General features: G+C 39.6%; 1 protein-coding gene across 4 annotated transcripts; it reads right to left on the minus strand.

Annotated features, from left to right (window-relative positions):
* Nucleotides 1-18,028: 18,028 nt before the first annotated feature.
* ARL14EP (ARF like GTPase 14 effector protein) lies at nt 18,029-43,852 on the minus strand. Of its 4 annotated transcripts, none has more exons than XR_013829513.1 (5): nt 43,421-43,852; nt 30,574-31,047; nt 28,739-28,866; nt 23,649-27,352; nt 18,029-18,090 (listed from the first exon to the last, which is right to left on the minus strand). XR_013829513.1 is itself a non-coding variant. In XM_079929933.1 (4 exons), exons 2-4 carry the CDS (start codon nt 30,997-30,999, stop codon nt 27,124-27,126), a joined length of 783 nt encoding a protein of 260 aa, XP_079786059.1. In that variant the 5' UTR covers nt 31,000-31,047; nt 43,421-43,852; the 3' UTR covers nt 23,453-27,123. The 4 variants fall into 4 exon arrangements, 2 of the variants coding, with proteins under 2 accessions (XP_079786059.1, XP_079786060.1); XR_013829514.1 differs by lacking the exon at nt 18,029-18,090 and having other exon boundaries at nt 23,453-23,755; nt 25,241-27,352; XM_079929933.1 differs by lacking the exon at nt 18,029-18,090 and having other exon boundaries at nt 23,453-27,352.
* Between the last annotated feature and the right edge of the window lie 28,237 nt (nt 43,853-72,089).

Here is a 72,089-nt window from a genome sequence, read left to right on the forward strand (position 1 = left end):
AGAGCTAGTAGCCACTTACAATGAAGATCATGGTGTTAATGCTTCTAGTGCCCAATGAAAGGACCTGGCCTTTATATGTGAATGTAGAAGAGGTGGCTATCTCTTTTGATAAATCGTTGACATTCATTCATGCATTCATTCATCATTTATTCATTCAGCAGGTATTTATTGAGCCCTTACTACCTACCAGGCATTGTTCTAGGCACTGAGGACTCAACAGTGAATAGAAAACTGTACTCTTGGAGCTTACATTCAAGTGGGGAGACACATTAAATAAGAATGAACAAGTGATTTATATGATATGTTAGGAAGGGGATAAGAATTGTTTGGGAAGTGGGGGAAGTTAAAATTTTAGGTAAGGTTTCTCAGGAATTCTCTATTGAGAAGGCAACATTGGAGTTAAGACTAGATTTCACCATATGTACACTGTAGTTAGCACGATCTGGACAGAGTGAACAGCAAGTGTGAAGGCACTGAAGCAGGAACATGCCTGGTGTGTTCAAGGATGAACACATAGGCTAGTGTGCCTGGAGGAGGTTGGAGAAGGAATGAAGATGGTGGGTGAGTGGTTGGGTGGTGGCTTGATGATGAGAGCCTTGTAGAGGTTTTGCTTTTACTCTTAGGGAGATCGGAAGCCATCAGATATAGTTGCTTTGTACTCTTTAAAATAATTTCTGCTAAGAAACAATGGAAGACAAAAAAAAGAAACCATGGAAGAAGGAATAGGTAATGTAAGCATGTCTATCCAGGGGATGGAGAAAGGGAAAAACTGGCTTCTTCTTGTTGACAGGGCTTATACAGCCAAGCTCCAAATCTTGCCAATTTGGGAATTCCATCTTATTTCCACTGAAAGACCTAACTTGGCTGAAGGCAGAGGTTCAGGCTTAATAAAGAGAGCTGACTGCAGGAATTTGGCATCATCCTCCAAAGAGATGGGCTCATTTTATCCTCTTGTTTGTGTGTGTGACATGCACTGTCATGGATGCAATGCTCTCCTTAGAACATGGAGCTCAACTCTCTCTGCTCTCTCCGTACCAGCAACGAGGATTTTAAAGCATTCATGGAAGGTATGTCCATTCCTCGTTCTCCTTAAAATGATTGGAAAATGAAGTATTAGAGTGAGAAAAGGAGACAATAACTAAAAGAACAAAGTGGTGTGATGGGGGTTGAAGGCACTCAACCATAACTTGTTCTTATGGCTGCAGAGTGACGGGACAAATCATTGAAACAAATTTCCCTGTCTCGTGGGGGATTTGGAATTCTTGTCTCTTGGATTCTTGGTAAGACTGTACCAGTGGCATGCATTTTTCAACAGTCTTCTCTTCCAGTATTGTGACTCAAATGTAAGGTGTTCCTTTTAAGCATGTCAACAAGTATAAACACATGTTTGAATGGTTTTTTTTTCTCCCTTAGTCCAAGTTGATGTTAATAAGAATTCATTTCAGATAAAAATCTCAACATGCACTTGAACTCAAAGGTGAGAGTGCATTCCATTCTGTTCTCATTTCATGGAGCAACTGTCCTGACAGCGCTGCCTTGGCAACTGGACTCACCTGTAAAAGCTGGTTGTTAGGATTACCTACAGAATGGGGAGTATCTCTGACCACCCCCTGCCCCCGAAGGCAGGAAGCGTTGGCTGCTTGGTGTTTCGTAAAGTTTTCAGCATTTGAGGCAATTCTGTGGATTTCAAACTTCTAAAACATCTCTCTCTGTTTTGTAAAAATAAAACTGTTTAATCCAGTTCTGCCTACTGCTATTCATCTCAGACTTAGCAGGATTTGCTAAAGGACCCAAGACAACTGCCAGCTCCTTAAAAGGCAGTTTTCCTGTATAAATGTCACACAGGCAGGTTGCTTAGGACTGCACTTATTCATTTCCCAACACTCATTATCATACTTCATCTTGGATTAATTTCTTGACAATGCCAGCTCATCACTTTGTGATCTCCATCCCAAAACGGGAACTCAGTCAATGCCTCTGGCCTAGTGGGCATCCTTCATCCACTTGGGGTGATGAAGATGTGTGGTCCCTTGACTAAGTCTCTTATTCCTTACTGTCCCTTCAGCAGAGGCATCTGAGCTGTTTGGAGCACTCGGCCAGCCTGTCTGATGACTTTTAAGTCTTCCCTTGTCACCTAATGAACCTGCCTTTTCAAAATCTATAGCCTTGAATGTGAAGAAAAGCTGGCTGTCTGTGTAGCCATAAATGCCTCCTCACCATCGAACACTTCCCACCCTTGTTTTAGGATGGTATAAATTCCCACTGTTTGCTTCAGCTGTTATCACTTCACAAGCTGCTCTGTGAAGTGACACAGCAAATCTCCTCCCTGAGTTCTCCGACCACCGTGGATGATTTCAGTGGCTTCAGGAAGCATCCACAAGAGTAGTGGGATCATTCTTGGGCTTCACGGTGTAGGGCCTGGTTTGCAATCATCTGCAATGACAGACCAGACCTTAGCACCAGGAATAGGGTCATGGCAAGTGGCATGAAAGCACCCCTCCAACAGGAATAAACATATATGCCTTTGGCCAGCTCCCGCTTCATCAGATATGTCTACCTTCTTGGGTGGAGAATATTAGACTCGAACTAACTGAAAACCCCAGATCAATCTATACTAATTTGCTGAATCCTGAAAAGAGTGGAATTCAAATATCTTCTCCTACTGACACCATGACCCAAACCGATATCACCACCAAACCTACCCGTCTGCCAAACGTACACTCTTGGGAAGGGAGAGACGGTACAGAAATACTGAACCGTGAATAAGGACCAATGGATAAAAATAAGGGCCAAAGGATAAAAAAGAACATCAAATAATTCTGCACAGTGAACGTGAACCAAAGCAAAATGATATCAATCCTCCTTTTTCAATCAAAGACTAAGCATTCTGATGAATCAAATGAAATGATATGGGGAACATAATTCACTTTACTAGAAGTACAGTATTTCAACTTAAGAGTAACTTAATTATAATCAGCAAGTACCTGAGAGACAGAGGGTTTCAAAGCATTCTTTTCATCTGGAATAAACCAAGCTTTATAATGAGAGTAGTGTCTAAACAGCTTTCTCCTTCTTGTGGGCCACATGAGAGAAGATGAATAGCCCAGCTCAGCTACAGAGAGGCAGGGAGGTGAAAGTGTCCTTCCTCTGGGAAGGTGCTAGGGACCAAGAAGGCTTGTAAACTTTGACAGATGTATCCTTTTCTGCTCCTCACAATTGCGAATCTGAAACATTCCAGCTGCCTCCAAAATTGGCAGCAAAAAGATTAACCAGCTGTAGAATAACAGAAAGGGGGTATCTGAAGGGCCAAACTCTTTCATGCCCTAGGGATTCTGCGGCCCCTTGTAAGAGGCTGTGTCCATCCCACACTCTCCTAGCCAGAGGGCAGGCTGATGCTATAGAAAATGCTGGTGTTTAGAGGTATGTCCATGGCTGCTTCATGGCTTGTTTTCTGAACAGGTCCAATTTAGAGACAGATCAAGATCAAGCTCAAAGAGAGGATTTTTAGGCACGGGGTGAAATTCAAATTTTCTGATTAGAGAAATGAGAGTTAAGGCGAGAGAGCGCTAATGAAAGATTCCAGGCAAAGACATTGGGGCCAGCTGCCAGCTCACAGGCTGAGCTTGGCAGACAGACAGTGGAGCTTTGACAGGGAGTTTCTCTGTGCATTTTAGACGAAGGCAGAATAGATCTAAATGCAGCCAACCTATTGATTTATTCTCTTTGTACTGGACATGGCTTTTTATTAAAGAAAGCAGATATTCAATACTGTTAACTAGTAATGGGAATTGACTTTTCACTAATTGCACAGACCTTGGCATTAATACACTTTAATGGAACCTGGTCCCTCAGATCAATCCTGAAGTTTTTCTCTAACTCTTTCTGGTCAAAGGACATGAACAGCATTGTTACTGACGGAGACCTTTTTTAATCTTTTTTTTTTTTTTTTTAAATTCATGGAATGAATAGGCCGAAGAACTTTCTTTGATTCCAGAGGACGAGAGAGAGGAATAGTTTTGTGACCTGTAAAATACATAGAAACTCTGTGTTCTGAACTGACTGCAGAGTTTGGTGTTGGCTGTTTAGAATTCAGTTATGAATGCTAGGAAACAGTTTGGCTTCCTCATGCACCTGGCTGGGTCCTGCCCTCTCTGGATTCTCTGAGGCAGAAGACTCATCACTTATTTATTGTTCATTTGTTAGATTTATTAAAAGTAAATAAGATCCCTGACAGCTGCTGGGCTCACATAACCTGGAACTAGGGCTTTGAGAATACATGCTGCTCTCATGAACATGTAGTAGAATCTGACCTCACCCAAAGGCAAAACAGCATGGAATACCAGATCCTGCCAGGAGAGAGGACATTCCTGAAGTTCCCAGGATGGCAAATGTCCCATCTCCAATTCTCTAGGACTCATTCCTAGATTCTTCCTCTGGCCATGCAAGGCAATGATGACCTTTGAAGACAAAGGGTCATCAATGACATCCAGTCATGAGACTGTGAGATTCTCAGAGAGGATGTTTGTATCTTACTCATCTTTGAATCTGACAATGCCTGGAGTCAGAGGGGCAAACTCCATTTAATTCATGACTTTACCTCTTTCTACATGAGTGGCATTAAGTAGGCCAAGCTCCTTGAGCTGTCTATTCCTGTCTGGGAAAAAAAAAAAAAAAAGAGGATAATAGAAACACATACTTTGCATGGTTGTTGTGAGATTAAATGAGATATTGTATATAAAGTCTTTAGCTCATTGAGGGCACATAGTAAATGTCAATGAATGGTCGTTTTGATTATCATCACCTTTGAATCCTTTGCACTTAGACATTGGGTATTTGGTAAATGTAAGTTCAGTGAATGGGTTCATTCTCCAACTATTTCTGTGTCTACTACGTGATGTGTGCACAAACAGACACACCCCCTGACCTCATAGAGTTTACAGTTTGCTAGGGATGTGGGCAGTAAACAAGTAAATGAATGAGTGAATGAGTAAGTTATCTGAAATGTAATTTAGGATAGTGCTATGAAAGAAATTAAGCAAGATATGGGAATAGAAAATGACTGTCATGTATGGGAGTGCGAGTGTATGTGAAAGAGAGAGACAGAGCAGCGAAGGGATGTTGGGGGAGACAAGTGACTAAATAAATGGACAGAGATTTCTTCAGGTGTCTCTCATGCAGCTTGCCCAGATTGTTTTAATTCCTCTGACCCTGTGTTAACTCAGTAACTTCTCTCTTGACCTGGTAAATTTTTGTGCTAGAGTTTCTTTTCTTTTTTTTTTTTTTTTGCATTGTGTATTAACATAATTTATTAGAACACATCCTTGTTGTCTTTTTTTTTCATTTTTGTTTTTTTAACATCTTTATTGGGGTATATTTACTTTACAAGTAAAGTAGCTTCTACTTTATAACAAAGTGAATCAGCTCTCCATATACACACATCCCCGTATCTCCTCCCTCTTGCGTCTCTCTCCCACCCCTCTAGGTAGTCACAAAGCACCGAGCTGATCTCCCTGTGCTATGCAGCTTGTGCTAGAGTTTCTTACTATATAGTGAGGGAACTCCCAATATGTAACTAAATAAACTAAATAATAACTCCCTTACCTCCTTATGCTTTGCATCTTTTTACCTCAAGTGCCCCCCACCCAAAACCAGGACTTCACCTCAAAAATGAACACTTTTGAATTTCATTTTCAGAAATGAAACTTTGAAAATGTTCCTACAACCTCTTCACTTGAGGGAGTCAGGAGAACGCCTCTCTTTTTGTATCTGACTTCTGTACCTCCAGCTTGCCTCCTGGAAGTGGACAGCTATGGATTCAAGATGTCTAGACGTTGAAGGGAGCCTTTGCTTTCTATTTGGCTCTGCAAAGTGTTACACAACTCGACTGCCATATTGAATTACTTTCAGCAGTAGAAATTCTTCAGTGCCCCATCTCAGGCCAGGCTTTAATTTGAAAGTAATAACATTTGGGCAAAGCTCAGATGCACTAAGTTGCTGCCGAGGGCTTGGTGGGTTTTGAGGTAATTGGTTTTACTCGGTTGCTGATGCTTCACTTGGACAAATGAGAAATCAAGCTACAGCTCAGTTTGCAGAAAAGCCCGTGTCAGCAGTTTAGTCTGACTACTATTTCAGAGCTTGTTATGTTATTGGCAATAAAATGCAACTAATATACTGTTAATTAATATTGCATCCTACAGCTAATTTGTCACATTATTAATCAGAGTGATAAAGCCAAGGAAAATGTGGCTCACCTTTAGTGTCTTTTCATCTCTTTTCAACACTTGTATTTATGCACAAATACATGTTTTGGTCAACACTGCCAAGTGTTTAGTTGTTCCTGGATGAGTGTATTCTATTTTCAAACAGTAACTTGCCCCTCAGGAATATTCTATTTAGCAAGACACAACTTAAAGTGAAAGGGTAACCATTTCTGATCGTAACCTTGGCTTTGTGCTTCTAGTAATTATCCTTTAATTGCATTACCCTATTTGAAATAGAGTTGTAATTGGAAAAAAACAATTTGACATTCCCTGATGCTTACTCTGACATGCACTATTTGCTTTTTATTCAAATGTAAATTTTCTCCATAATACTATCAAAGAAAGAAAAAAAATTAAGCAAAATTGAAATGTCAGTAGCAATTTCTGACAGGCAGGCAGTGTCATTCACTTGTGTGTCTGGAAGGCAAGACTTTTGGTTCAGATGCAAAAAAAAATAAAAAAATAAAAATCAAACTATGAAATTAGCATGCTCTGAGGACAGGGAGAGACGGATGGCAGCAGCACAGAGCTATCCCTCTGGGATATGTGTCCACTTTGCACAATGGCTTCAAAATACCAAACAAGCTGCCAGCTGTAATTTTTGGATGAATAATCCCTTTTGCTTTACAATGAAAAAATGTTTTTTCTTAAAAACAGAAGGATAATAAACTCAACTCTAGAGTTCTTTTGCCTTGGGTGTCTTGAAGGTGTAACTTTAATTTGGGGCATGTGATATTTGTTAGGCAGCCTCTACAATGGCTCCGATGATTTCAGTCTCCTGATAGTCGTACCCTTTTGTAATCACTCTCCTTCGAGTGTGGGCTGGACCTCTTGACTTTTTTCTAATGAATAAAACATGGCAGAAGTCATGGGATGTCAATTCCAAGGTTAGGTTATACAAAGTAGTGTGGCTTATGCCTTGAGCTTCTCTGTCTTGCTCGCTCCTGGGCTCACTTTGAGGGAAGCCAGCTGCCATGTTGTGACCTGCCCTATGGAGAGGCCATGTGGTAACTGAAGGTGGTCTCTGGCCAACAGCCAGCAAGGAACTGAGGCCTTCACCCACAGCCCATGAAGAACCAAATCCTGCCGACAGTTTGGAAGTGAATCATCCCTCACTTGAACTTTCAGATGAGCCTGCAGCCCCAGCTGGAACTTGACTGCAACCTCAGGGAGACCTTAAGTCAGAGGCACCCAGTTGGGTGGGTGGTAATTGGATTCCCGACCCACAGAAGCTGTGAGATAATAAATGTTTGCTATTTTAAGCTGCTAAGTTTCAGGGTAATTTGTTATGTATCAATAGATAAGTAATACAGGGCAGGAGAGAATGGTTATTAAACAAATAATTTTAGATATGTATGGCTTCCCACATAGTTTGTTAAATGCGATTTTTAAATCTTTATCATAGGTATAAATTATTCACAAAATTTGTGTGAGTTGGAAATGAAATAATGGATACAGGAGTACTCAGAAAAGTTCTAAGTGTACATATATGAAATGACTAGACACTACCGAATGTAAAATCGATAGCTAGTGGGAAGCAGCCACGTAGCACAGGGAGATCAGCTCGGTGTTTTGTGACCACCTAGAGGGGTGGGATAGGGAGGGTGGGAGGGAGATGCAGGAGGGAGGAGATATGGGGCTTATGTATACGTATAGCTGATTCACTTTGTTATAAAGCAGAAACTAACACACCATTGTAAAGCAATTATACTCCAATAAAGATGTTAAAAAAAAAAGTTTCTTGTAGCTTGGACAATAACTCTCTCAGTCCAGTGTCTCAGGGTAGGATTCATGGTGTAGTGGATTGAACACTGTGTGTCAGTAGACCTGGATTCCAGTCCAGGCTTTTTCACTAACTGGCTGTAGACTTTGAGAAAGCCACTTAAGCTCCACAAGATAAGTAAGTTTTGATCAATGAGAGCAGACGAAGACTATGGATATAGTATTGAGACTCTTTGGTCAAAAGTGACAGAAATCCAACTTGAAATGGATTATCTCTAAGATCTAATTTAGGCTTAAAGAGATTGATTTTTAGTATTTGTTTGGCTTTTACTAGGTTTCCAACAGAAAATGATTGTAATTTTCCTTCACCTAAGAGTCTACTTTTAAGGACATTTGTACATCAGGGTGAGTGGAAAAAAAAAATCTTTCTTGAGAGCATTTAGCCAAGTGAATCAAGTATACATACAAGCACTGAGAAAAAGTATGAGGGCAAGGATGTCTAGATGCCAGGCATGATAGAATCAACTACCAGTTCCTGTTCCTGGTCATCTGATTCTTTTTTTTTTAATATTTATTTAGTGTATTTGGCTGCACCGGGTCTTAGTTGCACATTGCGGCATGTGGGGTCTTTCGTTGCGGCATGCGAACTCTTAGTTCTGGCGTGTGGGATCTAATTCCCTGACTAGGGATTGAACCTAGGCCCTCTCACTGGGAGCATGGAGTCTTAGCCACTGGACCACCAGGGAAGTCCCTGGTCATCTGATTCTTCCACCCAACCTACCTCCTATCACTTAGCCTAGAAGAGGTGTTTTTATTTCAGGAGGTGTCTCACATATCCCTGGAGTCTGAATTTTGCAGCTATGACCTTAATGATGTTACAGGAGGGCAAGCCCTGGCATGACCCTGAGAGTAGGTATCTCCTTAAATTGTTCCTCCTTGGCACCTGACTTGCCTCACCCTAGTCCTGGCCCTGTGTCATTTCCTTTGGTCCCATCAAAGAGAATCAACAGCACCACCGTCTTCCTTGTAGGCAGAACAGAAAGCTGCCTCACCAAAGCGTTAGAAGAATATTATGAGGTCCCCTGGACCTCAGCATCTTCCTCACTGGCCTTCATCAATATCCCAAAGTCTAAGCATTGGATCACTTTCTAAGGCAAGAAGGTATTGGGAAAAGTACAAAGCATTTGGAAGAAAAAAATACATGTTGAAATTTAGGTTTTGGCAGAAAATAACTGAGGGAACTAGGTAAAGTCAATGAATTGATCTGGGCCTAAGTTTTCTCTTCTGTAAAATGAGGAAGAAAATATAAGCCTTGTCTTTCTGCATGTGTTATGTGGATCAAGGGAAATACTGATTGAAAAATCATGTTGAAATCTGAAAAGCAGTATGTCAGTGCTGACTGTGATTATTAAGGGTTAATACACAGTAGAAACTAACACAACATTGTAAAACAATTATACCCCAATTTTAAAAAAAGGGTTAATACATAGTTCTCTTGGCAGTAATGATGTTGTCTGTCCAACCCTCAGGACACCGAAAAGAAGAGAAACAGGTTGAGCAGGCTTGCATTGATGAGCACAGGGTGAGAGCATGGATATATGAATCAGGACTCTTTGATCAAAAGTGAAAGAAATCTAACTCAAAATTGTTTAGGGAAAAGACAAAGGAACTTTCTGAGAGGACATCACACTTAACCTAGAGTAGAAGAAGGGTGGAGCTGATCCTCAGGGAAAATTTGAAAATGGACTCAAATTCAACCAGGACTTCATTTTTTCCTGGGAGAGAATCCTTCTCTACTATGTAGACTCTTCTTCCGTATCCTGGGAACCTGACGGGTCGGTGCTCCCAGTATTCAAATCCTGTCGCTCCCACCAGAGGAGGCTGATCCTTTCCTTCGTTTCAGTTCTAAACACTCCAGGGAAGGATGCTGACTGTCTTGGCTGACGTCAGATGCCCATTCCTGGACCAACTGATGCCAGGGAGGCAAAATCCCCAGAGGACACATCGCAACTTCCTTTCCCAGACGGGTGGAAACACCTGGGAGTAGCTCTCCAAATGTCCTCTGCAGTAAGGCCCTGACCAGGTGGCTGGGCTGCCACACAGAGCAGTTTAGGTTGTGTCGTAGCCCCAGCGCCTGGGGAGAAAACCAAATGCCAGGCAGCTGCATGAGAGCGCTTCATTTCTGAAGGAAGTGTACCCCAAAATGTGACAGCAGAAGAAGTCTTGCAAAACATTAGTCCTAATGAGAGGGGATGGGAAAAGTTTTTACTGGGAGAAAGGCTCTGCCTGTGCCAGAGAAGCCCTTCTCAGCCCTTTGATCAGAGCTTATGAGGGCAAGGCCCTGGACTGGGATGCGTGACGATTCTATTCTCTCAAAGGTAAAAACCCCTCCTCCTTTCTTTTTTTTTTTTTTGCGGTACGCGGGCCTCTCACTATTGTGTCCTCTCCCGTTGCGAAGCACAGGCTCCGGACGCGCAGGCTCAGAGGCCATGGCTCACGGGTCTAGCCGCTCCGCGGCATGTGGGATCTTCCCGGACCGGGGCACGACCTCGCGTCCCCTGCATCGGCAGGCGGACTCCCAACCACTGCGCCACCAGGGAAGCCCATTCCTCCTTTCTTTTTGATGGAATGGAATGAGAAACTCAACTCGGCAACTCATGTGAATGGGAAAAATGCAAAAAATACAACCTAGGAGTTCTTTCTTCAGACTTTAAAGAAAATATCGTCCTTTCCAATGTTGTTGGTGGCATATTTCAAACTGGAGTGTAAGCGTAGAAGGACTCCAGTTCCCTCCATGACCTATTGCCTGGGTGTGTAGCAGGCACTGAACCCACTCCATCCCTCCTGCCCAACGCTGCCGGGGTAACCTTCCTCAAACCCGCCTGCTCTAATCCCCTCCACTGCCTGCCACTCCGCACCTGGGCACCCAAGACTCCCCATGCTATGGCCCCAACCCCCTTTCAGGTTCATCTCCTACTTCCACTCCAGTCTGTAAACATAGACCTTGGTTGCTCCAACCGAGTCTCACCTCCAAGCCCAGGTGTGGGCTGTTTCCTCTGCCTGGAATGCACTGCCTTTTGAAACCTTCCCTGTTTGTCCTTTATGAAGCCTTTCCCAGTAACCCCAAGTAGATATGACTTCTCTTCTCCACAACTCATGGATTGTACCTCCTTACAGCACTCACCACACTCTGTCTCAAGTAATATGTGCCCTTGTTTTGTTCCATTTTCCCAGGTGAAAAGATCCTTCAAAGGAGGTATAAAAAAAAATGGTGGTAAACACATATATTTGTTTACTACGTGTGGATACCGCTATGTATTTTATGTTATTTAAGCCTCATAATAACCCTTCTTACAGAGAGGTTTAGCAACTTGCCCAAGGTCACACAGCTAAGCCAGGATTCAAACCCAGGTAGTGTGCCTCCCTGAGTCCATGCTCCTGACGACAGTTACACCACTTCTCTGGAGGCAGAGGCACATTTACCGTGAAGCCAGCATATCCCTTTCCAAGGCAATGTACTTAATTTATATTTATAATTTGGTATTCTTTTCCTTAAAGAGGCCCTGAAGATTGTATTAACTTCAGGTTCTATAAAACTGGATGGAAATACAATGTGTTATTCATCTTTGAATTCTCTTAAATCTTGTTTAGTAACGATGATCATCATATAATCATAGTGATGATGGGTCCAAGTCTTAGAAAGAGCATTTACAAGGCATTTTCAGCCATCTCGCTGGATAGTTGTAACAGCCTAAAATCTAGGCATGGCCAGTGCCACTTTTACAGATGACAAAACTGACCTCAGAGACACAAAGTGGTTTTGCCTAAGGCCACCCAGCTAGTAAGTGATGGAGCCAGAGCTGAAGCTCAAGTCTTCTGATCCCATCTGTCATGCTTCCTTCATTTAGGCCTTTGCTGCCTGTGGGCTCTGAGAGCCTTTCCAGTGCTTAGCGGTGAGGCTCCTCCCCACGGTCTGCCCATGCAGACCCATTTGAAAAGCACTCCATCACATGCAATTATCTAAATTGAAGTTGTCCATCCTGCCTTTTAAATTCTTCTCCAGATAATGAACCTTTTCAACCAACACAGGGTGCTTGATGTTAATCACAGAGAAAAGCAAATTCAATCTATTCACCTTAGAATAGACAGAGTCTAAAAGGTATAGGAATTGCATTTACCTTCCAAGCCCTAATCTTGATAATTTCTTCAGGGAAACTCCTTCGACTGCCTGTCTTCAAGAGACTTGCAAAGCTCTCAAGCAATTGCTAAGTGATACTAGAAATACATTTGCTTGTATCTAGAGATTTTTGGTAAGTAGCCTATATTTTATCTCTCTGCATTACAGAAGGCCTGGAGAAAACCTTCTATATTATATAGAAGCCTTCAGCTTTCACAGCTGATATGTAAACATACTCTCAGACTAGAGGAGCCCTGGATCATTAGCAACGTCTAAACACTGACCCTGGAGGAATCACTCTACCTCCATTCCCAAGGACGTGCCAGCTCTAAATGCCATACAGGGAAGTACCTCCACCAGCAGGCCCTTGTCTTCTTCCCCAGACTTAAGCAGTCAATGAAAAAGAGATAAGCAAAGGCAGAAATTGAGAACTCAGTCTCTGCAGTGAGGCCAGCCGGGGTGTGACCCCAGCTCTGCCCCTTACCAGCTGGGTGGCTTATGCAAATTTATTAACTTCATTCATTGAGTCAACAAATACTTGCTGAGCACTTATTAAGTGCCAGCCAGTGTTCTAGGTACTGAGACAAAGGAGTGAACAAAACTGTCTCATGGAGTTGGAGTTTCCCTTTGTCTGCAAAATGGAAACAACTGAAGCACCTAGCTCACAAGGTTGTTTAAGGATGACAACTCAGCATGGGACTGGCTCAGGCTTACACTATAAAAAAAATAATAAAACATTTTTAACCTTGATCCTAGATATTTAAAACATTCGGGGTTGTTTGTTTTTATTTTGAGCACTCCAAACCCTGCATTTCAGAAAATTCTTGAGGGATTTCCCTTAATGCGGAACGTAGAGAAATAATTTCTAGAGCTTTGGGCCAGGAATTCCCTGGCAGTCCAGTGGTTAGGACTCTGCACTTTCACTGTCCAGGGCCCAGGGTTCGTTCCCTGGTCAGGGAACTAAGATCCCACAAGCTGAAGGGTGCAGCCAAAAAAAAAAGTTAGAGCTTTGGGCCATATGGTTGGAAACTGTGAGGGCAACATGAGGGTTAAGTACACTTGGTAAACCCAGCCATGGTCAGAACTTGCTCAGGTGGCCGTTGCATAGATATTCACAGGGGCTCTTCATTTCCAGTTTTATTCTGAAGGGATTCTCCTAATGTTATTTTGCCTCTGGAGTTTCTGTCTGCCTAGAACACAATTTAAAAGTTTCAAATGAAACATTTACCTAAATCCCTGACACTGTGGCTCCATTTCCTTTCCTCTTGCCCTGCACGTCTCAGTGGCAAGGGTTGAGTTGGACAGCCCAACCAAGAGATCCTCACTCCTGCCCAGATCTGGTACCTGTGCTCTTCTTTGGGCCTCTCTGTGATGTACCAGAACCCAAAAGACCATGTGCTGGCCCATCCCTCCTTGGTGCACAGACACAGGCTCAGAATCACTCTGTCCCTGACAGTCAAGTGGGCTGTTCTTTTCTCCCAATACCAAAGAATCACACTTTCCTTCCTTTGTCTTTTTATCATTGGGAATCCATTTGCCAGTAGGGTCTGAGGTCCATTTCCTTGCTCCAAATTTTTGAGATGGGGTGAAACAAGAAGCAAAGTCAAATCTTATGAGAGTCAATATCAACTATTTTTTTGCCTAAAGGAAGGCAGCAAGAAAAGAGGAGAGGAAGGGAGAAGAAAAGAAAGAAGGAAGGAAAGAAGGGAGGGAGTGAAGGAGGGAGGGAGGAAGGAAGCAAGGAAGGAAGGAAGGGAGGGAGGGAGGAAAGAAGGAAGGAAAGCTTAAAGAAGCTAGGGCTAGAATTAGGTAACTACTCATCTATTCTACTTCCTAATAATAATTATTATAGTTGATGGAACTTCCTCTTTACCAAGGACTGGGCTAAGCTAAGCAAAGTTTTACATACATCATCTCACTCAATCATCACAGCAACTGCACAAAGTCACCCCTACCCCATTCAATTATTTCCATTTTAAGGATGCCAAAACTGAGGGTCAGAGTTGTCAAGAGACTTGCCCAAAGTCCTTCAACTTTGACCATAAATGCCATGAGCTAGATGCTATATCTTCTGTGTAACAAGGATGGGTTACAAATCATTAGCCTCAACGACTTCCACTACCTTTTTGTAATGCTACATTATCATTATTATAAGAGTAATAGTGTTTAATATAGGAAATCTGAAAATTGTACAACATATGATAGAAAAAATTTAAAAATGACATAAATCAAAGATAAGTTCTATTAACATTTTGGAGTCTCTTTCATTCTGTTTTTCTGCTTTTTAACAAATATGAAATTGTACTGTTTATTTTGTTTTGTATCCTGCCTTAAAAAAAAATAATTAACACTATGTTATGAGTATTGCCCCAAATCATTAAAAATTCTGCAAAAAACTTATTTGGTTGCATTATATTGATACATAAATATTATACCATCAGTTGTTCAACTGTTTCCTCCTTATTGGAAAATTAGTTCACAAATTCTGCTGTTATGTGCCAAGGATCCTTGCACAAAATCTCTATTTTTAGGCCCCAGTGGCAGCCATGTTTGTCATTTAGAGGTGATTTCCCTCTGACAAGTGTCATCATTCACATTTTCTGGTTGTTTAGTCATGATGCCCTCCGTAGGTCAATGGAGCTGATACATCGTACCTCCTGGGTGCTGGGGTGTGAGGGCCCAGACCAAAGGCCAAGAATAGGCAAGGTGGCTGGACCTACAACTACTCCCCTTTGGTGCTGCTCTTGTCTCAGCCTGGTGTGGATTTCCCAGGGGAAGCAGGGAGGAGCAGAGTGGAAAGAGCAGGGAGAGCACACCTGGGGTTGCTGTCCTGTCCCTCTGAGAGCTCACTACAGGCTGCCACAGAGCCAGCTCACCTTGGCCCTGCCTTGGCACCCATGGACATCACCCGGTGGGGTCCAGGCTCTGGACACTGCACTTCCTGCAACCCCTAGGCCTTTGCCTTCCTTCTTCTGCAGCAGACTTCCTACCCATTAAAGAGAAAACAGAGGACAGTGAACAAAACACTTCCTTTTATTTCTTTTTCCCTTCCTTCATTCCCCAAACCTATTCTTAAGTGGCCAAACTCACTTCCTCAGTCAGAGAAGAAAGGAGGGAGCTGACTTCTTTCACTGGGGGCAGGGAGAAGAAAAGGAAGGGAAGAAGGTAGAAACACAGCTCTTAGACTACATTACCAGTTTTACCTCTGGCTTTGTGATTTCTTCCCTAAAGTCTAACTTTTTTATATTTTAAATTATTTTACTCAACAAGATTTATTGAATGTGTAGTACGTGCCTATATTTAATGCAATGGAGAAGAGAAATGACCAAGGCTCATCTTAAAAAAATTCATATCACTTTGCTCAGATTGGCTACTTCTTCAAAAATTTAGAATATTGCCTATATTAATTTTCCTAGATACTAGAAATGTCAAGTGACTTACTAATAGAGTTCTAAAAGTCTTGGACCAAAGTCTCTAGCCATTTTTATTTTACGTTTTTCCCTTTGTGCCAGAGTCTCCTGTTTCGGATTGCCAAATTTAACAAATAAGAACATAGGACACTCAGTTAAATTTGAATTTCAGATAAACAGATACCTTTAGCATATTTTATGCAGTAGCTGTAAGTATGTTCCAAATATTGCATGAGGCATAACACAAAAAAATTATTTGTTGCTTATCTAAAATTCAAATTACTGGGGCCTCTTGCATTTTATCAGGCACTTCTATTGAATAAGAAATTGCCATTTATTATGCATCTGTATTAACCTGGAACATTTAATCCTCACAACATCTCTATCAGGTACTTACCACTATTCACATTTCACATGCAAGGAAATTGAGGCCTCTAGAAACCAAATAATCTGTCTGAAGTCACAAAGCCAGGAAGTAGTAGAGACAGCATTCAAACAAGTTTGTCTGACGCCAGAGCCCATGTTCTTTTCTCTGGATTATAAATACTTATAGGTTAAATATTGTCTAGGTCTGGAATGTTCCACTGCAATCTGTATTTCAATAGAATGTTTGATTTCCAGTTGAAAGAACAATTTATATAAAGATGAGGTGGAAATTTTTCTCCTCTCCACGTAATATTTAGAAGAAACATTTTTTCTCCCAAACCACTTAAGCAAATGGCACTTCAACTCTACTTTAAGAAATTGTTTCTAAATGTAGACCTTATCCAAAGCAAGTGGACGTTTCACTGTAAGTTTGTAGTAAAACATCGCCCTCTTCTGGACATACGGGCATCATATAACGGAGATGGATACAAAGGGTTTTTAAAAGTTGGAACAGAAGTACAATTCAGTTATGTGCCCAACTACACAATGAAAAGCTGTTGTTATCACTTATCAGGTGTATATCTTACTCTTCAAAGTGACTCCTCAGAATTGAAGCAGAAAGACATTTTGGGACTGACCAGGCAATAATTTTCTATCCATTTTTTATGGAGGTGGCTGAGTGCTGGGGATAGAAGTAGGTAAAATCTTTAATTTCAGTATACACTTTAAATAACCTATAATAATACCTAACTATAATAATACTTAAACTATCAGAATCAAATAGCTCCAACGCATCCTGAATAGGAAGAACTTCACATACATAAGATGAAAGGAGAAAGAATATAGTGAATATAGGTTGGCATTCGCACTTTGGTGTCAAATAGACTGCATTTGATTCCCTCTCTTCCATTTATAAGCTATGTGACTTTAGGCAAGTTATTAAATTCTTTAAGCCTGTTTCTTCATCTGTTAAATCATAATCATAAAAGTAGCAGCTTAACTAAAATAAGCCAGATAGAGAAAAACAAATACTGCATGGTATCACTTAAATGTGGAATTAAAAAAAAAAAAAAATCAAACAAAGTGGAAAAGTGGTTGCCAGGGGCTGAGGGGCAGGGGGGAAGGAAATAGGGAGAGGTTGGTAAAAGGGTACAAACTTTCAGCTATAAGATGAATAAGGTCTGAGGATCTAATGTAAAACATGGTGACTATTGTTAATAACACTGTATTGTATAGTTGAAAAAAAAAGCAGTTAAGTAGGCCTGGTGGAAAGATGAAATAATACCTAACAGAGGTAGCTCAGTGCTAAGAATTAGACTCTTACGTATAAACTCATATTTTATGATTAGGTCTGCCCCAGTTATTAATTGTATAGAATCAGCTATTTTAAGTTTTGAAGCACAAAAGCCAACAATGTGGAAGTATAAAACCAGTTTCTTCTTTTGAAGTATCTTTATTTTTACCAAAGCTTTGGCTAACAGCAAAGATTTAACAAACCAAATATTTCTCTAAATTATCCAAATTTTAGAGCTGAGCTGTATACTTTTTCAAGGAAATCAAGGATATCCATACAAAGATGTTTTGGAACAGAAACCTCAGAAATATGTGAACCTATGAAATTCATGGCAAAGATAATCTATACTTTGTTTTACCTAATTTCAAAACTAAAAAGAAAGTAAAAAATACATCAAAATAGTAGAATGTAAAAAAAGAGGAAAGCATCTAAATATTCCTACCATAAATGAATAAGAATATCCAGCTATCTAAAATACTATCAAATATCAGAAAGTCACTATACAGTTAATTTTCTGGCACTATTATCATTGGAAGTGACATATAGATGATGTTAAACTATACTGAGTTAGTTCTCTCTTTTTTTTTTTTTTTTTTTTGCGGTACGCGGGCCTCTCACTGTTGTGGCCTCTCCCTTTGCGGAACACAGGCTCCGGACGCACAGGCTCAGCGGCCATGGCTCACGGGCCCAGCCGCTTCGCAGCACGTGGGATCTTCCCGGACCGGGGCACGAACCCGCGTCCTCTGCATCAGCAGGCGGACTCTCAACCACTGCGCCACCAGGGAAGCCCGAGTTAGTTCTCTTTTGTCTGGTGGAACCACTGCCTCACATTCTGCCTTCAACCACGGAGAATTAAATGGCCTGTTAAGGGCAGAAGGGAAGAAGAACTGGAGCTGTTAATACTTAAATCTCACTTTGCTAGCAGTGTACTATAAATCACAAATTTGAGGCAATGATCTACCTTTAATTTCCTGAAAAGTTAATTAATTCAGACCCAGCTATTAAAAATTTTTGATCATTTAACTTAGGACTGAGTTCCAACTATGGAACACAGGATTACAGAGAGAATGCTTCAGTGTAATTTTCAAACACTCTAAGTGCCTTAAAAGCAAGTAATACCAACAAGAATACCAAACACTGATATCTTAGTTATAGGTCTCTTATTTTTATTATAGAATTTCAGACCCTAGTGGCAAATTACCACAGTCTATGCTACATTTGTCTTTTAAAGGAGGTTGAGTCCATAAGAACTATAGAGTGAGAAGATTCTGCAAGAACTTGGAGTAGAAATAAAGATGTGGCTGCAGGTCACAGCTGCTTGCTCTCCTTCCTTGAAATATATACACATTGGGCTTCCCTGGTGGCGCAGTGGTTGAGAGTCCGCCTGCCGATGCAGGGGACGCGGGTTCGTGCCCCGGTCCGGGAGGATCCCACATGCCGCGGAGCGGTTGGGCCCCTGAGCCATGGCTGCTGAGCCTGCGTGTCTGGAGCCTGTGCTCTGCAACGGGAGAGCCACAACAGTGAGAGGCCTGCGTACCGCAAAAAAAAAAAAAAAAAAAAAAAAAAAAAGAAAGAAAAATATACACATGTTCCAAGGGCATGAATTTTAAACAGGCCATTTTACCCTTGAGCTCTGGTGGTCTTTATCCTCAGATGAAAAGAGCTAACTCTCCATCTGGTCACCACCTTGTATTCACTTAATGTCCAGTCATAGGAAAAAAGACAAAATGATTGCCCCGTGTAATCGAAAATTCCTGCGTTGACTTCCGACATTAACTGGATCCAGGGACTCAAATCCTGTCTGTGTGTTTTGATCTTTGGTTTCTGCTTTTACCCATGTTGTTTTCATTCTAAGGCAGATTCTTCTTAGGTGGTATCCCAATTAACCACCAACAGGTCCAGCCTTAAATCTACAAGCTGAGCAGCCCTCATAGAAAAACCTCTTTTTTTCTAGTCCCAGCAAAGCTGATGTTTATTGGCTTTGACTGGCCTTGCTAACCACATATCCACCCTTAAAATACTAAGTCTACAGAGATGCTGCACTCTCAAAGGCCGGAGCTGGTGATGTACCCACTCCTGGAAACAGAAGGTGAGGTCTATTCCACCTGAACTACATGGGCTGAGTATAAGGGTGATGCCTCAAAGGCAAATTTCAGTCTAACACCGAAAGGGGGAATTGATATTGGGCATGCAAAACACTTGAGCTTTAACGGGAGTGGTAGAGACAAAATAAAAATAAAGAAAAAACCCAAAGCAGATTCAAGAATGTTCCGAGGGGGAACCAAATGGATTTAACAATATGAACAGAAGAAAGGAGTCAAAAATGACTGAGCTATATATTCGTTGACTCCTCTAAGGAGAGATAGAGAAAAAAAAAATTAGTGAAAGGTTTATACTCTTTGATTTAGAGCCAGGACCTTTCTGGGTACCAATTTGGAATGGAGACTAATTAGGCTATTGTATTACTCAGGGGCCAGGCTTCTCCAGAGACACGAAAGCAAGAGGACGTGCATATACATACACAGAGAGAAAGATGTATTTTAAGGAACTGGCTCGGGACTTCCCTGGTGGCACAGTGGTTAAGAATCCACCTGCCAATGCAGGCGACATGGGTTCGATCCCTGGTCTGGGAAGATCCCACATGCTGCAGAGCAACTAAGCCTGTGTGCCACAACTACTGAGCCTGCGCTCTAGAGACTGCGTGCCTCAACTACTGTGAAATACCTGCACAACAGCTAGAGTATATAATATTTGACCAAAAAGTGGATACCATCGCCTAGCCAAGTTGACACATAACATCAGCCTACTTGAATTCTGAGTGATTCTCACACTGAGCCAGAAGGGTTGGACTCCCAATGCTCAGGCCAAACTCAGACCAGTTAAATCAAATATCTGCAGGTGAGGCCGAGGTAAAAGTATTTTTTGATAGAGCAGTCATTCTTCAAGCATGGTTTCCAGACTAGCGACTTCAACTTCACCTGCAAACTTGCTAGAAATGCATTCTCTGCCCCTACTCCAGACCTACTCAATCATTAACCCTGAGTTTAACCCTGGCCCTGTAGTCTGTGGTTTAACAAGCCCTCCAAGTGATTCTGAGGCATGTTCAAATTTGAGCACCACTGGTCTAGAGTTCTCCAACGATACAAAGCTAACACAGGCAGGAGCATAACATTACACCTCCACTCTCTCTTAACTAGAAGGGCAGACGTAATTAGTAAGACTCTTTGGGTGAAAGAGCTATCTCCTCATTAAGGATTTCTTAAGTAGTGGTGTTTGTTGCAAGGATACATATGAAAATAAGAGGGGTCTTGACTGTGTGTGGCCAAGCTGCACTGAGATTGGGTATTTTCGAGATACAACAGATGTACTAATCTGACAGCAGCTCTGGTAACTCAGTGACAGCTTCACCAGTTGTTGAAGGTATAGTATGTAGGTACAGAACCCTTGTGTTCCATTATAGTGTCTTAGCTATTCTGTCATTTCACCCCTCCTTATACAAACTGAATTTTTCTACTTTATCTTCTGTTTAAACTCCTGAGAGAATGATTGGCTCAGTTAATCACTTTCACCATTTCGGCAGCGTTTCCTTAACATGTGCCCAATTTAAAAGCTCTGCTGTCCAATATGAAGACTGGCTTTCCTTGGGTCAGGTCTCTCTCCAAGCCCAATAGTTGGGAGCAGGGGAAAACAAAACGCAGGATGTTAAGAATCTCCTAAGGCCATTTCCCTTAAAAGGTCTGAGCCCCCTAACATGGGTTGTGGGTATGTCACACAGTGGGAGGCTTGGTCTGTTAGGGCTGTTTAGTTGGTCTCTGACCCTAAAATCTATGTGTAGTTCTTTGACACAAAAAGATATCAAAGAGAAATTAAACATTTGTTCAGCTATACATTTTGAGGATGAGTTGGAAACTTTAACTGAAAAACTTTGGAAATGTTTCCCTTTCAATATTTCCTATAGGAGTCTTCTTGAGGCCTAATTTAGGAATGCCATGAGCCATAATATTTTGGAAAAAATGAATCTTATTTGCATGCACCAGATTGTAGGGTCTGTATCTTATGCAGAAATTCTCTTTCCATAGTCTCATTTCCTAAGCCATAAGTGATTAGAAGCTTATCGGTATTTTAAAAAAATCTCATGTAACAAAAAGAAAAAAAAAAAAGCTCATGTGATAGTTTTCTCCAGATCACTTCAGAGTGGCCCTCTATGCCAATCTATTTTTTTTGTGCAAGGGAATTCTGAATTGTGGGCAATAGGAAAAAAGACATTTAAAACAACAAACAATTTGTGATTGAATTACTATGAATTATAAAAATTTAAAATTCCCTTGCATGGTCTGGGGTGACTTTTTAATTGAACTAGTTGACTTACAATATTGTATTAGTTTCAGGTGTACAGCAAAGTGATTCATTTATACATATATATTCTTTCAGATTCTTTTCCATTATAGGTTATTACAAGATATTGAATATAGCTCCCAGTGTTATTCTTGTTTGCCTATTTTATACATAGTGCTGTGTATCTGTTAATCCCATACTGCAAATTTACCCCTCCCCCACTTCGGTAACCATAAGTTTGTTTTCTGTGTTTGCAGACTTTCTTTTTTTTTTTTTTTCTGTATGCGGGCCTCTCACTGTTGTGGTCTCTCCTGTTGCGGAGCACAGGCTCTGGACGCGCAGGCTCAGCGGCCATGGCTCACGGGCTTAGCTGCTCCGCGGCATGTGGGATCTTCCCGGACTGGGGCACGAACCCGTGTCCCCTGCATCGGCAGGCGGACTCTCAACCACTGCGCCACCAGGGAAGCCCTGCAGACTCTCTTTTAATAACTGATCTGATCTCACTATACTAAGCTGAGCTGAAAAACAAGCAAAGTCCAATCCAAATCAAAAGGCTAAATAACCTTTGGGGAAGGCATGAGATTGTTATTTAAAAACCTTAAGGATACCACAATTCACTGAACATCCCTGAATCATTTTACCTCTCTTAATGCCAAAATTAAATTTGTACTTTACCCAGAACCTTGAAGAACCCACTTACATGGTACCAGTACTGCCACTATTCGTAACTTTATCTTATGCCACCAAATAACATATTTAATTTTTAAAGTAACTGCAATACTACCCTGAAGCCCAAATCATACATTTGGGCTACTAGAATATAAGATAACTGAAACCAAAATTTAATTTGTATTTATCAAATTGGTCAATATAACTGATTGGATGTTGATAACTAAGGGATATTACAGAGCTAGTATTTACATTATGAATTGTTTCAGGTCTCCTTTTAAAGGCCAAACTCTTCAATCTTGGTTTTAGATAAGTTCTCTCGATAAGGCAAACATCCCATAACTCTGAGCCAAGGCCTGGTTTTACTTTCTTTAAAGTAAAATGTGCCCTTACCTCAAAACGTGCCTCTGAAAAGAACTGAGTAAAGAAAGTATCATCCAGCCTGTTTACAATGAAAATCATGAGCCCCAAACTTCGTGTTTTCATGTATATATTAGCTGTTAGAAATTGGGAGTACTGGAAGGTTTTGGCTGTTTCAGCAATGTTTGCAAACATTTTATTTTTAATAAGTCCACTTATTTTAAAACCATAGTCTAGGAAGATTACAGCAACTTTTTAATAAAACATCTGTTTGCTTGTAGTGATAAAAAATAGGAAAACTGAAGTTTCTAATCATTATTTCAAAGAAATTATTCCCTCATTTCAAGGGGAAAAAATTAATAAATTTTAATCGTGCCACTTAATAGGGCTGTAATTAAATACTTTCAAATTGTATTTAAAGATGGAGAATTACTAACCCAACTGAGTTAATAATCTGTTTTATTTGATAAATCTCCCTTATCTTCTGGTAAGATTAGTCAATCCTCTTAACTATGCTGTTACAGATAATCTACAAATTGGGGTATATACTCTAGAGAAGTCTATTACACTTTAAACTAAGTGTTCAATGAAGTATTTGATGATTTTTAAAAAACAGGTAAAAGCATCATTTTTCACAGTCTCTCCAACTTTATAAAAATAAAAAGAAACCCAGAAGTGTCCATGTATATTTTCATATCCTCACTCATATTCTTAAAAACTTGTTGACCGCTGCTGGGCAAGACCTAAGAATGCTAAAAAGAGAAGACATTCTACTTTGAGAATTTTAAAAAATATCCCACTTCAATGTAACTACCAGTGTTCATAGTTTAATTTATAAGCAAAGAGATTAACCATTAAGTAGCAGCAGCAGAGTTTATTTTCATGAAAATACCAGCAGATGTCAGCAAAAACTAAAGCAGTGTCGCATGAATTTGTACAAGGATGCTAAGCTATTTCTAACAGCATAACCATAATGCAAGAAAATCTCTAATTACAAAAGCTCAGTCCATGTAAGACACCTCAGTTTTCTACATTGCTACTCGACATGTAATTACCTTTTTGGACGTGGGAGCGGTGGGCCACGGTGGGATTTAGCCTTTTCAGGGTAGCAAGAGCTCTTTCAACGAACTGAACCATTCTGATTTCGCTTAACAAAACCCACCTACAACATTACATAAAAAACCAAACTATACTTTAGACAGCCATCCTCACTTAAAAAAAAAAAACCATCAAATGGTTTACAGAAAATGCCTATTACCCAGGTACTTCAATACGTGTTCAGGGGTTCTGAACGTGGAATATTTATGAGTACTCAAATGCATTTTTCTGGGGAGTTCATAGTTTTCATCAGCTTCTCACAGGGGTCTTTGACCTCCATAAAGTTAAGAACCATACTGGAACTTACTATAAGTTATATTCTCTGAATAAATCACTCTCTATATGTATATATATGTATGCATGTTTCAAAATACATCTGTTAAAAATTACTTAGTTGAATCCACGCCAGGAAAACAGTTTTAGAATAGACTGTCAGGTTGTAGAGCAGCTTGCTATCTAGAAATAGACATAATATTTTTAAAAATAGAAGAATCTCATATATAATATTCCAAAGATAAGTAGTTATTTTCTTATACTTGTAAAAGACAAATGGGAAAAAGATCACTGGGATGCCACTCATTTTATTCACATATATACGTGCATTTTTCACTCTAACGTTTGTGACCAACACTGTGGAAGACCAACGTTTGTGGTCTTATGTTAACTTTTCAACCAGGACCCACCTATAGCCAAAGCTACGCGTTTCATACAACTTTTACTTTTGCTTTTAGATTAATAGCATTCTAAAATAATTTAGCCACTTTGAATCATCCTTACGCAAAGTACAAAAAGGATCTAGACAATTTCACTGTATTCTATATTACTGTAATTTTATATTAAAACATAAGTGGACTTGTGATGTAGTTTTTCTGAAACACAGCTTTTATTACAGCCTACTCCAAATCAGATATACCTTTCTCTGTAAACATTTTGCATGCTCACTAAAAGTCTGGTCTCCTAAATAGGCATAATGAACAAATATTTGCAAAATTGTTCAAGAAAGTTTCCCTTAAAAAATTGATCATCTTTGAAAAATAAGAGAAATGTTCTTTTACTAAGGAATGTTGAAATATCACAATTTGAATTTTAAAGTCATTTATTTTGTTGAAAATATGTTCCTGTTTTAAACAAACAAAAAAGTTAAGATTTTAACTTGTCCCTACGAAGAGCTTAAGCAATACACTAAGTCATATTTAGAAGCAAAAAAATGATGGCAGTAACTCAACTAAGAAGGTCTAATAACCTAGAAGTTCAGATAAAATTAGGAGCCTGTGTTTGTCTCTTCTGTGATAAAATATTTCCTTAATTCAGGAAAAAAAAAGAATCTAGCATCTGATTTAAGTATAGAAAGACAAAATATTCTTTTTGTCAGTGCTCTGTTGAAACATGTCAGTCAAGGAACTGATAAACTGTATTTCTAATAATTGGCTCGGTAAACACTTCTAACTTAAGAATGACATTTTAATTCCACGGTTGAAAATGGCACTCCATCAAAGTAAAACCAGTCATTTTAAACAGATACCAAAAGTATACAGGAGTAAAAACAAACCTCTTTTGGTCACTTCATCAAATTGGCTGTATAAATCTATTTTCAACAGCTAAAAGTATTTCAAGTTGCTAAAAGCTCATTTGATTGAAGTACTATACTTAAGGAAAATAAAAAGCTAGTTTAGAGGCCATGTCCTAGACAATAAAACATTTTAGACAGACTGATGGATAGCTGTCTTGAAAAAAAGAGCAGAGAGAAGTTACCACCCACCCCCACCCTCCAAAGGGTACCCATACACATTCCAACTCAAGATTCAATCAATTTCCAAATAATTTATACTCTGTCTCAACCAGTGTTTCTCTACCTTGTTTCATTATTACTCCATTAAGGAGCTGTTTTTAGCCCTTTTACTCCTAGTCAACACCCTATTAAATTGAAATACCACAGATATAATGCATATCTGCTTATATATTGTATGTATATCCATGCTTTATACATAGATTTTTGCCACCAAGCACAAATTTTCACCAAGAACACAGTCTAAGCAATGAAAGGTTTACAGTATTAAAACTTTTTTTAAAAGAATAAGTGGAGAGAAGAAATGATGTATTATAGTACTTAGTTATGTAGATTATTTCCAAAATAGTTCAACTACTTAGCTGTCTCAAAATTAACTTTTCCTGAAGTAGGTACTATTCTCACCTATAGGTAGTCCTTGCCTTGCATGGGCGGTAGTGTGGGACCATAAAAATGGCAATCAAAGTAATCTTAATAATTAATGGGGAAAATTATTATTCTGTGACCTTGAAAAAAATCTGTCAAAATATTAAAGTGTCAGTTATAAACATAAAAGTGTCAGTTATAAACATAAAAGAAAATGAAAAAATTGTAAAAAAGTATACTTAGTACATTGTAATTTATATTAGAAGCACTGAAAATTAAACTGTTATTTCATTGTAAAAAAACTAATCAGGAGTAATAGTACTTGCCTTTTTGTCAAGTAATTTATGGTACTGGGTAAGCATCTTTTCTATACCACTGCAAGTTGTCAGAATCCTTTAAGTTTAGATTAGCTTCCACCATTTTATCGTTTGTGCTTTCAATGTTGTGAAATACCTCTGTAATTTCCTTTAATGTGAAGTTTGTTACCATCACTTCCTCTGGGACATGCTCCTCCTTTTCTCATTTATGATGATAAGTTTGCCTTCACTGAGTTCCTCTAGCTGCATATCTAGAGGCTCTGGAATAGCAGCAGTGTCAATATTCCCATGATCAGTGATTTCTTCTACAACTCTATGTATGTTCAATTCAAGTCACACTTCTAGCATTATCATTTTCATTTCTTCACTGCACTTTCATCTTTGTTGGCCAATTCTGATTATCCACTTTGTAAAATGTCACATGGGTGGCAGGAGTCAACACAACTCTGTGCTTTGCTGTCTGAGCAAACTGAGTAACAGATGTGCAGTGACCAATCACTTGCAGAATTTGAGAGAAGTAACGTGATTGATCACTGATCTTGAAGCACATCTGTTACTTGCATAGTGATTTGTGCACTTAAGAGCTAGCAAGGAAGTTTGTACTTCATGTAAATACTCACAATTAATATACCATGGTGACTGAAATTTGAACTGTGCTGTTAGGCAACTGGCTTATTTAACTAAATCACTGTCATTGAAATTTGTGGACCTGGGAATTGTGCAAATTGAGGACTGCCTATACACTGCTTGTTTACATTGACCCAGACAGGCTGGAAGCTGACTGCTGAGTAATAAATAGTCCATCAAACTTTACATCAAATAATTTACTTTAAAGCACCCTAAAAGCAACATTAGTGCACACTGAGTGCATGTTTGTCACTTGGCAATCAACTTTAAAAGGTACCTTAGAATTTTAGAAATAGAGAAAGGAACTTTAAAGATCCCGTAATTTGATACCACAAATTATCCAGCATGTTTGTTATGAATTATTTCTCCTCCTTCGATTTCAATTTGCTCATATAGCCACTTGCGATCACAGCGGCATTCGGCACCACATTTGGTAGAACCGCAGGCAGGACAAGCATAGAAACATCCTAAGCAGTCTTCATCGAGGCAGTCACACAGGTCCATTCCACTGAAAATCAGGAGACCCTGGCTATCATAGACCTTACTCTTCGCTGGGATCACTTGTCTGTAATACAAAACACAAGGTGTGTTACACCTCACAAATATATTATTTCTGAATATTTAGCTGAAAACAGTTAATGAAAAAACTTAAGGAGATAAAATGTTTTGAATTAGGGATGAAACCCCGCCAAATTAATACATGGCTTACCTAACTCAAAGCTACTCTACAATTAATAGCTAATGAGCTCCTTGTGAGAAGAAGAGACCTCACTGTAAAGTGTTGAAACATATCCAAAGGAATGGACAAGAACTGTGTCTAAAAACAATAATATAATTGTTAAAACTATTTACCCTTTCCTTACCAAAAAAAAAAAAAGGCTGGGTAATAGTGGTACATTTTATTAGCAACCAATCTATCTACTGCTTTGTGAACACAGATTTTTATCATAGTATACTATCCGATTGTTTTTTATATTGAAGTTAATCTGTTTCTTGTTCTTTAATGGACTCTAGCAAATCTGGCCTAAAAACACTTACATGATTCAATGGAAAACCTTCACAGATGGAATAAATGGCCTATGTAGAAAATAATTCTGAATGATTACACTAACGTTTCTTTGTCAATTTGCATTTTAGAAATGTTCAGTTTAAAAAGTCATATTCTAAACAATTTAGTTTTCTTGTTCATTCTATTGACTGTACTGTAACTTTCTATTTTAGACATGTAAAAAATAAAAAGTAACCTGTATTCTCATAAAATTTATTTTTTAGCTGCCACCTATAGAGCAGAGACATACTGATTATATATCAGTGCTTTCAAACAAGTGAATTATTTTAGCTATAAGAAGTATAGGGTTTCCCTGGTGGTGCAGTGGTTAAGAATCTGCCTGCCAGTGCAAGGGACACGGGTTCGAGCCCTGGTCCCAGAAGATCTCACATGCCACGGAGCAACTAAGCCCATGCACCACAACTACTGAGCCTGTGCTCTAGAGTCCGCGAGCCACAACTACTGAGTCTGCATGCCACAACTATGGAAGCCCATGCGCCTAGAGCCCGTGCTCCGCAACGAGAAGCCACTGCAATGAGAAACCCGCACACCATAACGAAGAGTAGCCCCCGCTCGCCGCAACTAGAGAAAGCCCGCACACTGCAAAGAAGACCCAACGCAGCCAAAAACAAAACAAAAAGAGAAGTATATTAAGTTTAAATTATTTTAATTATTGTGCCAAAAATGTTATCTTGTTCACTTCATTGATACTTTCTTAGAAATAAGTTTTTAGAGTGGAAGGGGATGCCTTAATTTTCTATGAGGCCCTTGGAGGTTCTTACTAATTCTAGATTATCGAATTTAAAATATCTAACCAGAAACATTCAAAACTTAAGAGAAAGATAGGAAAACAATACAGATGTGAAGCAAGTTAACACATACCTTAAATAACACATAGCCTACCTGTCTGAACCAGCAACTGCACTTTTTGTAAGCCTTCTTTTTTCTCTTTTACCAGTTTCTGGAGCAAATTCAGTTTGCTTTCCTGGGTTTGCAAATTGTAATGACCTCAGAGCTTTAGCAGTTCTTCCCTGAATAAAGGTAAACAAATTATCAACTCAAATCTTAATATCCGACCATACATAAATATTTCACTTAATCTTAATCTAGATTATTCCTTAGCCTGGAAAACAGTCTGGAACTCACTAAAAAGAAAAAAAAAGGGTTTTAGTGCCCAAGTGCAACAAAATTTATGTGGCCCATGGTCCGGGACCATATTCAAAGTTTACTGGTTAACTTATTTATGATATTTTCATTATCTAATTTTAGTCTCTGGCATATTAGGAGGAGAGGAGGACAGGCACAGTGAAAATGGCAATGGCTGCTGCCAACATGGGAGAGAAGGCAGCAAAACTGCTGTATAACCCATAGCACACAGCACAGGCTCCTAGTAATGATCCTGAGTCCTTAGGAAAAGGTTTGATTACATACATTTTTAAAGCTGAGAAGTAATAAAGTTTCAAGTTCTGTAACAGTATTATAATCCTTTTAAAAAAATTGGTGAAACAAAATTTTGACGGTTAAGAGTTTAATTTCATTATCTGGGGGGAAGAAAGGTTTATGTGATACATTCCACATGAACAATAGATAAATGAAGTGGAGAAGACATCTAAAGTGACAGCAGCAAGTACCTAGTATAAACTGCAAGATAACATTGGGTCCTGTAGATATGCCTTTGAGGGGATAACGAAGGAAAAGCACTACAGGTAATTTAAAATTTTAATTTGGTTTATTAATATAATGAAAAGGAGAAAATTGAGAAAAATATGCCAGCAGAAAGAATTATAAATTGCTTATAAATAGAAAATTTGAGAAGTGCTCCTTTGATGTACCAGTCCTTGTTCTGCACCAGAGACAGCTTTATGAAATCTTAAGTTATTCTGATACGGTTAAATAATTTAAAGGTAACATGTGACTAAGGAAGAGAGTTATAAAATAATTAATGCTTACAATGTAAAAATGTACGCTTTTTGACAGTAGGGAGTCCTAAAATTAGTCTTGACCATACCAAGTAAGAATTGAGAGCTAGAAGCAAAGGAAATTCACAAGCATCTTAAAATCCCAAACAAGAATGGGATAGTGCCAAAGTAGAAAGAAAGGCTGAAATAAGAAACAATTATTTCAAGTCACTTCTGAAGTGCCTTTTAAAGTAGCAGTTTTCAAGTCCTTCAAAAAAAAGGGGACTTCATGCTGCTACATTTCAGACTCTTGCTGGCTGGCATATCCTACTGAGTTACTTTGGTATCAGAAAAGGAGCTAGGATGGTTAAGTCCTGGCTGTGCAAGAATGTCTTAGCACTAGGAGCTATGGCTTGAAAGTCTTGGGAATATGATGTTATTCTTTTCCTAAGCCAACTTTCTTTACCAAACAATCTGGATTTACACAAATATTTAGAAACACCATTTATTTTCACCTCCCCAACTTTATATTCACTGCCTGCTAGTTAGTGTACAGTCTTCCCTTGGTATCTGAGGGGGACTGGTTCCAAGATCCGCTGTGGATACCAAAATGCTAGGATGTTCAAGTCCCACAGTTGGCCCTCTGCAACTTTGGATTCAACCAACCACAGATTGTATAGTACTGTATTGACTGAAAAAAATCCACATATAAGTGGACCTGCACAGTCCAAACCTGTGTTGTTCAAGGCTCAACTGTAATAAATAGTGATATAAATGTGATTTCCTTATAATTAAAACCCTACATTGTAGAAGTAATGGAGAAAAAATGACTATACATACATCTGAATCAGGTTTTCTTCTCTGCCGGTCTTCAGAATCAACATCCACACTTCCATTGATTATCTGTGTACATTTTGGACAAAGTTTCCAACCAGGTACAAGCTGTCTTCCAAATTTTGCACTCAGAAAAGTGGCATCATCTAAATCAATTACATGTAAATTTTTTTTGGCTAGTTTTTTGTGTATGTTAAATGGGTCACAACATGACTTCTGCAAATCCTCAAATCTGTCGATGTAAATTTTTGCATGATGGAAGCAAATTGTATTGTTCCCAGAAAGTGTCATTCCAGTTCTAAGTTGAAGTAAAAGCATGTCATTTGATGACAATTCTTGCAAAGTCTTGAAACCTGTATGACGAGTATAGTAGGTTTTATGGCACTCATTTGTGGAACGAAGCTGGACTCCAACTGAACATGGATCCATCATTTTTGATTCTAGCAAATTTCCTCTTTGATTTTTGTCTAGCAGATCACCCTAGAGAAAACATTAAAGAGTTCGATTTGTGCTGCAAAATTTTTATCTGGGAAACTGAAACAGCATTTGATAAAATTCAATATCTATATAATAGAAAGAAAACTCTTAGCAAGCAAGGAATAGAAAGACATTTACCAAGATCCTACAAAAACATTATTATATTTAATTATAAAACATTAGAAGCATTCTCTGTAAAGTTAGAACTACACAAGAATACTTACATCACAGTTCCCATTTAACACCATATTAAAAGGTATTAAAAGGTATTCAATATAAAGATTGAAGAGGAAGAAATAAGAAATATTACTCAAAGATATGAATATCTAAATGGAAAATACAAGAGGTTCAATGGACAAACTATTAGAACCAGTAAGATAATTCAGCAAGCATGCTGGAAACAAAAACATTACAAAGATATCTTACAAGATATATAAATCTTACAAAAGATATGTAAGACTTTTATGGAGAAGACGATCAAACAGAAAGACAAATGAAACCTTAGATAAATGCAGAAATTAATCATGGCAAGTGTGACTACAGTAAATATGTCAATTTTCTAGGAATTTATCTATAAATTCAATATGATTCCAATCAAAATTTCACCAGGTATTCCACAACTCCCCCACCCCCTGGGATTTAGCAAGCTGGTCTATATGGAAGAGTAAAGTTTCAAGAAAGCCAAGATAATCTTGAAGGAAAAGAAAACAAAAAAATTATTTACTATAAAGCTATTATAATTAAAAGTGTGTGGTATCAGTATACTATAGACACATAGATCCATGAAAAGATGAGGGCTTGGTGTATGACATGTGGTATTATAAATCAATACCATATGACCCAGCAATCCTACTACTGGGCATATACCCTGAGAAAACCATAATTCAAAGAGTCATGTACCAAAATGTTCATTGCAGCTCTATTTACAATAGCCCAGAGATGGAAACAACCTAAGTGTCCATCATCGGATGAATGGATAAAGAAGATGTGGCACATATATACAATGGAATATTACTTAGCCATAAAAAGAAACAAAATTGAGCTATTTGTAATGAGGTGGATAGACCTAGAGTCTGTCATACAGAGTGAAGTAAGTCAGAAAGAGAAAGACAAATACCGTATGCTAACACATATATATGGAATTTAAGAAAAAAAAATGTCATGAAGAACCTAGGGGTAAGACAGGAATAAAGACACAGACCTACTAGAGAATGAACTTGAGGATATGGGGAGGGGGAAGGGTAAGCTGTGACAAAGCGAGAGAGAGGCATGGACATATATACACTACCAAACGTAAGGTAGATAGCTAGTGGGAAGCAGCCGCATAGCACAGGGAGATCAGCTCGGTGCTTTGTGACCGCCTGGAGGGGTGGGAGGGAGGGAGACGCAAGAGGGAAGAGATATGGGAACGTATGTATATGTATAACTGATTCACTTTGTTATAAAGCAGAAACTAACACACCATTGTAAAGCAATTATATTCCAATAAAGATGTAAATAAATAAATAAATGTTTGATAGAATTAAAAAAAATAGGTATAACACATTAATGGGAGAAAGATTTAATTAAAGATGCTTGGACAACCGGCTAACCATATGGAAAAAGACAGACTAAAATCTTTTTCTCACAAACAAAAATCAATTCCAGATGTTATTATAAAATAAAACTTGAAAAGAAAAACTGTAAAAATGTTTATAAGAAAACATAGACGACTTTGTGACACTGGGGTAGAGAAGAATTTCTCAAACAAGAAAGGACATATCAAAGAAAAAGATGGACACGTTTGATTTTATGTCCAAATTAAACATTTCTATATAACTCTAAGGAAGGGAAAAGAAGTCACACTGGATAGGTGTTGTTGGGATTATTATGCCAAATATATAAAAAATCCCCTGACTTCTACAAATCAGTGAGAAAATGACCACCCATTAGTAAATGAAACAAATATACACAGGCAATTCACAGAGGAAGAGAACAAAACAGCCAACAAATGCAGGTGTTTAACCTCATAGTTATCAGGAGAATGCAAATGAAATACCAGTTCTCAAACATTTGTTTGGCAAGATTTTAAGAATCTGGTAACATAGTGAAGGCAAAAGTGTGGCTAATTCTTACATGCTCCTTATACCTTGTAGGAATGTAAACTGCTGCAACTGCTTTAGAGTTTTTGGTAATTTCTTGCAAAATGGAAGAAGTCCACATCCCAGGGCCTTGCATTTTCAGCTCTATGTGCCTGTGCCAGAGAAATGTTATGTCCCACGTGAGCATAAGGACTTTGCGCATGATACATACAAAGTCTTTCAGCATCACTTTTGACAGTGAAAAATTGGAAATAACCCAATGATAAAGAGTGAGAAATTGTAGGTTACTCAACAGGGACTGCTACAGGACAGTTAAAAATAAACTGCATGGGGGCTTCCCTGGTGGCGCAGTGGTTGAGAGTCCGCCTGCCGATGCAGGGGACGCGGGTTCGTGCCCCGGTCTGGGAAGATCCCACATGCCGCGGAGCGGCTGGGCCCGTGAGCCATGGCCGCTGAGCCTGCGTGTCCGGAGCCTGTGCTCCGCAATGGGAGAGGCCACAACGGTGAGAGGCCCGCGTACCTCAAAAAAAAAAAAAAACAAAAAACAAAAAAAACTGCATGAATTAAATGAGTCAATTTGAATAAATTTCAAAGATAATCACAAGTAAAAAAGCTGCAAAAGGACATATAGTATATCAAGTAAAATTTTACATATACAATAGTATGTGTTGTTCCTGGATAAGAACTTGAATACATGCTAAAATATACATTAAGAATAACAGATACCAAGTCTGTAGTATATATACTTCTAAAGAGGAAGGACTTTTTTTTTAAAGAGAGATTTATAGAAGAAAACGGTATCTACACAAGTTTTTCATTATTTTCTGTGCCCTGTTTGAAATTTTTCATAACTAAATATTTTTCAAAGCAAATACAAAAATTTAGTTGAATTCGTAAGACAAGTTTTAACAAATACAAGTCACTAGGAAAAAACTTGTTGAAAATAGATGTGAACCACTGAAATCCGGGCAGTGGCGAGGTACTGAAAAAGTAAAGGATCCAGAAATCTTGCAAGTGTTTTTATAAGCTTTGCTCCACATTAAAAAAAGGGTTAGAAAGCTGAGATACTTTCTGATATGTTTTCTGCAGAGAGAAACTGTAATCAGTAAAGCCATATACAAAGAAAAGAGTAGTCTCATGTAATAAAAAATGGTGAGTAAATATACATTTCTATGTCTTAAGTTAAAATACAAAATTTTAAAAATTAAAAAACAGAATTTATGGGGGATGAGTAGAGGTCAAGAGTAGGCTGAGCCTGGGAGAAGACACTGGCGCGCCCCTGAAGGCGGGCACCCACCCAGATTTGCACCACAGGTGCCTCTCTTGCCTCACCCTGGTCTGGCCCTGGTTGGGAAATGCAGTGTTACCTGAAGTACCTGGACATGAGGGCTGGCCAGACACGGTCCCCACTGCCACCCCTCCCAAAAAACCCCAGAATTTAAAGTGTTTGAACATTTTAACTTAAAAAATTTAAAAGCTGATTAAATCAGAGTATATTTTAACCAACTTTTAAAATTTAATTACCAAGTATAGGTCCCAATCACATCAGAGGAAAATGCTTGTATAAATCTAATTATTTATTTTCTTTTAACAGATAAGTGGGTTAAGATAAATTAAGGAATGGAAAAGAAGAAGCCAGAGATACGGTTATAAAACACCACCACCAAACTATGTTGTATTAAACTTCAGCAGATAGTGTCACAAATCTGGCTCTGACCTTCCTTAACAGTCAACAGGAAGGAAATTTGATCAACTATCCCCACAGCACAGTATGGAGACTGCTAATGCTTAATGTCTTATTAATGCCACAGATTCTTTATCTTTGTAGGTAACTGTCACCGATTTGTAGCCACTAATGTATAATATGATTTTTTGAACGTAAAACTATTTCTTAGCATTCAAGAAGTTATACCCTGATCATATTTGATAGGAAAAGCATCTTGTGACTTGGAAATTTTATTTTAGAAATTCTATCTGTCCATGGCAATAAAACATTTTTACCCGTTAGGGAGTTTTTTTTTTTTTCTTTGCTACTAGGGGCTTCTATTCCTTTATTTTCCTTTAATCTTGGCTAAATTACGATGTCATTCACAAGAGTTTATCAGTAGACTCAAGTTATACCGGTGAGGTTGAATCCTTATTTCTAAGTGATCTGATGCTCTTAGAAATATGATTAATTCCTACTAAATTAATTTTTCTGGTAAGTATTTGCTTGGACATCTTCCACAATTGCATAAATTCTTTTATTAACCTTAAATCACTAAGAATCTAGACTCTTAGTTGGAAAGCATAGAGCGGAATTTGTTTTTCCTTCAAGTTAGCCATGACCCTATCAGTCTTTGAAAACATCCCCTTCTGGGTAAACAATGGCTTCTAACCATTTTGAACTCTTGGCGTACTTTTAAGTACATAATGGAGGAACACTTGAAGGAATTAAATTGCTGCACAATTATGCTATTTTCTAAGAAGCCATCTCTCAGGTATCACTGTTAGGGTAGAATTATTTACTATTGGAGTTGCCAGATAAAATACAGGATGCTCAGTTAAATTTGAATTTTTGATAATGCACAAATAATTTTAATTATATCCCAAATATTGCTAAAAAGTAATTTGTTGTTTGTCTGAAATTCAAATTTAGTTGGGCATCCTGTATTTTTATTTGCTAAATCTGGTGGCCTCATTTACCATGCCGTTTTTTTTTTGCATATTCCAGTAAATAGAGATCTCTTTGGTGCCAGCTTCACATTATCTTACACCTCTTATTTGCTGCTAAAAGAAAACTGAACTACTTATGAACAAATTACAGGACCTGCTCAGTTAAAAATTAAAGTGCCCCATCTGACAGAAGACAAATCACTAGTTGCAGTACGAAATATATTTTACACATTGCTTAAAGCTCAATGGCATATTGATACCACTAACTTGAGTGAAACCGTCACGGTAAAAGTGTACACACCTGTGTCAAAGTAGTTTTACGTTCAAGCATTGCTTTAAAAAAAAAAAAGTCAGGTTAGCTCAAGGAACACAAAATTTCAGGCAGTGATCTTCGGTGGTTACTGCCTGCCTTCTAAAACTTACACCCCTCTGGTTGCTCCTCCCCTGTTGTATCTCCCAGTGTCCCCATTTCTGTTCTCTTCTCTGAAGCTAAAGTTCTGCTATAGAGTTTTTTTTTTTTTTTTTTTTGCGATACGTGGGCCTCTCACTGTTGTGGCCTCTCCTGCTGCGGAGCACAGGCTCCGGACGCACAGGCTCAGCAGCCATGGCTCACGGGCCCAGCCGCTCCGCGGCATGTGGGATCTTCCTGGACCGGGGCACGAACCACTGTCCCCTGCATCGGCAGGTGGACTCTCAACCACTGCGCCACCAGGGAAGCCCTGCTATAGAGTTTTTTGGATCTGTTTCCGAGCAACTGTTTCTTTTGCTCATTTTGGCCTGTGCTCTGGCAATGTGGCCCACAATTAGTATTTTTTTTTCTTCAAGTGATAGTCTAGTGGCTTCATGTTGCTCCATTCACCTGCAGTATGGTGCCATATTCTCCAGTAATGATTATCTAATATCTTCCTCAATTAACAGTCAGAAATACATTACTATTTACTGTCCATGAACTATTGAATAGTACTAGCATCAGCTGGGAACTTATTATTAACTAGAAAAGAGAAATCTCAGGAAAGCCCCACACTCACTGAATCAGAATTGCATTTAAAAAGGAAATACCCAGGTGATATGTAAGCACAGTACAGTTTGAGATGCACTGCTTTAGATAATTCAGTGAAAAACATTAACCAAGCATCTTCTATATTTGTAGAGTATATCAAAAAAGAATATGAAACACACACACACAGACATGTACTTGCCTTCCAGGAAGTCCGACACTTAGGGAAGATTATTTGAGGGGGGGAGGGGGAGTTGTAAATTTCATAAACTAGGTATAGAAAGAAATACCTGCTTCAGTGGAAAACCGTGCTGTTAAAGAGTACAACCTTCAGGGTTTTCACATTCCCATCACATGAGAGCTCTGAGTCTTTCATTGCCTTTGAGCTATTTTACAGCTGACAACTGTACAAAACTAACAGCAACACAAAACAACTCTTGTCTATATTCTTGTAAATTCTGTCTGGTAGAGGTACAATTGACGCCCCTGGCCCACTGTGGAAGAAGACAGTTTTGCCTCTATTTGCTCATTTATTTCAATATTCCTGATCAGTAAATGTGTCAGTTCTTTTGATTGTCATTTGAACTGATTATATAACATCTTACCAGTCCCCTCATTAATAAGGTAAACAAAAACCACGTGTTGCTAATTTTATATCTGTGTGACAGTCATGATTTTACTTCCTTCTCCCCTTTTTGTGGAAAATTATATTTTAAACATAGGAAAAAATTAATTTGCTCCAGCCAAGTCACTTTGATGGAATGAAAAAAAAATCCAGCTTCTTATAGGTTAAGATGAAAACCATGTAACAAACAAAAGGCCCCAAATGTGTTAATTTAGACCTGAGTAATTTAGATTTGTTTTCCACTCCCCCCACCGCCTTAGGAAAATTTCAGATATAAATGAGACTGGTCTTTAAGTGCTTTCAAACTACACGTAGTGATGGAGGATTTTTTAATTCCTGAATGTCAATGAGTATCCTAAGGCCTTCCTGGATAAATGTTTCAATGAATTTTATTTGTACACTTAATTATTTTCCACTTCAAATAGTAAAATGCCTTTTTAACAAGTCAAATTTTACCTGAGACCTGTGCTCCTGGTTCTTGAATAGCCACGAAACCCTCCTACTCCTCTCCATATGGCTTCCATAAGACTCAAGAACATCCCCTTGTTTACCTATGACCAGGACAAAGGACCTCCAAATTCCCATTGTCTCATTTATAAATTTATGAATAATGAGCTGAACTACTTGTTGAAAATAATCAATTGGAACAAAATGCTTGTTAACCATATTTTAAGTTTCTCTCCTTCCCCTAGGTCCCTGAACTTTGGCCTACCCTCAGCCAGAGCCAGCAAAGGACCCCTCCAGAGAATACGCTGGCCTCAGGGCAAAACAATCTGGGATCTACAATCAGACCAAGCAGTTCTGTTTTGGCTTTGTTTACTCATCCCTTGAGAAGCTGGTAAATCTTTTGGTCAGAGAATTCTCTCCACTGCTATAATCCCTTTTCCCCTCTTGCAATAACTCTTTCAATAAAGTCTCTCCTTACTAACTCTGGATTTTATTATTTGACACTTGCTTTTAAAAGTTCTGCATTTTCAATTTTCTCTTGCCTTAGAATTGCCAATACTTCCCTTCAGTACCTAAATAGAGTATGTTTTGTGATTCTAAGATTAACTTCCAATATTTTTATAGCACTCCCAGAAGAGTCGAGAGAGAATGAAATAAATATAGATTTATTAGACCCCTTCTTCTATACCTTAGGTAGTAAACACAGGCATTTGCTCCTCATATATCTGAACACTGACAAGTTAGGGAATAAGCTTTTTTAAAAAGCTGAGGTATCACCCGACATAACATTATATTAGTTTCAGGTATACGATGTAATGATATAATATTTGTATATATTGCAAAACGATCACCACAATAAGTCTAGTTAACAACTGTCACCACAGTTACAAATGTTTCTTTTCTGTGATGTGAACTTTTAAGATTTACTCCCTCAGCAACTTTCAAATATGCAGTACAGTATTATTAACTAGTTATCATGTTGGATGTTACATCCCCATTACTTATTTACAACTGGAAGTTTGTACCTTTTGACCCCCTTTTCACCCATTTTGCCCACCCTAACCCCCGACAATGGCAATTACCAATCCGTTCTCTTTATCTATCAGTTCATTTTTTAAACATTATATTTTAAAATTATTTGTTTTTTATAGATTCCATGGAATAAGTTTTAAACACTATCTCTTGCTATTCATTACCCAACTCTACGGTAGGTAGGTTGGATGCACTGAAGAAGCTGAGTGACCTCATACAAGGCCACGACAGTAGCAAGTTTCCCTAATAACACAAGTTCTAGGACATGATCACAGGCCTCCTATAGGAGTTAGTCAAAGCAGAACCACAACCATCACTTCCACTAACAAAACAAAAGCAGAGGGAGATAGTGGTGCTTGGTTACCACTTCAAGTTAGTGGGAAAAAGAGCATTAAGAGGAAATTTAACGAAAAAAAAATTACTGAATTTTTAGGTCAATTTTTAAGAGTCTTTCCCTTTCAGGAAAAACGTCTTGTTTTTTCGGTATAGGGGTCTTACAATTTGTAAGGCATTTCCCCATTTACCTTTTACTTAATTAAAAAAAAAACAACTTCACCCCTATTTTGCAAATCAGCAGTTTCAGTCCTAAGCATGTGTCTGCCAGCGCGCGCCTGGGCGCGCACACACGCACACACACGCGCGCGCGCACACACACACACACACACACACACAAATCATGCCTCTGGCAACTGGGAACTTTTTGTGCTCATTATCTTCAAATACTAACTACCTACAGGACACTTGAATGGGTACTAACAGAAGGGTTAAATGGCCAAGTGGGATAGTCTTAAACCTCAAGAAGACCCAGGCCCCATAAGAAAGATAAAGTGAACTTAAAACAAAAATATGGTCCATAGTATTATTTAAAATAAAATATTTGGGAGGTTCCAGTCAAAGATGGTAGTGTAGGAAGACCCTGAACTCATCTCTTCCCACGGATACGCTGAATTTGTACCTACATACAGATCCATTCCTGCCAAAGAAGAACTGAGGGCTGCAGAACAAGTGATAAGTGATAGAGGGACAACACAGGGGATGGATAAAAGAGATGGAGGCATGGTATCGATGGGAACCCCAACCCTGACGAGGACCTTCAGTAGGGAGGCATATCACTGAGGGGCCTGTACGCAGACTTGCCCACACTAGAGCAGGGCAAAGAAGCAACTGTTTAAAGGGCACCTACGCTCTAGATGAAGGAAATCCATTTATTAACCCTCAAGTGTCTGCCAAATGGGCAGAGAACTGCTGAAACTGTCTCTGGGGTCCAAGGTGCCAGAAAGTGCCATTTTTTGTGTGTCCCCCGTACACCTTAATAGTGCAGACAGAATCATGGTCCAGGTACTCTTACTGGCCTGCCAAGGCTGCCCCAGCATGCCCTAGGCCCACCCCACCCCCCAGCTCCACTTGTCCTGCCAAGGTGGTCTGAGCACAGCAAGCCCTGGGACCACATCCCTCCCCTGCTCCACTCATGCCTGCTCCAGCTCCAGTCACCTCACTAGGGTGGTCCCAATGTGAACGTGCTCCAGGACACACTGGCGCACACCTGCTCCAGGTCCAACCAGCCTGACAAAGGTGCCTGGCACACACGGTCCATACAGAGGACACTCCTACACAAAGCCATGCCTTCCAGACTCGGAGAGGTAGATGTTTCACCTAATTAATACGAAAACAGAGTTAAACAAAAGGAGGAGACAGAGAAATATGTTCCAAAAAAAAAAACAGAACAAGATAAAAGTCCAGGAAAAAACCCTAAGGAAATAGAGATAAGTAATTTACCTGATAAAGAGTTCAAAGTAATGGTCATAAAGATGCTTAACAAACTTGGGAGAAAAATGAAGGAACACACTGAGAACTTAAGAGTTAGGATATAAAAGAATCAAACAGAGATGAAGAATACAGTAACTGAAATGAAAAATATACTGGGTCAACAATCTAGAAGACAGAATAGTGGAAGTCATCCAAGCAGAAAAGCAAAAAGCAAAAAATTTAAAAGAGCTTAAGGGACCTCAGAGACAACATCAAGCATACTAACATTTGCATTATAGGAGAAGAAGAGAAATAGAAAACATATATGAAGAAGTAACAGCTGAAAACTTCCCTAACCTGGGGAAAGAAACAGATATCCAGGTTCAAGAAGCACAGAGAGTTCCAAACACCATAAACCTAAAGACACACCAAGACAAGCTATAATTGAATCAGCAAAAGTCAAAGATAGAGAATTTCAAAGACAGAAAGAGAAAAACAACCAATCACATACAAAAGAACCCTTGAAAGACTATCAGCCAGTTTTTTAGCAGTAACTTTGCATGATATATTTAAAGTGCAGAAAGGAAAAAACCTGCAACCAAGATTACTCTACCTGGCAAAGTCATCATTTAGAATTGAAGGAGAGAAAAAGAGTTTCCCAGACAAGCAAAAACTAAAGAAGTTCATCATCACTAAACCAGTCTTACAAGAAATGTTAAAGATCTTCTTTGAGTAGAAGAGGCCATAACAAGAAATAAGGAAATATATGAAAAAAAAACTGCACTGGTGCAGGCAAATTTATAGTCAAGGCAGTGCATCAGCTGCTTAAAAACAGGTATGAAAGTTAAAAAACAAAGGTAGTAAAATCAACTATAACTACAATTAAGCATTTAAGAGATACACAAAATAAAAAGATGTAAAATATGACATCAAAAACATAAAACATGGGGGGGAGAGTAAAATGTGCTTTTAGAGCATTCAAACTTACGCCAAGGATTAGTTTAAAATAAACTGATATATATATATATATATATATATATATGTGTCAATATACATGAATCTCATGGTAACCACAAACCTATAATAGATACACAAAAAACAAAGAGAAAGGAAGCAAACATAACACTGAAAAAAAAATCATCAAAACATGAGGGGAGAGACCAAGAGAAGCAAAGAACAGAGAAGAACCACAAAAACAACCAGGAATGATCAACAAAATGGCAATAAGTACATACCTATCAATAATCACTTTAAATGTAAATAGACTAAATGCTCCAATCAAAAGACATAGGCTGGATGAATGGATTAAAACAATGAGACCCATCTATATACTGCCTACTGCTCACATTTGGCACAATTCAGCAAACCCTTCAGGTCTCCAAACTCCATTTGTGATTTCTCTCTATTCCTATGGTCCTAAACCGTCAAAGAGAACAGAATCCCTTGATTTCAACAACTGAAAGACTGTTTCCAGACTAAGATGAATGAGCAAAGCTCTCTTTATTCTACCTGAATTCTGGATGTGGTCAACACTGTCAAACAGTACTTAATACTATACTTAAACTGTCAAACAGTTGAGTAAATGATTGTGACACTGAACTGTAAGCTATTCTGTTGAAAACACTTCCACCTCTTCCTAGAAAACAAAGTCTGGACTCTTTAGCATGGCATTACTTGTTCAAACGTCACATACTCCAAGTCAAAATAGTCTACTAGCAAAGTTATTTTATATTTTATGTCTTCATATTGTCTCTTTGCTTGGAAAGCCAGGCAATGCTAACTAATCCTTCAAGACAGTGCCAGCGTCTTCACCTTTCTGCTGTGCCTTACCCAAATACTATTGTTATAGGTCCTTCTTCCTCTGTGTTTGAAACTTTTACTCTATTACTTTTCAGCTGTTGGAAGACAGGAGCTATATGGTGTTATTTTCTCTATCACTCAAGGCAAAAGAGTAAGGAACTTCAGGGACTTCCCTTTTCATAGCACTCATCACAGGCTTTCTTCTTTGTTAGTTTTTCCCATTATGTATTAAGCTCCGTGAGGGCAAGGAATCACCAGGGTCCTGTTACAGCTGTAACTTCTCTAACTAGCACAATATTGGCACTTAGTAGATAACATCTTTCGAATGAATACATGTTCCTAAACTGCCAGAATCTCACACAAAGAAGGCTGAATCTGCCCAAATCAATGTGACTAGGTGCTCAGGATCCTGCAATTATCCCCACCTCAACCCTGTGCTCATAGGCATAACGCCCCTACTTCACGGCTGTATCAGAATATTGCAAGCCACCAGATACATCATATGAGCCTCTACCGTGTTCACGGTACGGGAATGGAAGAAAGAAGACTATTCGGCATCCAGCCTCAACCAAACAGCTAGGGCTGGGAGGGCTCCGATTTAAAAAATAAAAACCAAATAGCAGAGATATAAGCTGTGGATGGGGCTCTAGGCCGCAAAGCTCTCCTCTAAATAAGACAAGCCTAAATCAAAATTAGCAGGGCTCCAGGTCTCCCTAAGGGTGGCGACGACCCGCGGGGTCAACAGATGCGGTGGTAGAAACCGTACTGGGCCTTGACACAAGGGGCCGCAGATGAACCGGAGGAAGCGGGGAACGCTGCAGGGTGGCAGGCTAGCGGAGGCCACAGTTAGCAGCTGAAAATCCCCCTCACGTGTCCGACCTGCTCCCCCTCCTCTCCTGGGGACCTCCATCACCTGGCCCGGGCCCTCCTCCCACCCAGAGATCGGTCTCCACGCCCCCGACCCTCCCCAAAGCCTCCCCCAGCCCTCCCCACCTTTAGCGGGAGCTCTCAATCGCCGGGGTCCGGGCCGCAACCGCAACGTCTCAGCTGGGCCTCAGCAGCCGGCTTCTCAGCTCCCCCCGGCGCTACCAGCGAGAGGGCGGCGAGCCAGGCTAGAGAGTCTCAGCGCTACCATAAAGAGAGGGCTGGGAGAAGCCTAGAGGGGAACGGAGCTTGGCCCACCGCCTCCGGGGCGGACAGGGCGGGGCGGCGTGAATTGGCGAATGAATCCAGGTGAGGCAATGGTTGCTTCAGAGGCTGTCTGGATTTTTTTTTTTTCTTCTGTTGGACGTTAGGGAGTTGGGCGGTGTCTGGGGCCACCTTTTACAAGATGCAAATTTGGCTAACTTGGGTTGTGTTCGCGAATCTCTGCGCCTGTGCGTGATGCCACATTCTTGCACCCCAACCCTCCTAATCCCTGAAGAAGTGAATGAGTTAAAAAGACCTTCAGAAGAGACCCTTTATTTAGGGTCTCACATTTTGATTTCTTTCACTCAAGCGAAATATATTTCAAAATGCATCTCCTTTATTATAAATTATAAGAATAGCTATGTTTATTACTTTGAGTAGAGTGTAGGCACCAGGAAGATGCTTGCAAATTTTCAGAAGGGAAACACACACACACAGAGTATCTTTCTTGTAACCCTATTGTCTGGGCCAATTTAGGAGCTATTAATTTCTAAAACAGATTTTATTCACCTACAATCTTTGAGGGCCCTAAATCCCTTAGACTGAAGCGTCTGAGCCTGCAGCCATTTTCAGGTGGGGGTAGGAGGACCCCTTCCCCCACCCCGCCCCACTGTTGTTTTAACTAGCCAGGTGAAAAGTGTGAGACAGGGAAATAAGATCCACCGAAGCCCAAGCTTGCTAGCAATACTATACACACCTACTGTAAGTTGTTTTTTGCAGGGAACCTCTCTAATGGTCCTTCCTAACACCTCCATGCTGCTTTGAACCTAGTCAGGGTTTTTGCCGCTCCCTAATTTACACCCATCTTAGAAATGGGAGAAAGGCAAGAACAATGGGTAATCCCCTCAACTGTGTCCACAGGAGGTGACATTCAGTAGTTCTTTTAGTAGTTACTTTGTGATTGGCACTTTGCTAAGTTATGAGAGAAGAAGAATGAAATTTATACCTGCTTTCAGAGAGCTCAGACTAATGAGAGAGAGGAATAAATAGTTAATCACAGTGTGGTGTGATAAATGCCATCAGAAACGCAAGGATATGGACAGGATAAAATGAGAGGTGCTAAGGCAGGGAAATTCTGGGAGGAGATTAATGCCTGAATTGAATTGTCTATGGAAAACTGCTTGATGCAATGGTGGCCTCCAAGTAAACTGTTAGGCAATCTATCCTAGAGGTAGTGAAACAGAAGGCTTTCAGGACAAATTAAGATGCTTGAATAACATGGTTTACTGAATCAATTTAAATATCTAGTGAAAAGTAAGGGGAAAGAGTTGGGGCAAGCTGACACACTTAGGCTAGGGTGCAAACAAGTGGAAGGGCAACATCAGCTGGGTCATGAGTTATGCAGTGTTCATGTGTTGTTGCCACATCAGCCTTTCCCACTGACCTTATGCTTATGAAGACTAGCGTTGAGGTTACAGCAAGGAGGCCCACAGGTGGAAAGTGCTTTGGCCCAATGGCACACACCTGCTCTGTTGGATAGATGCAGGGAAACCTGTTTGGTCACAACCAGAGCTTACTAATTAGCCTGATGAACAGACACGGGTTTTACTTGTATTTCTTGGGTAGAGCATGTAAGAGACTATACTAGGTGTCACCTATGGATGGCTGATTTAGGGGTGACATAGTTGTCATCCCAGAGATGGCATAATTATTCATATCTTAGTTTTTCCATTCCTTTTTGACTCTAAATGATGCTCCGTTCCATCATATTTTTGATTTATTTTCACTTTGATATGCCTTATAGTTTACTAACTTACTATGTATATTTAACACAGTTCTGTCTGTGTTTCACAAAGTACATGCTTACTCATTTTCTATATATAAAACATCCTAGGAGTTTTGCATTTATCTTTTAAGCTGCTAGTGTACTTAACACTTCTGACTAACACTTCTTCTGACTTTCATCCATCCTTCAGGGAACTACAAGGAATTCAATATAGCTGGGGTGGAAGCTGGAGAGGTAAGTAGAGGAAAGATAATACCCTTTTTTTTGGCCATATTAGAGATACTAGATTTTATCCTGGAGAAAACTGTAAAACTGTGCGGAGTGTGTGAAGAATAGGGAAGAGATACAGTCCTGCCCAGGAGGGCCAGGTAGAATCTCTTGCCCTAATGCAGGTGATTAATAATGAGGTCTTCCATCAACTAAGACAGTGGCTCTGTGGCGTGAGATGTGATTCCCTTGCCCTCAAGACATTTGGTAATGTCTGGAGACATTTTTGGTTATTCCAACTAGAGGGTGCTACTGATAATCTAGTGGGGTGACGACAGGGAAACTGCTAAACATCCTACATGCACAAGAGAACCCCTCACAACAAAGAACTACCTGGTTCAAAACTGCAGTAGTGCCAAGATTGAGAAACCCTGAACTAAGGGAATTAAGAAAGCAAGAGAGGATAGAACTTAAGCAAGCGGATTTAGTTGGATTTCGTAACTGATTAGATATGTATGTGAGGAAGAAGGTGATTGCACAAACACCACAAACTAGGCAAAACATGAAGTATTAACATGAAATGGGTCCCAAGTTTCAGATGAGATGGCCTGGTGCTCCGAAAGGGGTTATGGGAAATGAACGAGGATGGATTCTTAGTAATTGCTTTCCTTCTCCCCCTCTTCTTCTTTTTTTGTAAGCTTTCATATTGAATTTTAATATGTCACACAGAAGTACACAAGTCATAGCTTGATGAATTTTTATATCCATATAACCACTACCCAGGTCAAGAAATTCCACTATCCCAGAAGATTCTTTTAAGTTGCCCTCCCTGCCCCCAGTTATTGTCACCTGTTGACAAAGGTAACCACCATTCTAACTACTTTTACCATAGACTATTTTTGCCTGTTTTTGGAATTTGGAATTGTACTGAATACACTCTTTCATGTCTGGCTTTCATGACACAACATTATATCCACCTCTATTGGGTGTAGCAGTAGTTTTTTGTCATGACTGAATCGTATTTCTATTACATGAAGGTGAGAACCTGTTATTTTATCCATTTCACTGTTGATAGACATTGGGTTGATTTCATTTGTGGCTTTTACAAATAATGATGCTGTGCACATTCTGTCTTTTAGTGCACGTATATTCCACGCTTTGTGTGAACGTATGTAGTGGATATTTACTGGATAGTGGAATTGTTAGATAATAGGCAGTGTGTACGTTCAGTGTGAGTAGATACTGCCAAAGAGTTTTCCAAAGTGATTGCATCAATTTGCACTACATTCAGCTCCAATTTGTACTCCTAAACATGTTCACCAGCACTTGGGTTTATCAGCTGTTATTGTTGGTTTTTCATTTTAGTTACTCTGGAGGTTGCATAAGTAATTGTTTTCTAACACTAAGTTACTTCACTGCACCACTTGGGGCACAAAACAACTCTAAGTGGGCTCTGGAATTATATGCCTGGTTCAAATCCTGGATCAGCCACTTATGCTGGCATAACCTATGGAAGTTACTTTAATAACTTAAGCTTCAACTCCTCATCTGTAAGATAGGGATAATATCATCTGCCTTATAGGGTTATTGTGGGGAATAAATATATGCGTGTATGTGTATGTGTGTGTATGTATGTAGCAAGCATATATACATATACATGTTTGTGTATATATGTATAATACTAATATATTAAAGTAACCAGTTTTGGCCCAAGATGGAATCGCTCATGCTAAGTAAGTCCCTTGTCAGCAAACCAAAACTTAACAAAGTTTCTATTCTTGGCTCTCCCAAAATAAGGAAGGCCAAGGTAAACCAATCAGTGCTTGCCTGCTCAGCCCAAGTTACCTAACCAGGCTCCTAGACTTCCCTTTGCTCCATATAAGGAAAATACCCTCACTTTAATCAGTCAGCAGATGCCTAGTATGACTTCTCTGTTCTTGCGCCCTTTTACCTGTAAAAGCCTTTCATTCTGTACAGTTCCTCAAAACTTCTCTCAATCTGCTAATCCGTACATAAATCGCTGAATAAAGACAATACAATCTTTATTTACTTTTTGGCCGCACTGTGCAGCTTGCGGGATCTTAGTTCCCTGACTAGGGATTGAACCTGGGCCCCCAGCAGTGGAAGCACAGAGTCCTAACCACTGGACCACCAGGGAATTCCCAACAATAAAATCTCTAAAGTGGACTCGGTTGAATTTTGTTCTTTGACAAGTATATATACTAGCAAGAATTATTATAGCTTCCAGTCATTGAGAGTTTAGCTATATGCTAGTCAAATAAAATTCAACCTGGTAAATTTGAAGATCTAGATGGCTTTATTCAAGGGTTTATGAATTGGGCAGCATGTCTTCTAACAACTAGAAGGGCATCCCAAGGAGTGGTACAAAATGGAAGATTGTTGTAGGAAGGGTGGGGCAAGGGAGCTATTAGCAAAATAAAAGAAAGGGACATCTTTTGGGGAGTGGGGGGAGGGAGGGAAAGGAATGGCAGAGGTTTTATTATGCAGATTGCCTCTTCTTCCGGGATGGGGGTAGGGGGATGGAGAGGGCCCATTCGACAGATTACCTCAAAGGTGCTGACCGGAGAATTGCAAACTGGTTGATTAAGATTACATTTCTGCAGAATGTTCAACTGCAGTTAGATTAGGTATTAAATCTAGGTTTGACATTATGGACTTTACCGCAAGTGATGTCATTTTGGGCCTGTAGTTTTATTTTTAACAGTATATATAGTTGTCCCTTCTTATTCATGGCTCTGCATCCATGGATTCAATGAACCTTGGAGTCCTGTAGTATTTACTATTGAAAAAAAAATCCGTTGTTAAGTGGACCCACACAGTTCAAACCTCTGTGTATACACGTATACCTCTGTGGTATTATCTATGTATGTATATACGTCTATGGTATTGTTGAAACAAATAGACTGCCAGATATTTCTCCAGCAAAGATGGGTTTCTTTGGGATCAGCAGAGAATTGCAGTTCAGGCTCTGCAACCATGGGGAGCCACGTGCAAGTCTCTGCACAGCAAGGGGAGGCAAAGATTTTATAGAGAGGAAAGGAGGTTGGGAGGGCTGTAGTAAACAAAGAGTCCGTGGCTTTTCATTGGCTGAGTCTTCTTCCTATTGGGGGGGCTGTGCTACCATCTCAGGGTGTGAGAGCGCCCCCTTCTGGTCTCCCAACTCCATTCAATTGAGGTTTCTTTTTATTAATCTTTTACAGTTTATGTATATACACACATACCACACCTCCTCCTGTGTTTCTCTTTATACTATATACTCCTCTACTTCTGACACCAGATGTGTGGATGTTCCACACACCAAACAATTGCACGACACCAGCTGGTTGTCCTACAATTTAACTCAATTCTTACACTGTCTCCCTGGGGATAGTGTGAGATCCCACAGGTTAAGGGTTCAGTCCCACAAGACTGCCCCCTCCCTACTTCAGACACCAATCATAATTCCAGGTTGCTACCTGTGCTTCTGACCCCCTGGCTATAAATCTGAGGTTTCCATGATCCCCTGGTTCCATTAATTTGCCAGAGCAGCTCACAGAACTCAGGAAGATATTTTACTTACTAGATTACTGCTTCATTTGAAAAGTATATAACTCAGGAATAGCCAGGTGGTGATACATAAGACAAGGCAGGTGAGAATAGGTACAGAGCCTTTTATGCCCTTTCTGGGGCACACCACTCTCCCAGAAGCTTACCTGCGTTCACCAACCTGGGAAGCTCTCTCAACCTAGTCCTTTTGGGGTTTTTTTGGAGGCTTCATTAAGCATAACTGATTAAATCATTAACCAGTGGTGATTCAACTCAACCTCCAGCCGCATTCCTCTCCCAGAGGTGGGATGAGGCCTATAGTTCCAACCCTCTACTCACCTAGTTGGTTCCCCTGGCAACCAGCCACTAGCCTTTGGGGCTTTCCCTTAGTCCCCTCATTAACAAACCTCTGGTGTAGTTGTTACGAGCTTGTTTACTACTCTTATCAATTAGAGAGTTCTAAGGATTTTGGGAGCTCTGTGCCAGGAAAAGGGACCGAAACCACATAAAAAATTCTTATTGCAGATCACAATATCACAACTATATATATATATGTGATCTCCTTAAGTATGTGATGTATATATATACATATATACCTGCCACAATTAAGCTCTCAATAACTGGTAGCTAAAATTATTTTTGCTACTATTTATAGACTACCAATTATACATGGAAGCACTGGCACGAGCAGCTCACACATGTGCTCTCGTTCATGACATGTTGTATTTTAGTCTTGAAAGATGGATATTAAACTGAGAAGTGGAGTTGTTTGAAACTGTACCTCCTGACTTCCCTCTCACCACTTTGTACCCTCCTTCTTTGCAACAATATCGAAGAGTCAGTTGATTTAAAGAAATGTGGTATAGGGAATTTAACTAATGACTGGACAGTAGAACAGATTGAAAGTACATTTTTAGCTGTTTCTCATTTTTCCCGTTTGAAACAAAGGTTTCAGTTGTCAGGGTGGCGTGGGCAAGGAGATACAGATCTGTTCACAGCTGCTGTTCAGAATTCTAGACGTATAAGCAGGAGAGAATTCGACCCGAAGTAAAGCCCCGGGGCTCTTCATTGCCATCAGAACCATTGATTTGTCAATCAGCATTCATCTGGGTGTCCACAGTGTGTTTGGCACTGCATCCAGGAAAGAAGCTGATGATGACAGGAAAGGTTTCAACCATTTTGCTTATGTCTGAGAACGACTCAAATGGTGTCAAGAAAAAGCAGAAACCATTAAAATTTTGTAATTTAACAGCACTTAAAATCAGAAAATATTAGAACAAGAAAAGGATCCAACAGTTCTGTTGCCTAGCATCTTCATTTAGCGGTTGATGAAATTCAGTTCCAAAAACGGTAACATTATGCGACCAATATAAAAGTGACAGGTAGGAAAGGTTACACAACCAGTAGATAATTGGGAAAGCTCAAGAATCATACCCCGGTCTTCTAACTCAAAATGCAGGTTTTTCCCCAAAATGCAGGTTGCATCTTGATCTATGAGTAAGGATCATATTCTTAGAAAACCAGAAAATATAATATTACATCTATCTCTGTTCTTTTGAATTACTCTCTTGAAAAAGTAGGTGTCAAGCCGTTAGTCTACTTATTTTGTCTTTTCTGTATCAGCCATTATTTTTTGTTTGTTTTTATAAATTCATTTTATTTTTTTTGAAGTGTAGTTGATTTACAATGTTGTGTTAGTTTCAGGTATACAGCAAAGTGATTCTGTTATACACACATATATATATCTATTTTTTTTTCAGATTATTAGCCGTTATTAATTATAGGGAGAAAAGATACTGATGGCTTTGCGGGAATGTTTTGGCTTGAAGGGGGCTTATTTAGATGAACAATGTGAACAATTCTAAATATTTTGGGGCTTCCTTGAGAGAACCCTCATTTGGGCCTTTGGGCAGGCCCTTGAAGAGCAGTACTACCTAGGAGCCAGCAGAGGGCGAGCAGAACATTGTTTTGCCAATTTTCACCAAGATTCTTCTCACTCTGTTTTACCTTTTGTTCATGTTTTGTACATATTTGATAAATGCCTTGACAGTGGTGAGCTACTCTTTCCTGTACTTTTAAGGAGAACAGAGAATGCCTCTGTCAATGAATTGGCGTTTTTATTTAACTTTACTGGCTGTCACGTGAGCTGGGATTGGAAAGTTCTTAAGCATAGTAGGAGTTTTTTGGTGCTTTTCTTCAGAATATTGGGTTAATTAAGTGATTTTAAATATATATAATCAAATCCATTATATAGATTCTCTCACTTCTAATAATTACTTCATAAAAGATAATTAATAAGGTTTGGAATTATTAGTCACTGGAGTTTGCTGTGTGTGTAGTGACTTCAGAGAAAGTTTGAAATGATGACCTTTTTTTTTTTTTTTTGCGGTACGCGGGCCTCTCACTGTTGTGGCCTCTCCCGTTGCGGAGCACAGGCTCCAGACGCGCAGGCTCAGTGGCCATGGCTCACGGGCCCAGCCTCTCCACAGCATGTGGGATCTTCCCAGACAGGGGCACGAACCTGTGTCCCCTGCATCGGCAGGCAGACTCTCAACCACTGTGCCACCAGGGAAGCCCCTGAAATGATGACTTTTTATAGCTAGAGTTTCAGAAATAAAATTCATGTGTCAGTTCGAGTAACCACCTACTCATTTTTCCAGAAATATTTAATAAATTTACACATTCATTATTGCTTTGCTTTTGTATCCTCAGAGTTTGAAGAATCAAACTGAATATGATACACACTTGTCCTCAAGGAGTTCGTGAGAGATTGACACAGAAGCAGATCACTGAATATTTTAATGGCAGTATTAGACAATTAGGCATACATATGGGGCAGTAAGGGTGCATAGAATAAATAAAGGGGGTCTGGAATGTCCCTGGAGGAGGACCATCTGAGCTGTCATAAAGGATGAGTAGGAATGTAGTCTACTCATTGTGTTCCTTAATCTGTCCTGTTCTCTCTCCTCAGCTTTTCTAGATGCTTTCCTCCCCCATCCACGTGGTTATGGCAAGAACAGCCAGTCAGTCCACTGTTACATTGTGTCCCTAGCCAACAAGTTTTTGTCCACGAATGGACACCTGAAATGTGCTGGGCCAATCAGTGTCCCTCCCTAGAATTTTTCAACACGGGTTCCAATGAAGCTTGAGAACTGTCAACTGCCTTGTTTTCTGCCTTGTGGTAGAGGAAAAACAACAACAATCTGAGTTACGTTGACAACTCACAGGGAGAAGCAGAGACAAGCTGTGGAGAGAATGCATGCTCCCAGCATACAAGCTTCTGGTTCTGTTGTTACCTACGATAGCTGTGCAGCCACTTCCCTGTCCTGTTTCATGAGACACCCCAGTATTCTTGTAATGAATTTCTCTTTTTTTCTCAAGCTAGTTTGAGTTGGCTTGCTTTCCTTTTCTTCTTTCCATAAGAATCCCAGCTTGGGTCAAACCCTAGGGTCATGACTTTTTATGACTTCATGTAATAGCTGTGTAACAGTCTGTCCTCCCCTCCATCTTGGAAGTACCACTAAAGCAGGGGCAATGTCTACTTTGTTCATCATGAATTCCCAAGGCCTAACTTAGGACGTGGAACATGTGACTGTTCAATAAGAATTTGCTAATAAATTAGTGAATGAGTAAATAGTGAGGAGGTAATAGTGAGGAGATAACTTCAAGATATATTTTGGAAGTAGATAGGGCTTGATGGGTTTGATAAAACTAGCTACATTTATTGAGCATTTATTATGTATGAAGCAAGAGGCTGAGTGCTTTGCATGCATTACCTTCTTTAATCTTCATGCCGATCCTCTTTGTAATGTGTACCATACCTTTTCCATTTTTGCAGATGGGGGAAAATAAGCTTAAAGAGACTAAGTACTAGGTTGAACTTATGAAATTGCCATCTAATAACTTGCCCAGTATAGTTAATAAATCAGGAGCAAGGACCTGTTCAGTGCTAATCTCTGGGTCACCATGCTATACTACTGCACATAGATGTGAAGGGTAAGGAAGACAGGGGAGTCAAGAATGATTCCCAGGTTTCTATCATAGGTGAATGATGGTGTCTCCAATTGAAGAAGAGAACATAGAGCAGAAGTACTTCTACCAAAGGAGATGACAAATTTGATTTGGGACATAGAGAGGATGAGGTCTGTGGGATGACCACAAGACAATGTCTGTCTACAAGTTAATGTGTATGGGTGTGAAAATGCCTTTGCTGAAGCACTGGATTCATTGGTTATTAAGTTGTCAATAAAATCAAGATGTTAAGTGAGGTCTAGCAAGAAAAGTACGTTGCTTCAGGTGCATACTGGGTGAAGGAGAGCACCTTGCGAAATATTACACAGGACCACAGAAGTGATTGGCAGAGAGTTCTGTGCCATGGGAGAAAAAGGAAATGGGGAGTTTGGGAAGGAGGAAATAGGGAGGAGGAATGATCAATGGTGTCATGTGCAGCGGAGAGGTCCTGTAAAATATATATTGAAAGCTGTCCATTAGGTTTGCCAACCAGGAATTTATTGATGACCTAAATAAGAACAATATCAATAAAGTGGTTGGGCAGAGGCCAGATTACATGTGGTAGAAAAATGATTGGAAAATACAGCCGAGAAGAATAAATAATCTTTCAAGTGTTTTCAGTGAGGAGAAGAAGGAGGCCAGACATTAGGTGAGGATTCTGGGAGAAAAGACCCTATTTTTATTTATTTCTTTTTTTAGTCTTTTAGGGAGAGAGAGAGACAATTGAGTATGTTTGTCAGGTGTGAGAAAGAAGCCAGTTGAGAGATTGAAGATACAGGAGAGAATATTGGAGAAAAGGTCTCACAAAAGAGGGAGGAAATGAGAGAGAGCTCAGAGATGGAGGAGTGTACCTAGGATAGGAGTTGGGACACCAAACTTCTGAGCTTAAAGGAAAGTAGGTGGTGATGTATGTGAATGTCTGCCTGGAAGCAGAATACCGAGAGACATCCTGCTTGATGGGTCTGAGTCTATTGACGTAACAGGAAGCCAGATTATCTGCTTTGAGTAGGAGCTTTAGAAGAAAGTACAGTACTTCCTCAGTGGGGGATTGGTCCCAGGACCCCCACAGATACCAAAATCCGCAGATGCCCAAGTCCCTTATATGAAATGGTGTAGTACAGTCAGCCCTCCCTACTGCGGGTTCCACATCCTCGGATTCAAGCAACCGAGGACGCGGAACCCTCAGATATGGAGGGCCCATTATAAGATAGTCATTGCACAGTTTGGGGGAGCAAGCTGATCAGAGATGAGTACAGTTGAAACTCTGAATGAGGGTTCAGCCGAGGTGAGAGATCATATTTGGTAAGGGTAACAATTAGTATGGTTTTGAGATATTTTTCTCAGTGCTCAGCTTTCTAGTTGACTGAGGAGTGAGTGCAAGACCATCACATTGATACAAAGTTTGGTTTTTACTGGATCAGATGTAGTTGAAGGATAGTTGCACAAAGGAGGCTGTTGACTGCATATAGCCCCTAGGAGCTAGAGGCTGTAGGGCAGAAGGCAGTCTTTGACTTGTGTGAGGCAGAAAGTTATAACTTAGGTCCCTGCATAAAGGTAGGACCTTGGGATTGCTGTCTCAATGAAAGGGGAATTAGAAAAGCTAAACACTAAAACCAAAAAGTAAAGAAAATTAACCTGAGAAATGAAAGCTCTAAGCTTTTTCCATATGTAGATGTTAAGCCTCATTTGACAGTCTTCCTAGGATTTTAATGTGAACACGAATCTTTCATACCAATGAAATCCTAGAGTGTCCAGCAAAAGCAAAACTCTCTGTAGCAACACTTCTAGCAGTCCAGGGCAGTAAAGAACTCCCATGAAGAGTTAGTGATTAAAATGTATAAATCACAGAGGAAAATAATTCGTGAGAGAGAATAATTAGACATGATGAAGAGGAATATTAGGACTTTAAGAACTTGATAAAATACAACAATCTGAAACATACTGTAGAGTAACTCTGCTTAATATTATTAAAGTGATCAAAGGAGTAAAAACCAAAAGGAAAGAGTAAGATATTGTGATATTAGAATAGAATATATGAATTTGAAAAGCAGTTGAAAAAACTCTTAAAAATGAAATCATTGAAATTAAAAACTCAGTAGAAGGGTTAAACAGTAGATATGTCACAGGAAAAATGAGAATTACTGAATTGGAAGAAAGAGTTGAGAAAATTAATCAAAATGCAGCAAAGATAAGTAAAGACATGAAAAAAACAAAAAAGGTGAAGACATAGAGGATAGACTGAATGGGTGAGCATATGTCTAATATGATGAGAGCTCTAGAGAAGAAGAGAGCGTGAAGGAGAGGCAGTATATAAAGAAATTTCCATAATTGAATGTGTGGTGGTTTTTTTCAGTCTGACAATCTTTGTTTTTCTATTGCAGTATATATTGTTTCTGTAATTAATATAATTACTGATATAATTGGATATGTATTAACCATTATACTGTCTCTTTCCTTTTTGTCTTGTCTGTTCTATGATCCTTTTCCCCTCCTTTGTTGGATTAATCAAATGTTTTTTATTTTCTCTTCCCTTTATCAGCATGAAAAGTGTGCATTCTATTTAAAGCTGTGCTGCCCAATACAGGGATCATTAGGTACTCGTGGCTGTTTAAATTCAAATAGGAATGTAAATTATTTAAAATAAAATAAATTCAGTTTTCATGTCAGGTACTCAATAGTCACATATGTGCAGCCACTACTGTATTGGATGTCACACATATGGAACATTTCCATCATTGCAGAAAGGTCTATTGCACAGCAGTGATCTAGATAATCTGGTCTCTTTATATCATCTGGGTGTTTTCTTTTTCTTATTTCTTGGTATGCCTTGCCATATTTCATTAAATGATGGACATTGTATATGAAAAAATTGCATCAGTTCCTGATTTTATCTTCCCTCAGAAAGGGCTTACCTTGTTCTCTGGCAGGAAGCTAGGGTTGGGGGGAGGGTGGGTCAGATCACTTTAATGTGATCAACAACTGAGTTGCCATGAATCATCTGTGTTGTAATTTTTATTAAGACAAATATCCAACTGATTTGCCCCCAATCTTGTGGACATAGCCCTCCAAGGGTCTTAACTGAGAGGCTGTGGGTGTTCATTAGGGCCCCTTCTTTTTGCTGGGTTATATGCTCTTACTTTTATTTCCTTGGCACTGTTAGGCCATTGTAAACTCCTCTATGCTTTCATTGGCATTTTCCTTAGATTCTTACCCTCTTGCTTTGTGTATCTTGAAAAGTCGACTCTGTGTGCTCGCCTCTCCCCCATCTCTGTTGTCTTTGGACTACACTTTTTGTCTTTTCTGTCCAGAAACTCTTTCAGCTGCTTTGCCTCTTAAGAACACACTCTGCTCAGATTCTTAGCCTTTTAGCCAGCACTAAGAATTAAGAAATTCCCCAATGGGAGCCTTACAGGCTTACCTCTCTCTTCACTTTTCTTTAGGATCTTGGCCCTTCAGTCCTGGTTGCCTCAGCAACTCTCAATGCTTTCAAAAGTGATTTTTTTTTTTTTTTAAATCTTGTTCCTTCTAGTTTTTCTTGATGCAAGAATTCACTGGTTTGCTACAAGTTACGCTATTAGAGCTGGAAATAGAATCCCTTCCCTTTCACTTGCATTCACGGTTAATCCTCATGCAACTCTATTTATATTGACAGGAGAGTCGCTTTATTATAAGCATTATTTTGTATAGTTATGTGTCTTTCTATGGTACCAATATAACTGCTACTGTGCTTGTATCTGTAAGCCCTTAATGAAATATTGGGGATATACTGGAAAAACTCATGATTTAATGAGGATTGTATTTTTTGGCAAACTTCGGAGAGCTATAATAACAAGTACCATTTATCAACCACTTGTCAGATATCTTGTGTATTAGATATATGTTGCTTCTAATTATTTTTTAAAATTTATTTTTGGTTGCGCCAGGTCTTAGTTGCGGCAGGTGGGCTCCTTTGTTGTGGCTCGCCAGCTCCTTTAGTTGCAGCACATGTGCTCCTTGGTTGCAGCCAGTGGGCTCCTTCGTTGCAGCTCACGGGCTCCTTAGTTGTGGCTCACTGGCTCCTTAGTTGCGGCTTATGGGCTCCTTAGTTGTGGCATGCAAACTCAGTTGCAGCATGCATCTGAGATCTAGTTCCCTGACCAGGGATTAAACCTGCGTCCCCTGCATTGGAAGGTGGATTCTTAACCACTGCATCACCAGGGAAGTCCCTGTTGCTTCTAATTATTAACAGTAATTCTGCAACATATATATTATTGTCTAGCTTTACTGATAAGAGAACCAGAGCTCAGAATGGTTAAATAACTTCCCCTTGGCAAATACAGGTCTAACTGACTTTAAATTCCTCAGTGTCATTTCCCACCTATTCTTGAGAATGTAGCAAAAGCTTAAGAAGACTCTGTTCTTCACATCCCCTCACACTTAGCTGTAGTCACTTGCTGTAATCCAATCCAGCCTTTCTAGGTGATGTCCCAAAGAAATAAAAGTAGAAATAGTGACAACAGGCCATGCTTATTGTTCTGAGAGCCTTCAAAATCATTTATTTTATTTTTTAATTTTTTTTTTGCGGAATGTGACTCCGTCCCCTCCCTTTTCCCAACCCCCTGCTGGGTTCTGGTAAATTTTGCTGCCCCAGAACACCTATTTCAGGCTCCAGTTTTTTTTTTTTTTTTTTGCGGTACGCGGGCCTCTCACTGTTGTGGCCTCTCCCGTTGCAGAGCACAGGCTCCGGACGCGCAGGCTCAGCGGCCATGGCTCATGGGCCTAGCCGCTCCGCGGCAATGTGGGATCTTCCCGGACCGGGGCACGAACCCATGTCTCCTGCATCGGCAGGCGGACTCTCAACCGCTGCGCCACCAGGGAAGCCCTCAGTTGCTTTTTTTTTTAATTTTTGGCCACACCGTGCGGCATGTGGGATCTTAGTTCCCCGACCAGGGATCGAACCCGCACCCCCTGCATTGGAAGGCGGAGTCTCAACCACTGGAACGCTGGAGAAGTCCCATCATAATTGCATTTTTATGGGAGAAGTTCCTCTGTGCATCAGAGATGAGAGTAGAAAGTGATGGGGTAAAGGAAACAGAGGCCCCCATGCTGTAGGATTATTAATAAAGATAGTAGGATGGCATGACTAATGAGAGAAGTGCTAAGATATTCAGCTTTTAGCAACCTGATTTTGTTGTTTTCATTATAGTTGCTCTTTGACCAGCAGCTGTGTGGCCTCTTAGAATTCAGCCAAGACTTGGGACCCTGATGCAGATTTCTGGCATTTTCTCTGTTTAGTTCCCTTTTCTCTGGTATTCTGCCTCAGAAATCTCAGCTGCTTAGCCTCCCAAACTCTAATCTCTGTCTCCCTGGCTCTGTAGATGCACCTTCTCTGCATGGCTTATACCTCCCTGCTTTGCAGCCTGGACAGTTCCTCTGGGCAGAAATTGGGTAAACATAATGGATCACAGTCCTGCACCACCTGTTGCCTAAAGTCCGAAAACAGTTCTTTCATAAAGTTTGTCCAGTTTTCTATTTGTTCATGGTGAAATGTCTAGCATCATTTAGTTACTCCATCAGGAGCAGAAGAGGATGACCATGCTTTCCCAGAAGTTTATAGCAATCCTCTCCTAAGCCAGAATTAGATTTTCATACTCATTCCTGAACCAATCACTAGCAAGGGGTCTATGATTATCATCTTTGATGCAATCTATTGAGAGTCCACTCATGGAATTGAGGTTGGCAAACTTTCTTAAGGCTGCATTTTCAAAAAGAGTACATATCAAAGGAATAAGAGAGAACTTGGTGGGGGCAAGTTAAATGTTTTATATCTTCATAGTAATGATCAACTTTATGCCTTCAAAACTCGTCAAATTGTAAACCTAAAATTGGTGAATTTTACTGCAGTTAAATTAACCTCTATAAAATCAATTTAAAAGTGATTATTGCTTGCTTTTGTTGCAATATGCAGAAAACTATATTTTAAAAAGTACAAATATCAACAGAAGAAGGAGCCTGAGCCCCAGTCTCTCAACCTCACAGGGAGCATTGTACAAGGTAATATTTTAACTATAGGATTACTAACAGCCAAAGATAGAGAATCTTCCTGGGTCAGAATCCTTGAGAGCTTTTTTTCTTGCATTCTTCCTTTTATTTCTTTTTCTGGTCACTGTCATCTCTCAGGTAGCCCGTTTCTTTCTCCACACCCCACTTGAAGAGAAAGTGCTTTCCTCTCTCTTTAATGGAACGGCCCCTTTTTCCTTATAAGAACCCATCCTCCTTGGCCTTCCTTAATAGCCTGCAGACTAAAACAACACAGAGCAGTGTCTCTGTTTATCTTCCCAGAGAAATCATCTTTTCCTTAGTACCAGAAGTGTCTTATCCTTATTTTATTTGGGACCATTGGTGAAAGAAGTCATCAACTTTGGAGTTGCTGCCCTGAGGCAGATACTAGTGTCTACGGAGCAGCCATCTGTCTTTCTCCTACTTAGAACTCTGAATCTGTTCCAGTATCCACCACATTCTCATGGAGCCCACGTGACTCAGAGGAAGTTGATCTCATCCTCTTTCCATGTAGCATGAGCTCAATAAATCTTTGTTGAATGAATTGCATTGATTAAACTTTAACTTCTCATTTGATCTCCTGTGTCCCCTAGTAGACTTAGGGTTGTTTCATTTACTAGGTAGTGCTGGCACGGTGTCTGAGGACTGTATGCAGGGCCTCTGAAAATGTAAGAGAACTGAAAAAAACCAAAAAACCAACATAGGGCTTTGTATTAGTAAGCATTGGTTAGATTATGCTACAACAACAATTATTTCCCAAGTCCTTAGTGGCTCAATACAAAAAGCTTTATTTCTAGCTTATGTTACATGTTCATTGCAGGTTAATGGTGAAGGAAGGGGCATTCTGGGCTCTACAGAGTCACTCAAGAACCCAGGCTGATAGAACCTCCACTGTCTTTTAGCGGCCCCATCTAGAAATCCCAGACTTCCTGATTGCCAAGGCAGAGACAGGGAGTCTGAATAATCGAGGCTTTTCTCTGCCCATCGCTTCCCTTTCATTGGACAGGACTAATCACATGGCTTTGCTCAACTGTAGGAACTGAGAAGTACAGCTTTCTATTTGCCCAGAGGTAAGGAGGGTCAGGTATTGGTGAGTATTATTATCATGTCTTCCCAAATTCCAAAATGTGAAAATAAAACTGAAAATCCAAATTCATAAATTTAAATTAATTAAAAAGTCCAAAGTTTAAAAATGAAGAAAATCTGAATTAATAATTAAATATTGACTTCATTATTTAGTTGGGTATTCATAAATATTTCATTGCTTTTGAAAAGTTTATTTCTTAATTTTGAAGTTCTTGATAAGCATAATTTCTATAAAATCATAACAATTCATGAATTATATGTGCTATTTGTATCTCATGATGCCACACAAAAAATTGTAAGACTGCTTTCATAACTTTTACTGGTACATGTATAATGCTCGATATAATGTATGATATGGTCTCTGAAATTAAGAAATCCCAAGACAATCTTTTAATGGCCCTTAGTAGACAGGAATTCCATGAGGGCATGTTCTTTCTTGCTTGTCATTTTATCCCTGGGGTCCTGACATAGTGGAGGACCTTGTAAATATTGATACTTGTTAAACTGCTGAACAAATAGATAAAATAATTGTTTCCACATTTGAGGAAGTTATAATCTTAGTGAAGAAACTGACAAGTAAAAATGTTCAATACATTTCTGTAAATGTTGTCAGTCAGAGTCCCAGTTGGAAAGAGTTGGAACACACAAAAATTGAATGATTAGGGGACAACTTAATGGAGATGTGGATAGGTCTAAGGGAAAGAGGAAGAAGCAGTAGCTGGAGAGAGGAACACCTACAGCAAAGGTGACTTTAGGTCAAGGGAGTCAGCTAGCCTGCGGCAACCTTTTCTGGGTCAGATAGAGAAAGTGAGGTGGAAAAGTCCGAGCCAGGCAGAGGGAATAATATTTAGCAAGACACGGGGGTGTGAATAGGCCTCAAGTGTTGAAGCAGTGGTGAGAAGCGCAGCACGTTGAGAGAAGGCTGGGCAGGAAGGGTCTGGAGTGGAGGGTGATGGAGCTAGAGAAGCAGATGGGAGCTGTACTGTGAAGGGCCCATGGAAACGGGATGTTCCTCTGTTGACATAATACATAGGAGACCAAGCCCTCTGAAGCATTCCTTGAGTCCCTGGACCCAACATCCTGGGCCTAGAGACGCAGTTTCTCACATGCTCCCAGTAACTTGCCAGAGCTGCCTTGGCACAGCAGTGCTTTGGCTGCTTTAAGGCTCTGACTCATGTACTGTGCTTTGTCAGGATGTGCTTCCCAGGAATTGCTGCCGATTGGCTGCGGCAGCCACTCCAGCCAGGTGCAGACAGTTATCAGTGCCATCCACAGGTGCAAGAGCAGTGGTAGGGAGTTTGAGTTTGCTCCCCAGGATCCATCAAAAGACAGGAAGCCAAATGCAGGCATCCTACACGTGTGTGGGTAATGGGAGGGTAGCTGCGCAGATGAAGCTACAGATGCCCCTTTTAGTGCCTGCAGACTTTAGCTGCTGACCTCTAGTCTTGCATTCCTGGACTGTCCACGTGCCCAGATATCTCATTCGGAACCTTTCTAGCTCTCCCATACTCCTGCTGGTCCGCTTCATGGTTGATTTCCAGCTCATTTTCTCTTTAGCTCCTAACATGATTGCCACCTGGGAAGTCTTCTCCGGTTCAATTAAACTACCATAGGCCATACTCGCACTAAGCTTTACTTAGAAGGATAGAGGTCAGGAAAAATAGCATGCCAGCAGGGCGGGCGAATGTTTCTCTACAGCGGGAGTAGTCTTTGCAGCAATCCCCAGTCATCCAGGAGCCAGTCTCTTTTGCACCCCGACCAAAGTTTTAGTTCAGGTGTGAAAAGAGGTGGTCCAGCTGGGTAAGTACATTATGCACCCTGGCTTAGAACCCTGTTTCCCCAGTATGTTTCTGCAAGAGATGTGTTTAGTTACAAGAATTGTCACTTTCACGGATTCCAAAGCTATAGATTCCAACGGAGAATTTGTAGTTCACATATATAACTTTCAATCCAGATGCTACTTATCAATCCAGGGTTGTTTTTACCACAAGCACTGTTGCTTAGTGACACAACTGCTCTTCTACCTTTATCAGATTTTTAGGGAAATAGTGCTAAAATATTAACCCAAGGGCATATTTGTAGGAAAAGGGAAAGGGTGTTGTTAACCCTTTACCCAGGGGAAGTTTCATTGAGAAGATATGATTTGAGCAAAGACTTGAAGGAATCTTCTCCATAGCTCTGATCACAGTCTGATATATTGTGTACTTATTTATTGTCTGTTTCCTCATTAGAATGTAAATTCCTCAATGGCAAGTACTTTTGCTTGTTTTTTGAATGAATAAATGGCATGTTTAATAGTAGCCAGTTGAATTTCAACTAACCTATTTTTTTTTTTTTCCCCTCCTGATATAGTGTTGCTTTTGTTGTTTGCTTTGGGTGCAAGCCTGTTTTTTTTTTTCCCCCATGCATGTCTTCTCAATTATGGAAAATTCCAACCATATAAAAGCAAAGAGTGTAATTAAGCCCTATATAGCTATCATCTGTCTTCAGTGAATATGAGCTCATGATCAATCTTATCTATTTCCCCATCCTTATCACCACCCTGGTCCACAAATTATTTTGAAGCAAATCCAAGACGTCGTATCATTTCAGTATGTATCTTTAAGAGACTCTTAAAATACAGAGTTACAATATCATTATCATGCTGCAAAAAAATGAGCTGTTAACTCCATGTCAGCACAGAAAAAAAAAAAGGAATATTTCCATAATGTCCACAGATGACCAGTCACTGTTTAAGCTTTCCCAATTGACTCACATTTATTTAACAGTTTGTTCAAATCAGAATACAAAGAAGATCTTTATATTGCAATTTGGTGAATGTATCACTTATCTATTGTTCAGTATTGCTTTTAGCAAAACATACATTACTTTGCAGGACAAACAAACAAGAATTTATGGCTAATGTATCTGGGGTCAGCTTGCAGGTTCTGATGATCTTATCTGGGCTATTTGTGTATCTGGGTTTGGCTGGCTGTTGGCTATGTGGTGTCTTGGATGATTTGACCTAGATCCACATGTCTGTCATCCAGTAGGCTATCCCAAGCACGTTCTCATAGGGATGGCAAAGGAGTGAGAGAGCAAAGAAGTAACAGGCAAGTTTCTTGAGGTTTTGGCTTAAACGTGGCACACCATCACTTCACATTCTTTTGGCCAAAGCAAGTGATATTGCCAAGTCAGTGTCAGATTGGAAAGCACTACAGAGTTATATTGCATAGGATGGGGTGAAGAATGGGATAATTTTTGTAAACTACTACTGTGGATATATCATCTAAGTCTCTTTTAATCTATTGGTGACCCCTCCTTTATCTCTATCTTTCTTGTTGCAATTTATTTATTGAAGAAAATGCTGGTTTGTTTGTTTTTTGCCCTGAGGAGTCTGATTTTTCTGATTTTTATTCTTATAATGTTATTAAACATGTGTCTCTACCTCTATATTTCCCATAGACTGTAGTTAAATCTGAAGAGGTGATCAGATTCAGATCTGATCATTTTTTCTTTTTTGCCAAAAATATGTTGTAGAGTGTATTGTATACTGCTAATAGGAAACACATGCTATTTAATTGTCTCTCTTTCTGTGATCTTTGCCTAATTCCATTATTTCATTAAGAGGAACAGAATGGTGATATTATAATCCTATCATTGCTTCTTCATTTTTTAACTGGAATACCCTATAAAGAAAACCCTTTCCCCTCAACAATTATTAGATTTCTCTGAGATACAAATGAGGTAGGAAAGGCAGGGCAAATGAGTCAAAGTTGTGGACAGAGGAGAGGAAGTTGTCTAGTGAAACTCACACTGTTATCGGAAGGGAAAGAAATGTCAGATAAGTTAAAATAGCAGATGTCCACTCTGCCAGGAGAGGGAATTATTTGGTTCAAAGACAACCTGTGTGGCTATTATAACAGGGATGTTCATTAAATATGCCATTGAAAATATGAATCTTGTAGCAAGCACATTTAAAAAAAATTCCATTTGTGTCAATCAACTATATGGTGGTTTGGTTTTCTATATTAATCTGCGTCCTGAATTTTCAGTTATAATTGTCTTACAAATGAACTTCTTTTGAGTTCATTTGAATCTTTTGAATGTGATTAGTGAGAACCAGCCTTCTCAAGTCAAATCTGCTCCCAGAGTTTAATATCAGCCAGAGTAAGGATTAGATTCTGAACTATGGTAAATTCTTCAAATTTACGCCCTGGGAGGGCTCATTTTACTATTACCTCCTTTCCATTTGGCTCCTTCAACCTGCAATGGTGTTAGAATGGTGTGTTTCCTAATACAAATGGATACACTGGCTTTTTGATTAACAAATCAGATTCTATCAGTAAATTTGTAACTTTCAGGGTGAGTTGGTTCTCTAGAACCTAAACATTTCTGTGTGAACTGATAAAATAGAGGCCATCAAAACTGAGGACCTTATTCCATTCACCAACATATTATTATCAGAACTTCATGAGTGGTTAGCCAGCTCCTCTCCTTAGAATCTAAAAATAAAACAAAGAAAAATGTATACTTTTTTCTGCTTACAGGATATGTATAAACAAGAAATACAAAATGTAATAAAATTTAGTGAAACTTTCTGGAACATCACCCAAGAACTCATGGTTGCGAGATTCAGTGGTCAGTCTTCTTAGCTCTTAGTGGCTTCCGTACACGTGATCTCTTTCTTGAAAGACTTCATGTGGCTTCCAGGGTACTCTACTCTCGTGGTTTTCCTTCTACTTGGAAGACTGTTGGCTTTCATTTGCTTTTGTGGGATTGTCCTCATCTTCTTGACCTCTAAATGTTGGGGTTCCTCAGGGTCAGTCCTCATAACTCTTTTATTCTGTCTATGCTCATTCCTTTGGTGACTTAATTTAGTCCCTTAGTTGAAATACCACCCGTATGAGTTTCAGATTCACATTTCCAGTGCTGATCCGTTTTCTGAACTCCAGGCTTTTATATGAAACCGTTGACATCTCTACTTGGTTATCTAATAGAGTTCTTAACTCTAACGTGTCTTAAACCAAATTCTTTTTTGTTGTTGTTGTTGTTGTTTTTTGTTTTTGCGGTACGCGGGCCTCTCACTGTTGTGGCCTCTCCCATTGCGGAGCACAGGCTCCAGACGCACAGGCTCAGCGGCCATGGCTCACGGGCCCAGCCGCTCCGCGGCATGTGGGATCTTCCCGGACCGGGGCATGAACCCGTGTCCCCTGCATCAGCAGGCGGACTCTCAACCACTGCGCCACCAGGGAAGCCCTAAACCAAATTCTTGATTTCTACTTTGTTGTCACCCTCTTCCCACCAAACAAGAAAGTAAACAAGAAAAGCTGCTCTTAGTGCAGTAGGGGTTGTGAGTACATATTCATTGACTAGCTGTGTAACCTTAGACAGATTGCTAAAAATTCCTGTGCCTTAGTTTCCTTATTAGTGAAGATTAAATGAAATAACGTATGTGAGGATTAAGTGGATTAATATATGTAAAGCATTTGGAAAAGTGCCTGGTACCTACCAAGAATCGTTTAAGAGTTAACTATTAGTTATTATTAATGTTGTTGTTGTCATTATCTTGGTAAATGACATCTCCATTTAGCTGCTTGCTCAGGCCAAATACTTTGGAGTCATCCTTGATTCTTCCTTCTCATACCCTGTATGAAATTGATCAGCAGTTTCCTTTGGCTCTACTTTCAAGTATGTTCTAAATCCTGCCACTTTCCACTACTTCCATGGCTACAACCCAAGTCCAAGCCATCATCACCTCTTGCCTGACAAGAATCTCCTCATGGTCTCCCCGTTTCTCTTCTTGCCTGTGTGTTGATTAATTTTATGTGTCAACCTGATTGGACCATGGATGTCTGGATATTTAGTCAAACATCATTCTGGGCATGTCTGTGAGGATGTTTTGGATGAGATTAACATTTGCATTGGTAGATGGAGTAAAGCAGATTGCCCGCCCTAATGAGGGTGGTCCTTATCCAGTTAGTTAAAGGCCTGACTAGAATAAAAAGTAGACCTTCCTGGGCTTCCCTGGTGGCGCAGTGGTTGAGTCCGCCTGCCGATGCAGGGGACTTGGGTTCGTGCCCCGGTCCGGGAAGATCCCACATGCCCCGGAGCGGCTGGGCCCGTGAGCCATGGCCGCTGAGCCTGCGCGTCCGGAGCCTGTGCTCCGCAAAGGGAGAGGCCACAACAGTGAGAGACCCGCGTACCGAAAAAAAAAAAAGTAGATCATCCTGTGAGTAAGAGGGAACTCCTTCTGCTGACTGTCTTGAGCTGGGACATTTGCCTTTTTTCCTGCTTTCACATTGGAACTGGCAAATCAGCTCTTCTTGGGTCTTGAGCCTGCCAGCTTTTGGATTAGAACCTATGCCATCAGCTCTTCTGGTTCTCACAGCCTTCAGACTTATACTGGAACTGTACCACCTGTTCTGCTGGGTCTCCATTCAGCTTGCTGACTTAGATCTTGAGAATTCTCAGCCTCCATAATCATGTCAGTAAATTCCTTATAATAAATTGATCTCTCTACTCTCTCTCTCACTCCTCACCTCCTCTCTCTCTCTCTTCTATTGGTTCTGTTTCTCTGGAGAATGCTGACTAGTACACTCCATAAGTCTATCCTCTCAAAGCAGCCAGAGGAATCCTTGAAGAAAATAAATCTGATCACATCAGTTTCCTGCTCAAGATAATCCAGTGGCTTTTCCTGATGCTTGGAGTAAAATTCTAAGTTATTTCCTTGAAGGCCCTGCATGATCTGGCCCTGGCGTATTCCCTGATGCCACCTTGTGTCTCATTTACTGCATTCTGCATTGTCCACCACAGTCCTGTCATGCTGGCTTCCTTGCTATTCCTTGAACACACAAATCTGACTTCCATGTCAGTGTTTTTAAACATGCCATTCCCTCAGATCAGAATTCTCTTCTTCAGTCTATGTTGGCTTATTCCTCATTAGTTCAAGAATCTACCTAAACATCAGTTATCAGGGAGGCCTTCCCTAATAACCACTCTTTCATTCTCGATCTCTTTATCCTGCTTAATTTTTTTCTTGGGCTCTTACTTGATGTTTTATTAGTTACGTATTTATTTATCTTTACTGTTTCTTCTGGTTAGAATATAAGATCCATGAGGTCAAGACTTAGTCTGTTTTACTAAATGCTTCTGATCTGGTGGTGTCTGTATGTGGTAGATGCTCAATCAATATTTGTTGTTGAACAAATGCCTGAAATGTAAATAACTGCACTTCCCTCACTTAGACTTCAGATATCTGTTATTGACTCTTGCTGTCGCCTGGGGCAGTCTTTTAGCCTGAGCATAACTCACTCACCTGCTCTGTACAGAGGCCTTTTTGGATTCTACAGTTAGGCCTTGCTTAGGTCTCAATAGATTTTTTAATTAAGGAAATTCTACAGGCAAACTCTTAAGTATATGCTTATGTTTTCAGATATCTTAATTAACAGAGAGAGAGAACCGATTTCCTTATTAACAGAAATACTATCTATGTCCCTTTCTTCTTCAATGGTCAGCTGAAAATAGGAACTAGAACATGCCATCACATGTAACTAGATGAAAATTTCTCAGCCTCATCTTGATAAGTGGATGATTTATCCTGAGTTGCAAATATAGTAAGTCCCCTACATACAAATGAGTTCTGTTCTGAGAGGGCATTTGTAAGTCCAATTTGTTTATAAGTCCAACACAGTTAGCCTAGGTACCAAACTAACACAATCGGCTATATACTACTATACTGTAATAGGTTTATAATATGTTCGCATCTTTGAAAGTTCACAACTTGAAGGTTCGTATATAGGGGACTTACTGTAACTGACTTATAACTTTTAAATGTTAAATAACATTGTTTATTTTTAAAGATATGGTGAAACATATTTTAGGAAATTGCCCGTAATGTCTATGACATAGAAAATAAAGTATGGCCTGCTCATAAGTATGACCTGCTCATAATAAGCCTGGTCAAACAGTATGGAAACGTTCTAAGTGATTCCCAGTGTCTCATCCACAAGTACTAACTATTAATAGTTTTCTTGTGATTCCTTCCAGAAAAGAAATTATGCATGCACTAGCATATAGAAATATTTCTGGGTTTTATTCACAAAAAAGGATCATACTTTACACATTATTGTGCACTTGCTTTGTAACTCAACAATATGGCCTGGCCATCTTTCCATTATCAGCTAATATAGGTTTCCCTCTTGTATCATGGGCTGTATGGTATTCCACAGTATAGATGTCATATTTTATTTAATAAGAACTATAATAATAAAAGGATTTGTTGTTTCCATTTTTGGCTGCAGTAAACACTCTATATCATATGTATTGCAAGTGTGGCTGTAGATAAATTCCTTGCAATCAATTGCTAGGTCAAGGGTACATATACTTCAGATTTTGGAAGATATTGTCAAATTGCCTTTAAAATGTTGTATAAATCTACATTTCTACCAACAATGTCAGCCTTAGTCATTGTTAAACTTTAAAAATTATTGCCAATTTTGTGGGCAGAACTATCTTGTTTCGGTTTGCATTGCTTTAATTATGAATTATGAATTTTTCCATGCATACTGACCATTTGTTTTTTCTATAAATTATTTGTTCATATCTTTTGCTTCTTTTTATTAGATTGTCTTAATCTTGATTCATATATCTTCTCTTATATGTTAAAGAAATTGTTCCTTTCATGTATGTATTACAAATATCCTCCCTAGTCTTGAATATAATTTTTAATGACTAATTTTTAATGTAGTTACATGATTTCTGAATTATATCTTGCTTAGAAAGGCCTTTCCCATTATGAGATTTTGAATGCATTTATTGATTCTTTTAGAACACTCATGGTTTCAATTTTTAAGGGTTTAAATCTTAGGTATTTCTGGAAATTATTTAATTGCTACATATCAGATAGGGATCTAGCTTAATTTTCTTTTCTTTTCTTTTCTTTTTTTTTTGCGGTACGCGGGCCTCTCACTGTTGTGGCCTCTCCCGTTGCGGAGCACAGGCTCCAGACGCGCAGGCTCAGTGGCCATGGCTCACGGGCCCAGCCGCTCCGCGGCATGTGGGATCCTCCCGGACCGGAGCACGAACCCGCGTCCCATGCACCGGCAGGCAGACTCTCAACCACTGCGCCACCAGGGAAGCCCTAATTTTCTTCTTAATGGGTCATCTAGCTGTCTCAAATCATTTATTGAATAATCTATTCCTTTTGACCACTTATTTGGAATACTCATTTATCAAATGGGTTTACATCAATTTTTGAATTCTCTCTTCCATGCTATTGACACACATGCTGCTTCTTCAGTCCCAAACTAATTACTATAGCTCCGTACCAGGTCTAATTATCAGGGCGAGCTTGTTCTTTCTTATTTTCTTTTTTAGAGTATTCCTGGCTTTTGGTATATGTTCTTTTTTTCAGTTGAACTTTAATTCAATCTTCTTTTTTTGGCCACACCTTGTGGCTTGCAGGATCTTAGTTCCCCCACCAGGGATTGAACCTGCACCCTCAGCAGTGAAAGCACAGAGTCCTAACCACTGGACCGCCAGGGAATTCAATTCATTCTTTAACCTATAAAACTTTAATCTGTGCAGAGAGGAGTCTAAAGAAACCTTTGCTTGTTCTCACCTGTATTTTTTCACTCATATACATAACAACTCTATGTATTTATGTCTACCGGGTACTACACCATTGAGAATATAACCGGTTTGTATGCTCAGAATGATAGGTGGTGGAAATTGGAGAAAATTGATTCCCATACCCATGGCCCCAAACAAGAAATAGCAAAATTCTTCAGATGGAATTCTAGAGGCATGGATGTTTGTGTATAGGTTGTCAAAAATCTTGTGATTCTTTTTTTTATAGTGATAAAACCAACCAGTAAGTGTGAATAATAAGGGATCCAGTAAAAATATTTAAGAATAATTCTCAGTTATTGACTAGGCATTTTCCTGCCTTCTTCCCCAACTCCTAAAGTTCACTTGGTGTAAGCAAGTGTCATTTTTAATTTTGTATGTTTTTTATTTGACATTTTCCCAACCTTTTTTGGAATCTCCTACTGTGTTGGCACTAAACTTAGAACAATCTCCTTGGGAATCTGATGCCCTTTCAGTTCACTTTTTAAATGTTCTTAAATATTGACAACCATCAGTTAAACTCCTAAAAATCTCTTCCCCCATGGATTTTGTACTAGATTTGATATCTTTTCTTATTTACACTTCCCATTATAGCAGAAGTGACAGCTAGCATGTTGCCCTAAATGCTTATACTCCACCCCATTCCCCCTCTTTTTAATATCAGTTGATATTTTAGCAGCTGGGCTGAGCAGCCAGAGAGATTTCAAAATCAATGAGCATGTTTGGAACTCTCACTGGAACTCTTAGTCTTAGTAATGTTCTAAGGTATATATTGTTATTCTCATTTAACAGAAGAGTAAACAAGCTAAAAGAAGCTGAGGGGTGAGGAAAATAAAATTATATTTATTGTACACTTATTACGTGTTAAGAGTTGCTGGGTGTTTTACTCCATGAGGGCAGTGACCAAGATTTGTTTTGTTCATCAATCCATCCTCAGTATCTAGCAGGCTGCCTGGGCCATTACACCCACTGAATGTTATTTGTTGAAAGCTTGAATGAACATCCATGCTGCAAGGGATAGAAATGACTGATGAATAGAGGGCTGTTCTCCCTGTCTTGGTGAGTGTATCTGGGGGAGCAGACCAGTTTGTATACCTATAAAAGCTTTAGTAAATCAGGATTATTTTAATCTGTTTTATCAGAGTATCTGTTCTCAGTGACTATGGTAAAACCTAGCAGATTTTTAAAAATTTCCAACAATTAAGTTTTCATCTTTGTGTTTTTTAGCCTCTCTATGTTAAAGGCTAGGGGATAGGCATGGGGAAGGGGGTAAGTACATAGAAAAGTATGCTTATTCTAGAAAGAACGTATCCGGACTGTATTTCCCTTTGTCAAATGTTGTTACTCTAACTTCTTTAACACTGCAAAGCATTATTCTTTTGAGGATAGTATTTGGTTAAATTATAGACCCACCCCCATGGATAACAGTTCCATGGGAGGAAAATGTGTTTCATATCTTAAAATTTCAATTTATATTTTTGGGACATACTCAGGCTGGTTTTCATTTGGCACTTAATTATGTTTGTGTTATCCACAACACTCTTTTCCATTAGCAGAATTAATCAAGGGTTGGTTATACTTCCTCCACAAAGCTACTCGTTTTTCTTCAGTTTTTCCATCTTCATCGCTTCGTATGCCTATGACACAGCTCATGATTAATCACTCGCTTTAAATATTTTGAACAACAGGACTGCTGCCTTTCTCAACCCTGGAGAGCCTGAGGAAGGCTACCATCACTTACAGAACACATGAAGAGGTACATTACAGTAGCCTCAGGGTCTCCTGCAACCCCAGGATAGTTTTTCACAGAATTGTATTTTAAAATTTAAGAGCTGTTATATGCCTTTTCTACTAAATTGCTGAGGGATTTAATGTCTTTTTAATGTGAGAAGGCATTTGCATTGTCCTGAAGTGTTACAGCCTTTAAACAAATCACAGGATGGTACTAGGCTCCATTTACTCCCAGATTTCATGTGCTATAGTAATAGTGAAGGAAAAATCATACTAATTTCTCAAACTGTTGGTGGTTTCTGTTGCTACTAATGTAAAAGTTTGGTTTTTAATTTGTTGTTAGTTTCTGCAAAGCACAAATCATATTGGTTTTCAATGATGATAGATGCTATTACTTTAGAAATGTGGGAAAACAAAATAAGATTGTGGTGTGAAAACTCAATTTTAAATTCCTTGATTAATTTATTTTAGTGGCATATAGCAAAGACTATTCTTTATTATGCTGGAATAAGCCAGTTT

Source organism: Stenella coeruleoalba (genome assembly GCF_951394435.1).
Source record: "Stenella coeruleoalba genome assembly, chromosome: 8".
Classification (NCBI taxonomy): Eukaryota; Metazoa; Chordata; class Mammalia; order Artiodactyla; family Delphinidae; genus Stenella; species Stenella coeruleoalba.

Bases quoted from the DNA above. Each gene is read 5' to 3' on its own strand.
- ARL14EP (XM_079929933.1), bottom strand. From the start codon at position 30,999: ATGATGGATCCATGTTCAGTTGGAGTCCAGCTTCGTTCCACAAATGAG. The intron at 28,867-30,573 runs GTATGTATAGTC...ACCTTTATTCAG, and splicing joins GAAGAAAACCTGATTCAGAT to GGAAGAACTGCTAAAGCTCT. The intron at 27,353-28,738 runs GTAGGCTATGTG...TTTGTATTACAG, and splicing joins GCAGTTGCTGGTTCAGACAG to ACAAGTGATCCCAGCGAAGA.